Source organism: Aegilops tauschii, chromosome 2 (assembly GCF_002575655.3).
Source record: "Aegilops tauschii subsp. strangulata cultivar AL8/78 chromosome 2, Aet v6.0, whole genome shotgun sequence".
NCBI classification, from domain to species: domain Eukaryota; kingdom Viridiplantae; phylum Streptophyta; class Magnoliopsida; order Poales; family Poaceae; genus Aegilops; species Aegilops tauschii.
The window spans coordinates 5,636,314-5,694,375 of record NC_053036.3 but is presented as its reverse complement, the minus strand read 5'-3'; the positions used below and the strand labels follow the sequence as shown (position 1 = coordinate 5,694,375).

The 58,062-nt window shown below is 41.8% G+C and overlaps 2 protein-coding genes across 2 annotated transcripts; both read left to right on the top strand.

Moving 5' to 3' along the window:
* Positions 1–11,366: 11,366 nt before the first annotated feature.
* LOC109760191 (tau-cadinol synthase) lies at positions 11,367–17,167 on the top strand. Its single transcript, XM_020319026.3, has 7 exons — positions 11,367–11,471; positions 12,630–12,888; positions 12,965–13,337; positions 13,454–13,672; positions 13,779–13,914; positions 14,178–14,429; positions 16,632–17,167. The coding sequence occupies exons 1-7, from the start codon at positions 11,403–11,405 to the stop codon at positions 16,923–16,925; spliced, it is 1,602 nt and encodes a 533-aa protein (XP_020174615.3). The 5' UTR covers positions 11,367–11,402; the 3' UTR covers positions 16,926–17,167.
* Positions 17,168–29,386: 12,219 nt separating this feature from the next.
* LOC109760189 (tau-cadinol synthase) lies at positions 29,387–32,560 on the top strand. The gene is made up of 6 exons (XM_045232450.1): positions 29,387–29,491; positions 30,662–30,920; positions 30,997–31,369; positions 31,486–31,704; positions 31,811–31,946; positions 32,210–32,560. Exons 1-6 carry the CDS (start codon positions 29,423–29,425, stop codon positions 32,543–32,545), a joined length of 1,392 nt encoding a protein of 463 aa, XP_045088385.1. The 5' UTR covers positions 29,387–29,422; the 3' UTR covers positions 32,546–32,560.
* Positions 32,561–58,062: the final 25,502 nt, after the last annotated feature.

Sequence of the window (58,062 nt, the reverse complement as noted above, 5' to 3'; positions counted from 1 at the left end):
ACACGAAGATTCGACTGATGAGACCACTCCAAGAAGTACAAGATATCGGACAACTAAGACCACTTCGGAATGAAGAGGATTTTACCGAGCATTATAATAATGGAAACTACAACGATTGAAGACTTCGAAGACTAGGAGAATTTGAAGGCTCTGAAGAATTTCCAGATTGGTATGACCTAGGAAGGCTACCCTTATGGAATTTGTCATACTACTGAAAGCTGTCAATACCCGAGATCAAGGTGTATCGGAGAAAGATTGGAACATGGAGCATTAGAACTCAAAGTTTTGTCAAGAAAACCTAAGGCAGGAGATATCAACTATGGAATGATAGCTCATAGAAATGACAAGAGCAGAAACACGGCTATCCATGATGTTATCGCCCTCTTATGCTATTGTCACCGTGCTGAGTTAAGCATGTATTTCTTCGGAAGGATTGGATGGTAGAAGGCTGATGTAGCACCTATCAGCAAAAGATGAAGTTTAAACGTAGCTGGTGTATTACCGGGATCTGGAGAATTACATCAGGAGTTTTAAGATGGACCTTCAGGAAGCCGTATTTTGACAAGGAAGCATTTCGTGAAGCACTTAGGACCTAGAAGCTGAAGTAGCCAAGCTGGAGGAGCAAAACCTCGAGGTACCGGAGATTCGTCACGAACTGAAGGACAGTAGGGCCATGGTTCATGCCAAGGATGTTGAAATCCAGAAGTTTGGAACGCAACTCCAAAGGACGTCACGAGAGACTTCGCGTCAACAGAGATGATCTGGCAAAAGAACTTGAGAAGGACAAGCACGATCGGAAGAAGCCCTCGGAGACACGAAGAAGACTTGAAGAGTTTGACGACTTTGAAGATTTATTGACCTGTAGAAGACCAAACCCCTGTTATAACTACGTTAGATGCGACGATTGTGAGCTGTCATTTTGTTTGATGTTTTTCCGACAGCCACAAAATAAAATCTGTCTTTTCGAAACTATTGTTTGTATTGTGTGTATCCCTCTCTCTCTCTCTTATCTCACCCCAAAACCCGTGGACCCAATAGAGGATGAATGGAGATGAACTCACCTTTCTGTGACCGAGAACTCAGTTGGAGACGGACCGATGGATTCAGAACATGGAAGATCATATGGAGAATAACCCTATAGTCGGAAAGGATATGACCCAGCACGCTCTTCGGTGCTTTGAAAGAGGTGCTGCTACTTGGTGGAGGATGTACCAAACCATCAATGTATGGCAGGGAGTAACCACTTTGAAAGAATTTTAAGTCGAGTTTGCCAAAGCCTCGGTTTATGTCCCAGAAATTGAAGCCTTATGGAAGTGATCTGAAGAAACCTGGTGCATGCAAGCTCTGTGGAGAAATAGGACACACCCATAAAGAACACAAGGTTGAATGCCCTCATTGTGAAGAAAGTCACCCAGCTGAAGAATGCCCAACTAGGCAGATTACTTGTTTCTTGTGCGAAGGAACTACCCACTACCCTGCTCAGTGTCACCTTTACCCCATGTTACAAAGAACCATCCAGCAGAAGAAAGAAGCAACGAAAGGAGCCCTTATGGAAATTTTAGAAGAACCTGTGATGAAGGAAGAGGTGGAGTACACACCCGAAGTAGAACCAATTAAACCCTGCACCAAGTCGTGCTATTCATGTGGAGAAGAAGGACACATCTCCCAGGATTGTCTGAATGGGGATCTAGTAGAATTCCTGATAGAGGAAGTAGAGTATGACCCACAGGAAATAGAAGCCCTGATTGGAACGGAAAAGTCCAGGAAGAGAAGTAGATTGGATACCAGGAAGGACCTGAGTCATATCACCTATTTCAGGTGCAAGGAGTCAGGGCACTACTTCAGCAGTTGCCCAAAAAGGAAGCCGAGGACCCGAGGAGGCTATGTAGTCATAAGGAAACCTCGAGACTTGTCAGAAGTAATATGTTTTCGTTGCAATGAAGCAGGGCATATTGCTAGAGAAGGAGGCTTGTGCTAAATAGTTGAGTTGACAGCAGAAGAAATATAGTAGTAGTAGTGGGAACAACTCTTTTATATTGAGGTGTTGATTTAAGGCATGTAATGGAAAAGCAAGAGATTGAAATCATTGGAGAATCAATAAAGTTAGCATCGTTGGTACTGATTTGAATTTTATGAAGAAATATTTTTGACCATTTTCGAGGATATGAGAAATATGGTCTATGGAAGAATTGTGCATTTTAAGCGTGGTAGTACCCTGTGAGGACATTTGACCCCTCGAAAAGATGATGATATTCCACGAAGTGGACTTCGGATAAAATAAGTGCGAGTTTTGTCTCGATATGTGGGATATCCTAAGAGCATGAACAGATGAAGTATTATTGGATGTAAAGCAGATATAATGTTGGTAATATGGACCAATTGTAACTCCATGATGATTCTGAGTAAATCACATCTTAGTTTAGTACCAGTAGATGGAAGAGAGATAGTACAATTGGATGGATGTAAGAATGTTGTGAAGCTGGATGTGGAGTAATGATCAGTTGCCCCTATGATGAGTTCAAGGTTTACAAGTGATGAGATGGGCCATAGCCCACAGCCCCAGGACCTACCAAGAAGCAAGCACACTTTTGCTGAAGGAAAAACCCTGGAAGAGATTACGACCTTACCCACTGACGACCTTATAGGAGTAAACGCAAAACCCGAGAGTTGTGAAGGAACGAGAGATGTTTTGTCTGGCTTGCAGAATCAATGGATTTATCCGAACTTAGTTCGTCGACAAGAGAAATTCTACAATGCTTGTCAGGATGACCGAGTGTTAGAATGCGAGATTCGCTAATCCATATACAAGGTAATGATTTGGGTGCGGGGTGGATTGATCACCATACCGACTTACTCTTATTATTTGCCTTGCTATATGGGATGGTAAATCTGAGTAAATTACCCCTAGTAGAGAGACGACGATCAAAACCTTGTTTGAACCTTACAATGCTAGGACAATTTTTCCCTTGTACAAGGCAGCTGTTGCCAATCGTAGGATATACGATGAGGTTCATCCTAGACCCATTTCCTGCAGGAGAAACCATAAATGGTTGACCACCATGAGATTCGATAGTTGCTTAGTATTGGCGCCAGACCCGTCGGCTAAGAAGACCCAAAAACAGCAGAACCTTACCAAGATGAAAGGACAGAAGAATTGCGGTAAAGGTTATGCCACTACCGGAAGAGCCACAGAAGGAATTATACTGAAGATCTGAGAAGACCGGCCCTGTCAAGAATAAGGATGGAGTATGTGAGTATTGATGGGACCGTAACCATGCTTCTAAGGGTGGTAGCACCCGAGACCCCCTGTGACGATCGACGGATTTTGATAAGACCCCGAACTTAACCTATTTCTTCACAGCATGCAGGCAGTTGTTCACATGAGATAACAGCCTCCAGGCGGAACTCGATGCATGCAGAGAAGGTCTGACGTTGGCCTTGCATCGTACCAACAAGCCCATCATGGTGGATATGGATAGCATTGAAGCGGTCTAGATGCTGTCGTCTCAGTCAGAGGATCGATCACAATTCTGGGCGCTAGTGGAGGAGATGCGCAGGATGGTAGCAGATGAACCAAGGGAAATTTCTTTTTCTCATATTAGTCGTTCACAAAATAAAATCAGACACTTACTAGCCACGTATGGGCGTACTACCCCGTGCACGGCTGTTTGGTTGTGATTAGGTTTAGACTGTATTGTAAACCTTTTGAAGGCCGAGAAGCCTCCTTGGGTTAATGAAATCTCCGGTAAGAGACACATGGAGCAGTTGTTGCACTGTAACAGAGGTACTTATTTGACTACAAAATTGAGCTGGATGGCAGACACGTATTAAATTGAGCTGCATGGCAGACACGTATTCAATTGAGCGAGATGGCAGACACATCAGCAATTGCGTGATCTATTTCGTACAAGTAGGACGATGGTCCTGGACTATCTTATAGATCTGGGTCGCTGAATAAGACTCATGCATTAGACAGTGCTATAAATAATCCCGTGGCACTTTGCAGTGTTGCACATGAATCTACATAGCAGTGTAAACACGTGATTCTCTGAGTTTCTGACAAATATTTACTATTGGCAAATCATAGTGCCAGGTTTGGTCGTCTTAACTTTCCTGAAATTATACGTCGCAAACTGAAAAGTGTTGTTGATATTTTACGCTCTTTGTACCATAAAATTGTTTTTAGGCCAAGAACCCCACAATAATTGCTCTTCGTCCCCTCAATTGCTCCCCTACATAGGCCAGAGAACTTAGGGGTAGAAATATGAAGGTTTTTTTTAACTGGATTAATGAGTCAACAAAAAGAAACTTTCACACTGTAGGGGTGGGACGGTGTTGTTAGTAGTGATAAAAACATATTTCGTGTACCACTGCACGACCAAGATTGGTATGCTTGCCGTCTGTACATTATGTATACTCCGTCAGTTTCAAAATAATTGACAGTCTAGGATTGTTTGAACTCAAACTTTATTCAGTTTGACGACGTTTATATACAAATATGTCAAGATCTATGAAACCAAAGTTACTTCATTATATTCATTAGGAATTGAATTTTCCGTAATGATATCATTGATCTGTGTTGGTTTTTCTATACACTTGGTCAAACTATAAAAAAATCACCTAGGAAAATATTAGAACTTCATTTATTTTGAAAGGGAGGAAGTTTTACACACAACATGGTACTTCATAAGCATTTGAGGCTTAGGCACATTCTCGAGAGGGGTTAGCTTTAATGCAGTGGTACACGAAATGTGTTTTTATCACTACTAACAACACCCACCCACCCCTATAGTGTGATAGACCTAGTTTCAAAAAAAACATTAACAGTGTGAAAGACCAAGTCAACAAAATAACAAAGAACCGATGTATTTTGGACTAAGTTTTTATGAAAATCTCCTAATTTTTTTATTTGCACATGACAACGACTACCGGGCAACGTTATGATACATAGCACCGTTTACGATTAAGCAAATTTTGACAGCAAATTTCACCTTTTGGCTCCACATATGTAGGTAGCTGGTGGCATAAATGGCAGCCGCACAATGACACAGCACGTGATGTGGCCATATACGAAGAGCGGATTCATCTCCCTTATGCCGAAATGAACTGATCGAGAGCGTACTACAGAACAGTAGCCAACCAAATCACTTTGGAATGGAGTCCATCCCAACCTATCGATTACCGATTTATAGTCTTCCACCCTCATAAGCTATTTAGTTCGTGTGTAAATGTTGTATTAAGCATTGGCATAAGGGTCTTGTGATACCCTTGTAGAAATACTGTCTATATGTACGACATCAAGTTTGTCAAGGCACGTGCCAGTGTGATCCCTCGCCATAGTGGTGGTATCATAGGTTATAACATGCAACCCAATTGAATGCCAGTCAGGCATATGACATGTCATAGTATCTACTACCCCTATAAAAGCACGAAAGTGCAGATCCAACTCATCATCTCAGCCGTCAAACCATGTAATCAGACGATCTAAACGCTTCGTTAACGAATCACTTCGTTAACGATGTTGAGCGCCCCAACACGTTTAGCGATAACCTTCCACCTAATCAACCCCTAATTCTGCTAACTGCTCCATGCATGAACCCCTCTCGCGCACCTGAAACCATGGAAGTTCCGAAAGACCGAAACCATGGTGCCACACATCCTACGCCTTTTACTCGAGCCATCGCGGCTTCCGGCTCCGCCATGGACACGCGCCACCGCCATCGCCTCCAGGTATGCGGGAGCCACCAACGACGCCTCAAGCCTCTACACATGAGCCGCCAGCCCTGCACGCTCACGCGCCTCCGCCGCCCCACGCACAGCACCTGCCCCGACCTAACACTCCACGCGCAACCTCGGCTGCCAAAGGGCGCTGACTATCGACAACACGCCGCCGGAGACGCTTGCGCACGCAGGAGCTGCCGTCGCTGGCACGCGGACGCACGCGGGAGAGGCCATCGGTTCAGGTCCTTCCAACGATCTGTTCTGCATCTCTGAGAAAATCCACCTTTGTGCTTGGTTCTTGGGCGTTCGCGCCCTCTACAGCCCGTCATAAATTAAGCTCCAGTTAACATGCACTGTGCACAACTCCGTATTCCTTGTAAGATGCTTTCACCTATTCGCTAATGTACATGCAGTCTGACATCCATTGCTAATTTTGCTTTAGGAAAATTCAGTGGCACACGAAGCAATCTTAAATTGTATGTGGTATTGTTCTTAAGCACACCCCAAAATGATGTGTACTGTACTGAATTTTTTATGATTGTTCTTCGGGAAAAATGCATATTTTTTCTGAAGCTACTAAATTTGGCCTGTACTAATTTTTTGCTGTTTTATTCTCAACATACAGTTCTCCTTCAAACTATTTTTTTTTCATCTACTGAATGTGCTTCTGAAAGAGTATCTCAACAGAGTAACTGTGAGGAGGAGAGAGCAGCCATAGAGAAGTTAAGAACACCACACATGCTTCAGATTAACTCCTATTCCTGAACCAATATGTTTTTTTACTATTCACCAACATGCTTTTGATTATTGAATTAGCTAAAACAAGTATATATTTATTTTCATTTAGGACTTTTACATACCTCCTAGCCAAGACGGCCTACCATCACTGGGTTCGGGAAGTCATTGTGCAAGACACGTTAAAATTGATTTTGATGCAAGTGTATGGCCATTTTTTTGTTATTTGCTAGAGGATATTTTCTACCCCAACTTCAACGTCATTAATAACATGTCAATTTAAACAGCTGAGAATTTTTCATCTGTAGTTCATGTATCATTCTGGAGGCATTTTATAAAATATGTTTCCATGTGAAACTTTTATCTTACTGGAGGCATTTTAGAATGCAAGTTTCCATGCCATCCATTAGAAGCTGCTTGCTTACAGAAGAAGAACAATAGCATCGCTAGCATATGGACACCACTTTTTGTAAAAAAAAAATAAGACACTCTGAGCAACTGTGTGTAAATATATGCCATATACCAGTATGATTTTGGCATGCAAATAATTTTTCCATATGTATTGCCCATTTCGCACACGATCCGATCGACTGGACGTGTTCGCCGTACAAATATGCAGAAGGATAATATCACTTTTGGGGACTTGATTTTCTGAATCAATATGTTATCTTGACCAAATATACTACTTGTACAATGGTGCAATATGTATAGACTTGTCACCACTTTTACTGGATTGATATATCATACTGTACGTACAATGTTTCAATACATATGTACTAACTGAATTTTTTTCTTCACCTACAAAACTATATGGAATCTTCCTCTATATTTTCATGTTGATATATGATATACGTGTCCATACTGCTGGGCTGTTCGAGCTAACACTGGAAGTCCTTACAGTGCATCAGGGCCATCGAATAAAGTTTTTAGGATTGTCCCTACAAATATTATATCCAGACAAGATGCTTGCAGGACCGCCAAGCTGAGCCTTCTAGGTAATTGCATTGAGTTGTCCCACGAGTAGCAGCATAATCAACCGGACGGTGCCCACAAACATCCCAGATTTGCATTCAATTGAGATAAGGTTTATTCATGCATGTTTTTCTATTTTATTTCTCTTCACAGGTTTGCTTGGTTGATTTTCACCTTCATGTAGTTCATTTCATGAAATGAATCAGAAGAAGGGAAGGAAAGAGAGAGGAAGCATAATCTTGGGAGTAAGGGAGATGCTGATAGATACTTCCCAACTTCCATTCATTTCAGCTTGCATTTGGATATGAAGCGGTGGCGTAGTTGCGATGATAGTCATGTTTCTGTCATCAATGAGAAAATGTGAAGAGTTAGAGCTGGATGGAGAATCAAACAATGGAGTCGAGTCATGCATGGAATATTAAGCCAGTCTTATAGGCATATGCCTGTTTTCAGTTTTTCGATGTATAGTGCAAATTTTGTAAGTCAGTTGAAATACTAATACAGTAAGAGTTCGTTATTGATATTTGCTGTTGCGTGAATATATTCCCATCAAAAGATCTGTTGGAATATATTTGAATGGTGTCATCTTTGAATAATATCTCTATAAGTCTGTAGTAGCAGAATTTCTTATTTTCTTAAAATCTGGAAATTAAAGAATTATATTTGTAAAACTGTATGTGCAAGGAGTAATTCAATGATTTTGCCTAGCTGAGATAAAATTGTGCACAAAGATTATAAGTTGCCTGAGCTTGAAATATGTTTTTGCACTATTTGCGTTGATATGTTTTTGCACTATTTGCGTTGAATTGTGTTTCCTTCAACAATTTCAAATAAAAGATATATGTTATTTTTATCAGATTTATACCGACGGAAAATTGAAGAAGGATCAATCTTATTTACATACGTGCATTTGCACGTGCACAATTACTAGTTAGTTCAATAAAGAGAAGATGCTAGAACTATCATATCATGATACCTAGAAATGTTTACTACAATCTGTCATCGGAAACAAGAAGTAAGTCCATCTAGAAAAACTAATCTATAATATAATATGCATTTTATGGAATTTGTATCGTACACGTCATACTAGTATATGTTACTCTCCACTTGGAGCAGTCAAAGTCGGGAGTATTGTGGTCACGCGACCAAGACGTGCATTAATTATCCATATCAAGAACAAAGATGTTCGTTACTTTTGCCCACACACACACACAAAAACAGGCAAACCAACCAGTGGTCGCATGGTGAGGATGTAGTGGTATCCTCAGCTCAGTAGGGTTCAAGTCCTAGACTAACTCTGGTGCTCTTATTTTTTTGTATTTATTTTAAGCCTTCCGACAATGTGCGTTCACTGAGAGTTGACTTTCTCGTCAACTACGAAGGGGTTTGTCGCGACTCCGTCAATCTCAAGATGATGTGTCAGGCCAGTCTCTCAGAGGTGCTCATAGAGACGGGGTGTATGTGTTTGCGTTCATAGTGATGAGTGCATGTGCGTATGTATGAGCGTGTGTGTCTGTGTTGTGTTCAACAAAAATCATACGTGGAGAAGATAACCAGTCCTCAACAATAATTAACCCTTAATTGATATGATTTAATTCTAGATCTTTCACCAGGGGCAAACCCTAGTACCCAGACCCCACCCCCCCTTCCTTGAACCTCCCTCCCCTCGCCACAGCCTCGGCGTGTTGGCGGGCAAAGCCCGATAAGTTTAGGCGGCGCCGGCGTCTCTTCCTTTGCCTGCTCGGCGCTGGATGTCACATGCCATTAGGGTCAGGCGGAGGCTGATAGCGAGGCGCGGGCTGCAGGCGGTGGCCAAAAGTGGTTGTTGTGGGTGGGAGTGCGTGCCCTGCTCTTGGCGGAGGCGGACCAAGGCGCGGCTCAGATCTACCGCGACGGGGGTTCGATCGGCCTTGAGCTCTATGGTGGTGGGGCTCCGGCTTGTTGCAGGGGGTTGCTGGTTGCGGTGGTCGCCCACTACTGCGGCGCTCTCTGGTGGTGGCAAGCCTGCCGGCCTCCGGCCATATCGGCCCTTGGTTGGTGTCCAGTGACGACAAGAGCCGTGAGCTATGGTTGAAGTGGATTGTTGACCTCGGATGTGCCCTCTGATGGTGGTTGACGATGGGGTGGTGTTTCCTAGGTGCACACCCATGGGGGTTGTGGCGCGTGTGTGACTCCGGCTGACTGTCTTCCCTAGATGCGAGCTTGTCGAGGCGGGTTCGGTGACTGTTCGGTGGAGCTCAACTGAGGTTGGAAGTGGTGGTGTTGTATGCGTGGGAGTGCAAGGCTGACCTATTGCGGCCGGAGTTGTCGGCTGCCTTGGGCGTCCCCATCTAGATTTGAACGGTCAGATGTTATTGTGGAATATTCGCTCCTCCCGGTGGCGTTGCCTGACAGTTGCCCAACGGCGCTACCTGACCCTTGCCATCTGCGGCAAGGTCGAGTTGGGTTCGTGGGTTGGTTTGGGTTGCGACCACACATTTTGGTGTCAGTTTAGGGGGGTCGACGGGGTTCGTGGTCCATGGAGGTGGATGATATCCTGCGGTGCACATGTATGGGGTGCTGACTTGGTCCGGGCTTGCGCTTGCCTTCGCATTATGTTCCACTTGCTTGCTTCCTATTCATGGCATCTGTCTGAGTTTGCTCTCCTGGCGCTGTTGTTTCATCGGATGGATCGGGGCTGAAGATCATGGATTTGGTGGTGTTCAAGCGTGCTTCGTGGCAGCGACCACTAGTCACTGGGTTGTATGCCGGCTCACTTAGGTAGGCTGGGGATGCGGGTGTGGGTGATTTCATGGTCGAGGTGCCGACCGGGGCCCGGTGCCTGATGTCGGGCTAGAGGTGAAAGGAGGTGCCTTTCGCCTCTACTATCGTGGTTGGCGGGTTGTGATATGGATACTTAGTGATGTGGGTGTTTGTGATGCCGGGACGGTGGTCCTAGATGGCCGGCTCCACGGTTAGCTTTCCGGTAGTCTCTGTGGTGGCCTCACCTCTTGATCGTGTGGGCAACAAGGGGTGTAGTGGCGGAAGGCTCAGGTATGTTCTTGAAGTGCTCAGATCTGTTGTGGATGAGCTGACCCTGGTTGATGCGGTGACCGGGACAACTCCTATTGGCGAGTTTATCAGTGAAAGCTTTGTGTTTCTGGCGCTGGCGATGTCGGCGCCCGTTGGTGTCGCTTGCCTCCTGAAAACGTCGTCATGGATCTTCCCTTGTGCGCGGTCTCTAGGTGAAAACACTAATCTATTTGTTTGGACACGGCAGCAGCGATGCTTCACGTCATTACCCTCTTGGGGGCGTTGTCGTGGACCCTAGGTGTCTTTGGCCGGGCCTCGGCTAGGTGTTAGGCTTGTTCTAGATTCATGGTTATCTTATGACCGTGTACTTTGTTGTGTTGTTACTTCATATATAAAATGGGGCAAAAGCCTGGTTCGAGAGAGGGCAACCACTGCTTGAAACCGTGGATTAATTGATCTGAGAGAAAAACAAAAAAAGACTTTGCTTATTTCCGTTAATTAAGCATATCACGACTGAATACATACAGAAAATATCTGGAGTACTAGTTTATGACCGACTTTCTCAAACTAAAAAATAACACCGACAGGTTGTAAGGGGCAATAAAGGCAAAATTATACATCTGGAGTACTCCCTCCATGAATAGTGTCAAAAATGATCTTACATTTTTTAATGGAGTGAGTAGTAGTTATCCAGTATGTAAGACATTTTTTGACATCATAAAAGTGTTACAAAACGTCTTATATTTTAGGATGGAAGGAGTATCTATTACCGACTTAGTTATCGTATACTAGTTATTACTGGAAGACTAAATATTGTAGGACCCTCATATATGCTAGCTGGTATGTCAATTACTCACGTGATATTTAATGTGTTTGTCTGTGCGTGTATATATAAGTGCGAGCTTAGTAGTAAAGGCATCAAGATAGGAGTCATAGGACACATAAACATTCCTTCGTTCCTCATGGCGTCCGTCTTTGAGCCCTCAGTGTGGAGTGACTTCTTCCGCCGATACAAGCCGCAGCCACCAAATGTATGCATGCCTGCTTCAGCTTGAGTATATGTAAATTTATGTTCTGCTCACTCGTATACACAAACTTCCTCCATCCAGATATATAGGGTCTAATATGTTGTTTGAGTTTGCCTTTAATCATTGCTAAAATTATTACTATATGAGACGTATCATATAAAAACGATATCATTAGAATATTTTTTTCACATATGAATTTTTGGTATGCTTCGTCTAACATGGATGTTATGCATGTTATATATTATTGTTCTAACCCATGATAAAAGTTTAACATCGAAAAGTGTATTCTTAAGGCTTCTTCGGTTACACAAAGTAAGAATTGTATTCTAAAAAATAGTACTTACCCTTGTGCTAGTTTACTCTTCCTGTAGCTGAAGTAGTAGCATGTGGCATGTAGCATGCACAAGGGTAAGTACTGCATCTCGAAAAACAGCACTTACCCTTGTCAAAAGACAAAAATGCACATATATCATTGCAGTCAGGAGAATTCCTGTAAAACATATCTCTGCAGCTAGTTCATAAGTCAGACCACTTGTATGTAATTAGTGCTCATTATGTTGTAGTTCTTCCACAGTTCCACTCTCTTAACCTTGAAGCGCAAATCTCAATGTGATCAGATCGTACGGTACCTTGATGGGTGGCAACTATCCTGGTGGGACTAAACTATTTTCGTGCTTCATATGATACCTAGACTACCGAAGGTCTTAGGCTACTTCCATTTTGTTGTGGGTCCGCTAGGACATTAATGATCATGCATGCATCTCATGGGGCACTTGTCATAAACTATAGGAGTATTATGTTCTAACTTTCAAATTTGCATGTACTCCTTCCATTCCATAATATGGTGCACACTGGTTTTCACGAAAAATCAAAATTCACAGAAATTTGACCAAATTAATAGAGAACATTAACTATATATATATATATATATATATATATATATATATATATATATATATATATATATATATATAGACACACACACACCATATGAAAATATATTTCATTCCAGATGCTGATGTATTTTTCTATAAATTTGATCAAAGTTTAAAAAGTTTGCCTTTACAAAAATGTACATACTATATTTAGGGACCAAGGGAGTATGACTAGTGTATAAGTTAGTGACTAGTTTGGTTGATAGTAACAGATACATGTATGCAGATCTCACAGGAATGGATGAAGACCAGAAGAGATAAACTGAAGAAAGATGTTCTCTTATTGTTTAAGACTTGCACCAACAATTTAGATAGAATGACACTGGTGGATGTAGTCCAACGCCTAGGAATAGAACACCTGTTTGAAGAACAGACGGCTACTGCACTAACTGACATCCATCGAAGTGAATTCAACAGCTCTAATCTCCATGATGTATCTCTTCGGTTCCGCCTTCTTCGGGAACATGGACTTTGGGTATCTCCAGGTATTCATATTCATATATAAACATAGATCACCTTTGCATGTGTTCAATTACGTAAATGAACTAACTTTTCATGCAGATGTGTTCAAAACTTTCAAAGGAGAAGATGGCACGTTTAACCATGATATAACAAAAGATCCAAAGGGACTCTTATGTTTCTACAATGCAGCATACGTGTTAACCCATGGCGAGCCATTACTCGAAGAGGCCATCTCTTTCACGAAATATCATCTGGAATCTTTGGCACCAAGCCTCGTCTCCCCTTTAGCTGAGCAGGTCAAGCGTGCCTTGCATGTACCCTTGCCAAGGACCTACAGGAGGTTGGAGGCACTGCAATACATGCCAGAATACGAAAAAGAAGTAGGGTACAATCCAACTCTTCTAGAGCTTGCAAAGCTGGAATTTAACCTCCTCCAGAGTGTCCACTTGAAGGAGCTCAAAGCTATCTCAGAGTATGTGAGCTCTGACACACACTCAAGCATCTTCTTTGACATATCACACTACTAAGCACAGACACGCACATACTACATTATTTATCAATATTTAAAATTATTTATGGATTTTTCAGGTGGTATAATGATCTGTCAGCATACGTGGAGCTAAGTTTTGCTCGGGATCGTGTGGTGGAGTGCTACCTTTGGGGCTACTCTGTCTTCTATGAGGAAGAGTACTCTCTAGAACGAATGATCTTTGCAAAGTGCACATTTGTGCACACATTATTGGATGACATCAACGACGTTCGTGCCACCTTGGTGGAGTATCGGAAGCTAGACACAGCCATACAGAGGTTCTTTCTCACTGATAGCTTTGTGTATCCGGAGAACAAAGGTTAATTCCTGCGACGGCAGTAGAATTTGTTAATTCTTGTTTCAACTAACCAATTTTTCATGCAGATGGAATGAGAGTGCTATTTCCCTTGTGCCCGACTACTTGAAGAAGTTCTATAATAAACTTCTGATGTGCTTTAGGGAGTTCGAGGATGAGTTGACACTTAATGGTAGATACCCGATTGATCACATCAAGAAGACGGTACAAAATTATCTATATTAATTACATCTTTGTATTAGTGGCATATGTTACCTTTTTATAGAATTTATGATTCCTTAGACTATTTTTCTACCAATCTATTCAAATGCACACAAATTGACAGCTAAATATGTCTAAAAACTATGTCACTACTTTATAATTTTATATTAGAAATCAGGTGGTACGATGTACTGTTTTCTTTTGAATATTGAAATTAAAAACATTTCTTTGTTAATCAGTACTGTTACTCATGTCTATGCACGCAGTTCCAACAACAGTCAAAATTTTATCTCCAAGAAGCTGAGTGGTTACACCAGAACCACAAGCCAAGCTTTAAAGATAAACTGCATCTGGCTGCCATGTCCACGGGCGTCACCGCGCTATGTGTGTATACGATGGTTTGCATGGGTGATGGAGCACCCAAGGGAGCACTCGAGTGGGCACTTGGATACCCCGATGTCATCATGGCGTGCGCCAAGATTGGGCGCTTAATGAATGACCTTGCTGGCTCATCTAAAGTACGTACACACTTATGGGCATATATTTTATCTGTAACTATAATCTCTGGCATACTACTACTAGCATACTCAAGTATTTATTAGATCATGACCATAATCACTTCGCTTGAGAACATGTCATAAGTTGAAGGTCACAAAGTTTGATCAAGTTTATCGAAACAATATCTGCGCCTATAACACCAAATAACTGAATTTTATTTTGTGATGGTCCTGATGCTATATAGATTTAAAATGTTGATGTGATTATTATTTTCAATGAATGCTGTCAACGTTTACAAAATTAGAATTACTAGCCCCGAACCCGTGCATTCGCACGGACTAGCTATATAAGAGTATCTATCACTCTGCACTGGAAACACGATTAATTCTGAAAAATATAGCACGCTCACCAAATGGCAATAGACCTTTTATAGAGAAAACTTGCAATACTATGCCCAAAATAAAATATCTAGCGATGAATATAATAGCAACTCGACTATCTTAAAAAATATTCTGACCCAAGCTAACCATACCAAAAATTTGGAGTTTTCCCTCAGAAAATGGAATAAACTGCCAGCTTAGGCAATGGCATGGGAAGAAACATCAGGAATACCATATCTATTGAATTCATACTGGAGTCGTGTGATGGGAGAAATAAAGTGACAATCTGACATACATCACTTGACCTCTGGTTTCGGAATCTTAATGGGAAAAGTACGTAAGGAACTTTGAAGATTTATATATACACACTTTAGTTAATCCATAAATTTCAAGAAAATGCACAAGGTGGTCCTTCAACATAAAACTCTAGAAAAAAATTGTATGGAAATCAGAAAGATATAGCATTGAAAGATGCAATCTCCATATCCAAAATAAATGAATAAAAATATCTCAATGGTTCCCAACATTATGAAGGAATGGGACACAAATCCGAAAACCTTGGGAAGCTTTCCAAGGTTAGAAAAGAATACAATTTTAGTGGTACGAATCTCAGTTGACCATAGTTAATCTTCACTCAATTTTTTATTAGTAATATCAAGGGGTCATAGAGAGTAGGTACATAGCACTTGTGAAAAATAATTCTTTGCTATGACAGAAGACATTGATTCCCAATTTTATTAGAATTATAACACAATGAAAACGAAAATGAAAGTCAAAATATCAGCAAGACCGCAGTTACTTATATCGCGGAGAAGAATAGGCACAACTTTGTGTTGCAGAAAAAAGGGGAAGATCAAGAACAATGCTTCTTTTGTACCCGACGAAGGAGAAAATAGCTATAGGGAAACGATAAATGAAGGAAGAGCAGTTTCTTTTGTAGGCAATATGAACAATCTGGACCATACAACTTAGAATAATGGAAGACGGGTAGATATTATTGTTTAATTCAATCAGCTTAACATTTTGTGTTTAGTAAGCTCTAATTAGTATATCAATACATAGACTAGGTATGGGCATGAGTTTTAGTGAGGTTACGGCATCAGAAATATTTTTTAAATAAGGGTGATTATGTTTACACGTAACCGTCCAATAATACTGAGGATGATCAGAGCTCAAACTAAGTGCTGGGCGCTTCTCCTTATTGTCACAATGCACTTCAGGATTAAGCTTTCATTAAAGTGAACCATATATCAATGTTAGGATAATTGCAAATTAGAATAACTTTATGAAAAAACATATTAGTAAATTAATGGAATAATCGGTCCAAAACATAGATAAAAGCATCTGCATTAGTACGTAAATTAATGGATTTTTGCATTGATTTTCCTGAAGAAATGATGTAATGTTGTGGCAATTGGAAGAAAAAAAATACGAGACACCTAAAGACCAATGGGGAAGTGAACGCATAGACAAGCAAATTGCAGAGGCAGTTTTACTGTTATCAACAACAATACGACCACTGAAAATTGGCATAGCAAAATTTAAAGATTTGAGATAAAGGTTATACATATATTTGTGATATGCATACAATATAAGCTTATTTCATTAGTTTGCCCACATGTGTTTTTAAGACCTCATAGTGGAGAGTACATTTTCGCTGAAGTAGATCTAGCAGCATACATATACTCTATATATTCTATCAAAGACAATGAATACATATATCTATTGTCTGACATAGATTTAGCCGACAAAAGTTAGACCCAGCATCAACTTTTTTTATTTGGTTTATGAAGAGCGCATCAACTTCATAAAATAATTAAATATTTATTTGCATGCATGCAGCACCGGAACAATAGGGGGGACGTGGCCAACTGTGTGGATTGCTACGTCAGTGAGCATAAGGTTACAGACAAGGTCGCCTTTGCTGCAATCGACTCGATGATAGAAGATGAATGGAAGACCACCAACCAAGCTCGGTTTGAGCATCGCCGTGAGCTCTTCCCGGTGGTGCAACGGGTTGTCAACTTCACTCTCAGCCTGCCGGTGTACTATGGTGATAGGAAAGATGCCTTCACATTTAGCACGCATCTTAACGGCATTATCAAGAACCTCTTCGTCAAGCCCATACCGATCTAGCTACATGCATGCATACGCTAGTTGGTTTTTTCCTTTCAAGCATTTCCGCCTAGTGCTTAATTAGATCGTTCGTATGTATTTCAGCATGAATGCTTGGAACCTTGTTAATGATTTATTATATGTGTGATTTGGTGATCCGTTACTCTCGTCCGGATCAGGCTGCACACTTAGATGTATATTTTTTTTCTCGAAATAATGGAGGATCCAGAAGAAGAGAATGAATCTGCGATTTTTTTCGAACAGTCTCTGTTAGTGACATTTGGCATAAAATATAGAGTGTTGGTATGTTTTTCTTACCGGATCAGGCGAATGGTAAGTCATGTGTGTGTGTGCTTTCCTGCCAAGATCCAAAATTCAAAATCAAAATATCTCCTAAACTGAGCTTCCAAATTTAAAATTATTTTCACAGTACAACCCTCGTGTCAATATCTTCGAAGCTAGATCCGATGTTGATAGGTTTCCAGGGACTTCGTTTGAACATCATTTGTATTATGAATGATAACATGGTTGTGCTTCCTAGAGTAACGAATTTATACTTCAGCCTTAACATACTTTGTATTTGAATTACCTGAACGCTCCCGCAGCCCCACCCCCGCTCCCGTGCGTGACCGCCACCCTGCAATGGCGCATCCCCGCCTCCCCCCTCCGCCCCCTCCCCCCCCCCCCCCCTCGCCACCACTTGTAACATCCCAAAATTCTAAATTTTGGAATGTTATATTAAATAAATAGATTGATTGTTGTGTGATTGATTGACTGAAAGTGAGTGAAATTTGAAATTTTTGAAAGTTAAATGAGAGGGAATAAAATGACTTTCCCAAACTTTCATTTTGCATTTATAATCTCCTTGAATTAAAATTATTTTCATCACAACACCCTGGAGTGAAGATAGTATGACTTCTTCCATTTAAATAAATGATAAAGGGTTTTGAAAAGATTTGAAGTTCATTTGAAAATATTTCAAATTCAGAAACTTTAAGCAACTCGATGATTTTCATCAGAGAAGATAAAATGACTTCTTCAAAACATATGAAATATGAGTTGGAAGTTTAAAAGGATCAAATTTAAAGTCCTTTTGAAATTATTTTCAATTTGGAGTTATTTGGGATTTATTCAAATTATTTTTCTCCAAAAATAAAATATACGGAAATCAGGGTAAAATGATTCCCTACAATATAAAATTGGAGAGAAATAAATTTGAAATTATTTTGGTATTTTTAAATTGATTTTTATTGGATTTAATTAGAGCAGTAGCACTGTTTGGTTTATTTGAATTTTTGTAAATTTTATTAGACGCCAGAAAAATGTTCAGTTTATAGGAAATCTTTTACTAAAAATTTTGATATATTTTATGCCCATATAATATATATTTTTTATTCTTTTTGTTTTGTTTTTTTTTCTGTCTGTCTGCGTTTAAAAAAAACTTTCTCCCGCCGAACTGGGCCGGCCCAGCTAGCCAGCCAGGCCAAGCCCAGCCCAGCGCCGCATTTTCAAAAGATCTTTTATCTCTCCTCTTTTTTGAGCTTTTTCCAATATTCCTTTTAGTTAGACTATACCCCTTTCCCCTTTTTGACCACACGAAGATTCGACTGATGAGACCACTCCAAGAAGTACAAGATATCGGACAACTAAGACCACTTCGGAATGAAGAGGATTTTACCGAGCATTATAATAATGGAAACTACAACGATTGAAGACTTCGAAGACTAGGAGAATTTGAAGGCTCTGAAGAATTTCCAGATTGGTATGACCTAGGAAGGCTACCCTTATGGAATTTGTCATACTACTGAAAGCTGTCAATACCCGAGATCAAGGTGTATCGGAGAAAGATTGGAACATGGAGCATTAGAACTCAAAGTTTTGTCAAGAAAACCTAAGGCAGGAGATATCAACTATGGAATGATAGCTCATGGAAATGACAAGAGCAGAAACACGGCTATCCATGATGTTATCGCCCTCTTATGCTATTGTCACCGTGCTGAGTTAAGCATGCATTTCTTCGGAAGGATTGGATGGTAGAAGGATGATGTAGCACCTATCAGCAAAAGATGAAGTTTAAACGTAGCTGGTGTATTACCGGGATCTGGAGAATTACATCAGGAGTTTTAAGATGGACCTTCAGGAAGCCGTATTTTGACAAGGAAGCATTTCGTGAAGCACTTAGGACCTAGAAGCTGAAGTAGCCAAGCTAGAGGAGCAAAACCTCGAGGTACCGGAGATTCGTCACGAACTGAAGGACAGTAGGGCCATGGTTCATGCCGAGGATGTTGAAATCCAGAAGTTTGGAACGCAACTCCAAAGGACGTCACGAGAGACTTCGCGTCAACAGAGATGATCTGGCAAAAGAACTTGAGAAGGACAAGCACGATCAGAAGAAGCCCTCGGAGACACGAAGAAGACTTGAAGAGTTTGACGACTTTGAAGATTTATTGACCTGTAGAAGACCAAACCCCTGTTATAACTACGTTAGATGCGACGATTGTGAGCTGTCATTTTGTTTGATGTTTTTCCGACAGCCACAAAATAAAATCTGTCTTTTCGAAACTATTGTTTGTATTGTGTGTATCCCTCTCTCTCTCTTATCTCACCCCAAAACCCGTGGACCCAATAGAGGATGAATGGAGATGAACTCACCTTTCCGTGACCGAGAACTCAGTTGGAGACGGACCGATGGATTCAGAACATGGAAGATCATATGGAGAATAACCCTATAGTCGGAAAGGATATGACCCAGCACGCTCTTCAGTGCTTTGAAAGAGGTGCTGCTACTTGGTGGAGGATGTACCAAACCATCAATGTATGGCAGGGAGTAACCACTTTGAAAGAATTTTAAGTCGACTTTGCCAAAGTCTCGGTTTATGTCCCAGAAATTGAAGCCTTATGGAAGTGATATGAAGAAACCTGGTGCATGCAAGCTCTGTGGAGAAATAGGACACACCCATAAAGAACACAAGGTTGAATGCCCTCATTGTGAAGAAAGTCACCCAGCTGAAGAATGCCCAACTAGGCAGATTACTTGTTTCTTGTGCGAGGGAACTACCCACTACCCTGCTCAGTGTCACCTTTACCCCATGTTACAAAGAACCATCCAGCAGAAGAAAGAAGCAACGAAAGGAGCCCTTATGGAAATTTTAGAAGAACCTGTGATGAAGGAAGAGGTGGAGTACACACCCGAAGTAGAACCAATTAAACCCTGCACCAAGTCGTGCTATTCATGTGGAGAAGAAGGACACATCTCCCAGGATTGTCTGAATGGGGATCTAGTAGAATTCCCGATAGAGGAAGTAGAGTATGACCCACAGGAAATAGAAGCCCTGATTGGAACGGAAAAGTCCAGGAAGAGAAGTAGATTGGATACCAGGAAGGACCTGAGTCATATCACCTATTTCAGGTGCAAGGAGTCAGGGCACTACTTCAGCAGTTGCCCAAAAAGGAAGCCGAGGACCCGAGGAGGCTATGTAGTCATAAGGAAACCTCGAGACTTGTCAGAAGTAATATGTTTTCGTTGCAATGAAGCAGGGCATATTGCTAGAGAAGGAGGCTTGTGCTAAATAGTTGAGTTGACAGCAGAAGAAATATAGTAGTAGTAGTGGGAACAATTCTTTTATATTGAGGTGTTGATTTAAGGCATGTAATGGAAAAGCAAGAGATTGAAATCATTGGAGAATCAATAAAGTTAGCATCGTTGGTACTGATTTGAATTTTATGAAGAAATATTTTTGACCATTTTCGAGGATATGAGAAATATGGTCTATGGAAGAATTGTGCATTTTAAGCGTGGTAGTACCCTGTGAGGACATTTGACCCCTCGAAAAGATGATGATATTCCACGAAGTGGACTTCGGATAAAATAAGTGCGAGTTTTGTCTCGATATGTGGGATATCCTAAGAGCATGAAGAGATGAAGTATTATTGGATGTAAAGAAGATATAATGTTGGTAATATGGACCAATTGTAACTCCATGATGATTCTGAGTAAATCACATCTTAGTTTAGTACCAGTAGATGGAAGAGAGATAGTACAATTGGATGGATGTAAGAATGTTGTGAAGCTGGATGTGGAGTAATGATCAGTTGCCCCTATGATGAGTTCAAGGTTTACAAGTGATGAGATGGGCCATAACCCACAGCCCCAGGACCTACCAAGAAGCAAGCACACTCTTGCTGAAGGAAAAACCCTGGAAGAGATTACGACCTTACCCACTGACGACCTTATAGGAGTAAACGCAAAACCCGAGAGTTGTGAAGGAACGAGAGATGTTTTGTCTGGCTTGCAGAATCAATGGATTTATCCGAACTTAGTTCGTCGACAAGAGAAATTCTACAATGCTTGTCAGGATGACCGAGTGTTAGAATGCGAGATTCGCTAAACCATATACAAGGTAATGATTTGGGTGCGGGGTGGATTGATCACCATACCGACTTACTCTTATTATTTGCCTTGCTATATGGGATGGTAAATCTGAGTAAATTACCCCTAGTAGAGAGACGACGATCAAAACCTTGTTTGAACCTTACAATGGTAGGACAATTTTTCCCTTGTACAAGGCAGCTGTTGCCAATCGTAGGATATACGATGAGGTTCATCCTAGACCCATTTCCTGCAGGAGAAACCATAAATGGTTGACCACCATGAGATTCGATAGTTGCTTAGTATTGGCGCCAGACCCGTCGGCTAAGAAGACCCAAAAACAGCAGAACCTTACCAAGATGAAAGGACAGAAGAATTGCGGTAAAGGTTATGCCAGTACCGGAAGAGCCACAGAAGGAATTATACTGAAGATCTGAGAAGACCGGCCCTGTCAAGAATAAGGATGGAGTATGTGAGTATTGATGGGACCGTAACCATGCTTCTAAGGGTGGTAGCACCCCAGACCCCCTGTGACGATCGATGGATTTTGATAAGACCCCGAACTTAACCTATTTCTTCACAGCATGCAGGCAGCTGTTCACATGAGATAACAGCCTCCAGGCGGAACTCGATGCATGTAGAGAAGGTCTGACGTTGGCCTTGCATCGTACCAACAAGCCCATCATGGTGGATATGGATAGCATTGAAGCGGTCTAGATGCTGTCGTCTCAGTCAGAGGATCGATCACAATTCTGGGCGCTAGTGGAGGAGATGCGCAGGATGGTAGCAGATGAACCAAGGGAAATTTCTTTTTCTCATATTAGTCGTTCACAAAATAAAATCAGACACTTACTAGCCACGTATGGGCGTACTACCCCGTGCACGGCTGTTTGGTTGTGATTAGGTTTAGACTGTATTGTAAACCTTTTGAAGGCCGAGAAGCCTCCTTGGGTTAATGAAATCTCCGGTAAGAGACACATGGAGCAGTTGTTGCACTGTAACAGAGGTACTTATTTGACTACAAAATTGAGCTGGATGGCAGACACGTATTAAATTGAGCTGCATGGCAGACACGTATTCAATTGAGCGAGATGGCAGACACATCAGCAATTGCGTGATCTATTTCGTACAAGTAGGACGATGGTCCTGGACTATCTTATAGATCTGGGTCGCTGAATAAGACTCATGCATTAGACAGTGCTATAAATAATCCCGTGGCACTTTGCAGTGTTGCACATGAATCTACATAGCAGTGTAAACACGTGATTCTCTGAGTTTCTGACAAATATTTACTATTGGCAAATCATAGTGCCAGGTTTGGTCGTCTTAACTTTCCTGAAATTATACGTCGCGAACTGAAAAGTGTTGTTGATATTTTACGCTCTTTGTACCATAAAATTGTTTTTAGGCCAAGAACCCCACAATAATTGCTCTTCGTCCCCTCAATTGCTCCCCTACATAGGCCAGAGAACTTAGGGGTAGAAATATGAAGGTTTTTTTTAACTGGATTAATGAGTCAACAAAAAGAAACTTTCACACTGTAGGGGTGGGACGGTGTTGTTAGTAGTGATAAAAACATATTTCGTGTACCACTGCACGACCAAGATTGGTATGCTTGCCGTCTGTACATTATGTATACTCCGTCAGTTTCAAAATAATTGACAGTCTAGGATTGTTTGAACTCAAACTTTATTCAGTTTGACGACGTTTATATACAAATATGTCAAGATCTATGAAACCAAAGTTACTTCATTATATTCATTAGGAATTGAATTTTCCGTAATGATATCATTGATCTGTGTTGGTTTTTCTATACACTTGGTCAAACTATAAAAAAATCACCTAGGAAAATATTAGAACTTCATTTATTTTGAAAGGGAGGAAGTTTTACACACAACATGGTACTTCATAAGCATTTGAGGCTTAGGCACATTCTTGAGAGGGGTTAGCTTTAATGCAGTGGTACACGAAATGTGTTTTTATCACTACTAACAACACCCACCCACCCCTACAGTGTGATAGACCTAGTTTCAAAAAAAACATTAACAGTGTGAAAGACCAAGTCAACAAAATAACAAAGAACCGATGTATTTTGGACTAAGTTTTTATGAAAATCTCCTAATTTTTTTATTTGCACATGACAACGACTACCGGGCAACGTTATGATACATAGCACCGTTTACGATTAAGCAAATTTTGACAGCAAATTTCACCTTTTGGCTCCACATATGTAGGTAGCTGGTGGCATAAATGGCAGCCGCACAATGACACAGCACGTGATGTGGCCATATACGAAGAGCGGATTCATCTCCCTTATGCCGAAATGAACTGATCGAGAGCGTACTACAGAACAGTAGCCAACCAAATCACTTTGGAATGGAGTCCATCCCAACCTATCGATTACCGATTTATAGTCTTCCACCCTCATAAGCTATTTAGTTCGTGTGTAAATGTTGTATTAAGCATTGGCATAAGGGTCTTGTGATACCCTTGTAGAAATACTGTCTATATGTACGACATCAAGTTTGTCAAGGCACGTGCCAGTGTGATCCCTCGCCATAGTGGTGGTATCATAGGTTATAACATGCAACCCAATTGAATGCCAGTCAGGCATATGACATGTCATAGTATCTACTACCCCTATAAAAGCACGAAAGTGCAGATCCAACTCATCATCTCAGCCGTCAAACCATGTAATCAGACGATCTAAATGCTTCATTAACGAATCACTTCGTTAACGATGTTGAGCGCCCCAACACGTTTAGCGATAACCTTCCACCTAATCAACCCCTAATTCTGCTAACTGCTCCATGCATGAACCCCTCTCGCGCACCTGAAACCATGGAAGTTCCGAAAGACCGAAACCATGGTGCCACACATCCTACGCCTTTTACTCGAGCCATCGCGGCTTCCGGCTCCGCCATGGACACGCGCCACCGCCATCGCCTCCAGGTATGCGGGAGCCACCAACGACGCCTCAAGCCTCTACACACGAGCCGCCAGCCCTGCACGCTCACGCGCCTCCGCCGCCCCACGCACAGCACCTGCCCCGACCTAACACTCCACGCGCAACCTCGGCTACCAAAGGGCGCTGACTATCGACGACACGCCGCCGGAGACGCTTGCGCACGCAGGAGCTGCCGTCGCTGGCACGCGGAATTTTAAGCCAGTCTTATAGGCATATGCCTGTTTTCAGTTTTTCGATGTATAGTGCAAATTTTGTAAGTCAGTTGAAATACTAATACAGTAAGAGTTCGTTATTGATATTTGCTGTTGCGTGAATATATTCCCATAAAAAGATCTGTTGGAATATATTTGAATGGTGTCATCTTTGAATAATATCTCTATAAGTCTGTAGTAGCAGAATTTCTTATTTTCTTAAAATAATGGTAGAAAAAAGGCCTTTAGTCCCGGCTGTGCAACCGGGACTAAATATGCGCGACTAAAGACCCCCCCTTTAGTCGCGCCTCTTACGAACCGCGACTAAAGGCTTTATTCCCGGTTCTCGTGGCTAACCGGGACTAAAGGCCCGTCCTTTAGTCCCGGTTCTCGTGGCTAACCAGGACTAAAGGCCTCCTCCGCAGGTTTAAACCTGGTTTTTTTGCGAATTTTTTTATTTTTTTATTTTCAAATTTCTGAATTATTTTAACCTCTAATCTCTAATCACCACCCCTCATCACTGCTCAATTTATCCTCTAATCTCTAATCACCCCTCATCATTCCAAATCATCTAACTTCCCGGACGGTCACCCATCCTCTCACTACTCCAGCCTGAGCACGCTTAACTTCCGGGGTCTATTCTCCCTCGTTTCCAAGTCTGCACTTGTTGTTTTCCTGACAATAGTAGGATGTCAATTCTATTAACCCTCAGGAATTTAGCTTGAGCATGAAGTGACACATTTCACTGTTTGAGTTTGAAACTATTGTTTTAAAAAACAATAATTATTTAGTAACACTAATATTTCTGAAATAATTAGTTTGACCATTGTTTGACCACTGTTTGACCACAGTTTGACCAGATTTGACCAAAATTTAAAAAAAAACTGAAATAATTATTTAGTAACACTAATATTCTAGAATAATTAGTTTGACCATTGTTTGACCACAGTTTGACCACAATTTGAATTTTTTTGAATTTTTTTGCCTCTCCAGATCTTAAAAGCCCCGTATCTTTTTTTCTGTTAGGTTTTTGAGGATTTTGAAAATGTTTAACGGGGTTCCCCCAGGTTAAATTCGGATGTAACTTTTCGAGTAGATGATTTTTCATGTAAAAAACTTTTTCATCCGAGTTTGTATGCAAAAGTTATGCCCATTTTAAGAAATTCCAGAGAGATTTTGCAAATAACGTCGAAATTCATATTTGTTAATTTTCCCAACAACTAGACCACATATCACATGAGAAACTTATTTTATTTTATTTTTTTGACATTTCCATCATTTTCTTTTGGTTTTTCTAAAACTGAAAAGGCGGTCCAGGGGGGAGTTTGATGGGCCCTTTAGTACCGGTTGGTCTGGCCAACCGCGACTAAAGGACTAACCTTTAGTCCCGGTTGGTCTGGCCAACCGCGACTAAAGGACAAACCTTTAGTCCCGGTTGGTCTGGCCAACCGCGACTAAAGGCCTTCGGGCCAGCCTGAGGACCTTTAGTCTCGGTTGGCCAGGCCAACCGGGACTAAAGCCCCTCCCGTCCGCCAGCTGTCGACCGAGCGCGCTGGGCCCAGATAGTTGGTCGCGGGTCTCCTCCCGAACCGCGACTAAAGACCCCTTTGGTCGCGGTTCGATTATTTTGGGGACTAATGTGGGCGTATGGAAGCCTCTTTTTCTACTAGTGAAATCTGGAAATTAAAGAATTATATGTGTAAAACTGTATGTGCAAGGAGTAATTCAATGATTTTGCCTAGCTGAGATAAAATTGTGCACAAAGATTATAAGTTGCCTGAGCTTGAAATATGTTTTTGCACTATTTGCGTTGATATGTTTTTGCACTATTTGCGTTGAATTGTGTTTCCTTCAACAATTTCAAATAAAAGATATATGTTATTTTTATCAGATTTAAACCGACGGAAAATTGAAGAAGGATCAATCTTATTTACATACGTGCATTTGCACGTGCACAATTACTAGTTAGTTCAATAAAGAGAAGATGCTAGAACTATCATATCATGATACCTAGAAATGTTTACTACAATCTGTCATCGGAAACAAGAAGTAAGTCCATCTAGAAAAACTAATCTATAATATAATATGCATTTTATGGAATTTGTATCGTACACGTCATACTAGTATATGTTACTCTCCACTTGGAGCAGTCAAAATCGGGAGTATTGTGGTCACGCGACCAAGACGTGCATTAATTATCCATATCAAGAACAAAGATGTTCGTTACTTTTGCTCACACACACACACAAAAACAGGCAAACCAACCAGTGGTCGCATGGTGAGGATGTAGTGGTATCCTCAGCTCAGTAGGGTTCAAGTCCTAGACTAACTCTGGTGCTCTTATTTTTTTGTATTTATTTTAAGCCTTCCGGCAATGTGCGTTCACTGAGAGTTGACTTTCTCGTCAACTACGAAGGGGTTTGTCGCGACTCCGTCAATCTCAAGATGATGTGTCAGCCCAGTCTCTCAGAGGTGCTCATAGAGACAGGGTGTATGTGTTTGCGTTCATAGTGATGAGTGCATGTGCGTATGTATGAGCGTGTGTGTCTGTGGTGTGTTCAACAAAAATCATACGTGGAAAAGATAACCAGTCCTCAACAATAATAAACCCTTAATTGATATGATTTAATTCTAGATCTTTCACCAGGGGCAAACCCTAGTACCCAGACCCCACCCCCCTTCCTTGAACCTCCCTCCCCTCACCACAGCCTCGGCGTGTTGGCGGGCAAAGCCCGATAAGTTTAGGCGGCGCCGGCGTCTCTTCCTTTGCCTGCTCGGCGCTGGATGTCACATGCCATTAGGGTCAGGCGGAGGCTAATAGCGAGGCGCGGGCTGCAGGCGGTGGCCAAAAGTGGTTGTTGTGCGTGGGAGTGCGTGCCCTGCTCTTGGCGGAGACGGAGCAAGGCGCGACTCAGATCTACCGCGACGGGGGTTCGATCGGCCTTGAGCTCTATGGTGGTGGGGCTCCGGCTTGTTGCAGGGGGTTGCTGGTTGCGGTGGTCGCCCACTACTGCGGCGCTCTCTGGTGGTGGCAAGCCTGCCGGCCTCCGGCCATATCGGCCCTTGGTTGGTGTCCAGTGACGACAAGAGCCGTGAGCTATGGTTGAAGTGGATTGTTGACCTCGGATGTGCCCTCTGATGGTGGTTGACGACGGGGTGGTGTTTCCTAGGTGCGCACCCATGGGGGTTGTGGCGCGTGTGTGACTCCGGCTGACTGTCTTCCCTAGATGCGAGCTTGTCGAGGCGGGTTCGGTGACTGTTCGGTGGAGCTCAACTAAGGTTGGAAGTGGTGGTGTTGTATGCGTGGGAGTGCAAGGCTGACCTATTGCGGCCGGAGTTGTCGGCTGCCTTGGGCGTCCCCATCTAGATTTGAACGGTCAGATGTTATTGGGCAATATTCGCTCCTCCCGGTGGCGTTGCCTGACAGTTGCCCAACGGCGCTACCTGACCCTTGCCATCTCCGGCAAGGTCGAGTTGGGTTCGTGGGTTGGTTTGGGTTGCGACCACACATTTTGGTGTCAGTTTAGGGGGGTCGACGGGGTTCGTGGTCCATGGAGGTGGATGATATCCTGCGGTGCACATGTATGGGGTGCTGACTTGGTCCGGGCTTGCGCTTTCCTTCGCATTATGTTCCACTTGCTTGCTTCCTATTCATGGCATCTGTCTGAGTTTGCTCTCCTGGCGCTGTTGTGTCATCGGATGGATCAGGGCTGAAGATCATGGATTTGGTGGTGTTCAAACGTGCTTGGTGGCAGCGACCACTAGTCACTGGGTTGTATGCCGGCTCACTTAGGTAGGCTGGGGATGCGGGTGTGGGTGATTTCATGGTCGAGGTGCCGACCGGGGCCCGGTGCCTGATGTCGGGCTAGAGGTGAAAGGAGGTGCCTTTCGCCTCTACTGTCGTGGTTGGGGGTTGTGATATGGATACTTAGTGATGTGGGTGTTTGTGATGCCGGGACGGTGGTCCTACATGGCCGGCTCCACGGTTAGCTTTCCGGTAGTCTCTGTGGTGGCCTCACCTCTTGATCGTGTGGGCAACAAGGGGTGCAGTGGCGGAAGGCTCAGGTATGTTCTTGAAGTGCTCAGATCTGTTGTGGATGAGCTGACCCTGGTTGATGCGGTGACCGGGACAACTCCTATAGGCGAGTTTATGAGCGAAAGCTTTGTGTTTCTGGCGCTGGCGATGTCGGCGCCCGTTGGTGTCGCTTGCCTCCTGAAAACGTCATCATGGATCTTCCCTTGTGCGAGGTCTCTAGGTGAAAACACTAATCTGTTTGTTTGGACACGGCAGCAGCGATGCTTCACGTCATTACCCTCTTGGGGGCGTTGTCTTTGGCCGGGCCTCGGCTAGGTGTTAGGCTTGTTCTAGATTCGTGGTTATATTATGACCATGTACTTTGTTGTGTTGTTACTTCATATATAAAATGGGGCAAAAGCCTGGTTCGAGAGAGGGCAACCACTGCTTGAAACCATGGATTAATTGATCTGAGAGAAAAACAAAAAAAGACTTTGCTTATTTCCGTTAATTAAGCATATCACGACTGAATAGATACAGAAAATATCTGGAGTACTAGTTTATGACCGACTTTCTCAAACTAAAAAATAACACCGACATGTTGTAAGGGGCAATAAAGGCAAAATTATACATCTGGAGTACTCCCTCCATGAATAGTGTCAAAAATGATCTTACATTTTTTAATGGAGTGAGTAGTAGTTATCCAGTATGTAAGACATTTTTTGACATCATAAAAGTGTTACAAAACGTCTTATATTTTAGGATGGAAGGAGTATCTATTACCGACTTACTTATCGTATACTAGTTATTACTGGAAGACTAAATATTGTAGGACCCTCATATATGCTAGCTGGTATGTCAATTACTCACGTGATATTTAATGTGTTTGTCTGTGCATGTATATATAAGTGCGAGCTTAGTAGTAAAGGCATCAAGATAGGAGTCATAGGACACATAAACATTCCTTCGTTCCTCATGGCGTCCGTCTTTGAGCCCTCAGTGTGGAGTGACTTCTTCCGCCGATACAAGCCGCAGCCACCAAATGTATGCATGCCTGCTTCAGCTTGAGTATATGTAAATTTATGTTCTGCTCACTCGTATACACAAACTTCCTCCATCCAGATATATAGGGTCTAATATGTTGTTTGAGTTTGCCTTTAATCATTGCTAAAATTATTACTATATGAGACGTATCATATAAAAACGATATCATTAGAATATTTTTTTCACATATGAATTTTTGGTATGCTTCGTCTAACATGGATGTTATGCATGTTATATATTATTGTTCTAACCCATGATAAAAGTTTAACATCGAAAAGTGTATTCTTAAGGCTTCTTCGGTTACACAAAGTAAGAATTGTATTCTAAAAAATAGTACTTACCCTTGTGCTAGTTTACTCTTCCTGTAGCTGAAGTAGTAGCATGTAGCATGTAGCATGCACAAGGGTAAGTACTGCATCTCGAAAAACAGCACTTACCCTTGTCAAAAGACAAAAATGCACATATATCATTGCAGTCAGGAGAATTCCTGTAAAACATATCTCTGCAGCTAGTTCATAAGTCAGACCACTTGTATGTAATTAGTGCTCATTATGTTGTAGTTCTTCCACAGTTCCACTCTCTTAACCTTGAAGCGCAAATCTCAATGTGATCAGATCGTACGGTACCTTGATGGGTGGCAACTATCCTGGTGGGACTAAACTATTTTCGTGCTTCATATGATACCTAGACTACCGAAGGTCTTAGGCTACTTCCATTTTGTTGTGGGTCCGCTAGGACATTAATGATCATGCATGCATCTCATGGGGCACTTGTCATAAACTATAGGAGTATTATGTTCTAACTTTCAAATTTGCATGTACTCCTTCCATTCCATAATATGGTGCACACTGGTTTTCACGAAAAATCAAAATTCACAGAAATTTGACCAAATTAATAGAGAACATTAACTATATATATATATATATATATATATATATATATATATATATATATATATATATATATATATATATATATATAGACACACACACACACCATATGAAAATATATTTCATTCCAGATGCTGATGTATTTTTCTATAAATTTGATCAAAGTTTAAAAAGTTTGCCTTTACAAAAATGTACATACTATATTTAGGGACCAAGGGAGTATGACTAGTGTATAAGTTAGTGACTAGTTTGGTTGATAGTAACAGATACATGTATGCAGATCTCACAGGAATGGATGAAGACCAGAAGAGATAAACTGAAGAAAGATGTTCTCTTATTGTTTAAGACTTGCACCAACAATTTAGATAGAATGACACTGGTGGATGTAGTCCAACGCCTAGGAATAGAACACCTGTTTGAAGAACAGACGGCTACTGCACTAACTGACATCCATCGAAGTGAATTCAACAGCTCTAATCTCCATGATGTATCTCTTCGGTTCCGCCTTCTTCGGGAACATGGACTTTGGGTATCTCCAGGTATTCATATTCATATATAAACATAGATCACCTTTGCATGTGTTCAATTACGTAAATGAACTAACTTTTCATGCAGATGTGTTCAAAACTTTCAAAGGAGAAGATGGCACGTTTAACCATGATATAACAAAAGATCCAAAGGGACTCTTATGTTTCTACAATGCAGCATACGTGTTAACCCATGGCGAGCCATTACTCGAAGAGGCCATCTCTTTCACGAAATATCATCTGGAATCTTTGGCACCAAGCCTCGTCTCCCCTTTAGCTGAGCAGGTCAAGCGTGCCTTGCATGTACCCTTGCCAAGGACCTACAGGAGGTTGGAGGCACTGCAATACATGCCAGAATACGAAAAAGAAGTAGGGTACAATCCAACTCTTCTAGAGCTTGCAAAGCTGGAATTTAACCTCCTCCAGAGTGTCCACTTGAAGGAGCTCAAAGCTATCTCAGAGTATGTGAGCTCTGACACACACTCAAGCATCTTCTTTGACATATCACACTACTAAGCACAGACACGCACATACTACATTATTTATCAATATTTAAAATTATTTATGGATTTTTCAGGTGGTATAATGATCTGTCAGCATACGTGGAGCTAAGTTTTGCTCGGGATCGTGTGGTGGAGTGCTACCTTTGGGGCTACTCTGTCTTCTATGAGGAAGAGTACTCTCTAGAACGAATGATCTTTGCAAAGTGCACATTTGTGCACACATTATTGGATGACATCAACGACGTTCGTGCCACCTTGGTGGAGTATCGGAAGCTAGACACAGCCATACAGAGGTTCTTTCTCACTGATAGCTTTGTGTATCCGGAGAACAAAGGTTAATTCCTGCGACGGCAGTAGAATTTGTTAATTCTTGTTTCAACTAACCAATTTTTCATGCAGATGGAATGAGAGTGCTATTTCCCTTGTGCCCAACTACTTGAAGAAGTTCTATAATAAACTTCTGATGTGCTTTAGGGAGTTCGAGGATGAGTTGACACTTAATGGTAGATACCCGATTGATCACATCAAGAAGACGGTACAAAATTATCTATATTAATTACATCTTTGTATTAGTGGCATATGTTACCTTTTTATAGAATTTATGATTCCTTAGACTATTTTTCTACCAATCTATTCAAATGCACACAAATTGACAGCTAAATATGTCTAAAAACCATGTCACTACTTTATAATTTTATATTAGAAATCAGGTGGTACGATGTACTGTTTTCTTTTGAATATTGAAATTAAAAACATTTCTTTGTTAATCAGTACTGTTACTCATGTCTATGCATGCAGTTCCAACAACAGTCAAAATTTTATCTCCATGAAGCTGAGTGGTTACACCAGAACCACAAGCCAAGCTTTAAAGATAAACTGCATCTGGCTGCCATGTCCACGGGCGTCACCGCGCTATGTGTGTATACGATGGTTTGCATGGGTGATGGAGCACCCAAGGGAGCACTCGAGTGGGCACTTGGATACCCCGATGTCATCATGGCGTGCGCCAAGATTGGGCGCTTAATGAATGACCTTGCTGGCTCATCTAAAGTACGTACACACTTATGGGCATATATTTTATCTGTAACTATAATCTCTGGCATACTACTACTAGCATACTCAAGTATTTATTAGATCATGACCATAATCACTTCGCTTGAGAACATGTCATAAGTTGAAGGTCGCAAAGTTTGATCAAGTTTATCGAAACAATATCTACGCCCAACACCAAATAACTGAATTTTATTTTGTGATGGTCCTGATGCTATATAGATTTAAAATGTTGATGTGATTATTATTTTCAATGAATGCTGTCAACGTTTACAAAATTAGAATTACTAGCCCCGAACCCGTGCATTCGCACGGACTAGCTATATAAGAGTATCTATCACTCTGCACTGGAAACACGAGTAATTCTGAAAAATATAGCACGCTCACCAAATGGCAATAGACCTTTTATAGAGAAAACTTGTAATACTATGCCCAAAATAAAATATCTAGCGATGAATATAATAGAAACTCGACTATCTTAAAAAATATTCTGACCCAAGCTAACCATACCAAAAATTTGGAGTTTTCCCTCAGAAAATGGAATAAACTGCCAGCTTAGGCAATGGCATGGGAAGAAACAAATACCATATCTATTGAATTCATACTGGAGTCGTGTGATGGGAGAAATAAAGTGACAATCTGACATACATCACTTGACCTCTGGTTTCGGAATCTTAATGGGAAAAGTACGCAAGGAACTTTGAAGATTTATATATACACACTTTAGTTAATCCATAAATTTCAAGAAAATGCACAAGGTGGTCCTTCAACATAAAACTCTAGAAAAAAATTGTATGGAAATCAGAAAGATATAGCATTGAAAGATACACTCTCCATATCCAAAATAAATGAATAAAAATATCTCAATGGTTCCCAACATTATGAAGGAATGGGACACAAATACGAAAACCTTGGGAAGCTTACCAAGGTTAGAAAAGAATACAATTTTAGTGGTACGAATCTCAGTTGACCATAGTTAATCTTCACTCAATTTTTTATTAGTAATATCAAGGGGTCATAGAGAGTAGGTACATAGCACTTGTGAAAAATAATTCTTTGCTATGACAGAAGACATTGATTCCCAATTTTATTAGATAACACAATGAAAACGAAAATGAAAGTCAAAATATCAGCAAGACTGCAGTTACTTATATCGCGGAGAAGAATAGGCACAACTTTGTGTTGCAGAAAAAAAGGGGAAGATCAAGAACAATGCTTCTTTTGTACCCGACGAAGGAGAAAATAGCTATAGGGAAACGATAAATGAAGGAAGAGCAGTTTCTTTTGTAGGCAATATGAACAATCTGGACCATACAACTTAGAATAATGGAAGACGGGTAGATATTATTGTTTCATTCAATCAGATTAACATTTTGTGTTTAGTAAGCTCTAATTAGTATATCAATAGATAGACTAGGTATGGGCATGAGTTTTAGTGAGGTTACGGCATCAGAAATATTTTTTAAATAAGGGTGATTATTTTTACACATAACCGTCCAATAATACTGAGGATGATCAGAGCTCAAACTAAGTACTGGGGGCTTCTCCTTATTGTCACAATGCACTGCAGGATTAAGCTTTCATTAAAGTGAACCATATATCAAAGTTAGGATAATTGCAAATTAGAATAACTTTATCAAAAAACATATTAGTAAATTAATGGAATAATCGGTCCAAAACATAGATAAAAGCATCTGCATTAGTACGTAAATTAATGGATTTTTGCATTGATTTTCCTGAAGAAATGATGTAATGTTGTGGCAATTGGAAGAAAAAAATATGAGACACCTAAAGACCAATGGGGAAGTGAACCCATAGACAAGCAAATTGCAGAGGCAGTTTTACTGTTATCAACAACAATACGACCACTGAAAATTGGCATAGCTAGTTGGTTTTTCCTTTCAAGCATTTCCGCCTAGTGCTTAATTAGATCGTTCGTATGTATTTCAGCATGAATGCTTGGAACCTTGTTAATGATTTATTATATGTGTGATTTGGTGATCCGTTACTCTCGTCCGGATCAGGCTGCAAACTCAGATGTATATTTTTTTTCTCGAAATAATGGAGGATCCAGAAGAAGAGAATGAATCTACGATTTTTTTTGAACAGTCTCTGTTAGTGACATTTGGCATAAAATATAGAGTGTTGGTATGTTTTTCTTACCGGATCAGGCGAATGGTAAGTCATGTGTGTGTGCTTTCCTGCCAAGATCCAAAATTCAAAATCAAAATATCTCCTAAACTGAGCTTCCAAATTTAAAATTATTTTCACAGTACAACCCTCGTGTCAATATCTTCGAAGCTAGATCCGATGTTGATAGGTTTCCAGGGACTTCGTTTGAACATCATTTGTATTATGAATGATAACATGGTTGTGCTTCCTAGAGTAACGAATTTATACTTCAGCCTTAACATACTTTGTATTTGAATTACCTGAACGCTCCCGCAGCCCCACCCCCACTCCCGTGCGTGACCGCCACCCCCCCTCCGCCCCCTCCCCCCCCGCCCCCCCCCCCTCGCCACCACTTGTAACATCCCAAAATTCTAAATTTTGGAATGTTATATTACTTAAATAGATTGATTGTTTGTTTGATTGTTGTGTGATTGATTGACTGAAAGTGAGTGAAATTTGAAATTTTTGAAAGTTAAATGAGAGGGAATAAAATGACTTTCCCAAACTTTCATTTTGCATTTGTAATCTCCTTGAATTAAAATTATTTTCATCACAACACCCTGGAGTGATGATAATATGACTTCTTCCATTTAAATAAATGATAAAGGGTTTTGAAAAGATTTGAAGTTCATTTGAAAATATTTCAAATTCAGAAACTTTAAGCAACTCAATGATTTTCATGAGAGAAGATAAAATGACTTCTTCAAAACATATGAAATATGAGTTGGAAGTTTAAAAGGATCAAATTTAAAGTCCTTTTGAAATTATTTTCAATTTGGAGTTATTTGGGTTTTATTCAAATTATTTTTCTCCAAAAATAAAATATATGGAAATTACGATAAAATGATTCCCTATAATAAAAATTGGAGAAAAATAAATTTGAAATTATTTTGGTATTTTTAAATTGATTTTCATTGGATTTTATTAGAGCAGTAGCACTGCTTGATTTATTTGAATTTTTGTAGATTTTATTAAATGCCAGAAAAATGTTCAGTTTGTAGGAAATCTTTTACTGAAAATTTTGATATATTATATGCCCATATAATATTTTCTTTTATTCTTTTTGTTTTGTTTTTTCTTTTGTCTGCGTTTAAAAAAAACTTTCTCCCGCCGAACTGGGCCGGCCCAGCTAGCCAACCAGGCCAAGCCCAGACCAGCGCCGCCTTCCCCGACACCGAGCCGGTTTCCAGCCACACCACGGCGCGCCGCCGCGCCGACCTCGGCGTCCTTGCCGAGGCCGGAATTCCCTGCCTCCTCGCACAAGGCGCCGCACCCGGGGGGCCTTTAAAAGGAGCCAGACCCCCCTCTCTCTCTCCTCGCGCCGCCCCCTCTCTTCCCCGCGTCGCGCCGCCACCGCTGCAGTCCGCCGCCGCCGCCCGTACTGCACGCCACCGCCGCCCGCGCTTTGCCTGCTGCCGCGCGAAGCCGCCGCCGCCGAGCGCCATCGCCGGAGCCCCGCGCCGCCCACCGGAGCTCGCCGATCCGCCGCCGCCACCGAAAACTGCCGCCGCTGGTTTACGTCAGAAAACCCCGAACCGGTAATAAAACCGCCCCGGTCCGGTTTAGTTCTTTTTGGGTTTTGAAGCCGGTTTTCTTCTAGTTAGGTTAATCAGTAAACGTTCACTAGTTTATCTTCTTTAGCAAACAGTTTTCGTTCGTTAGTGACCGGTAACGAACGTTCACTATTTAGTCTTTTTCTTTTTCTGTTAGTTTTAGACAGGGACCCATCAATGAATATGTTTTTTATAGATTAGTCCCTGTTCTACAAACCCTCGTTACTTCTTCCTCGTTTATCCAAATCCAACGAAACCAACGCCCACTTCTTCGTTACGATCCCCTCTATCCAGTAAAACAACTTAAACATGTTTTTGAAAGTTTAAAATCTGATTTCAAACAGATTTGAATTCAAACTTCGTTTGAGTGTAACTTGAGTTTTATAACTCCGATTTAATTGATTCATTTTGCAAATCGAAGCTCTTGACCTAAACTTTCTAATAAGGCCAAATTCACTTAATTTTGGTACTGTTAGAAATTGTTTTACGTTGCAAGAGTTATTTGCCTGTTTTCGAAGTTTTCCGAAGTCTTTTCTTCGATTCTTTTGCATGAGTGCTTATGTATGCAATTGCTTGCTCGCGATAGATTGACCGGAGTGTGACGAGTAGAACTATCAGGAGTTTTGAGTGCGAGTCATCTTCATCAACAGTACAGGCAAGTTCACACTTTGATCATATCCCTTTTCATTACCCAGTTTTTATGCATTAGTTTCACCCTCAAACATTGCATGAGTAGGATCTGATTAATATGTGGGTTTTGGGAAGTAGTTGATGAGGTAGGAACCTATTGTCCTGCATTCAAGCCTTGGGAGTTACTACTACGTTATGCTTACACTGCTATGCTATGCTCGTGGACGTGGATTGGTTTGAGAGAATTCATGAAAGATGAGAGAGATTATTGTTAACTAAGGTTTAACTTAAGGTGGCTAATTTAATACACATCTGGGTGGATTGGTAGGGGCACCCTGGGGATATACCAGTGGACTTGCCCGGACACCTGGGGATATACCAGTGTTGTCCTAGGAGATCCCGGGGAACCCGTGTGATCATCCTATGGTTCACCACCCATGCTCAAAGGGACCATAAGATTATTCATGCTAGAAACTTCCGTGTGCAGCCACAAGCTATTATGGGCTCTAGCATAGTTGAGTATGTTGCATGACCTCTTCCAGTGGTAGGCTAGCAGATGTAGGGAATGTTGGTTGGTACTGTCAACCCGGGGTTAGAGTTAATGCTTCTGAAAGACTGTGTCTCCGTCATCCGTTTCTCAAACACCATGTAGTGCGAGAAATCCAATGGAGGAGATCGAGTCTTGTGGGGAAAAGTGCGCAAACGTCTGCAGAGTGTACAAACTAATCATGAATAGCCGTGTCCCCGGTTATGGACATCTTGAGTATCTGGTTCTTGGATTATCATGTTGATCTCAACACTCTATTTAATTAATTTTATTGGGTTAATGATTATTATTTTGGGATTGAGTTGGGGATATACCTTCTCAATATTTTCAAAACAACTTTGTAGTTAAATAAAATATTCCTTTGCTGTAGGGAAAAATTGGCTTTATGCAAACATAAACTTAGAGCTTTCCACCAGCCAAATATGCATGTAGTGATAGCTATTATTCATCGTTATCCTATGGTGTGAATTTGCCAGTACATTAAATGTACTGACCCTTTGTGGCTGCAACATCTCATGTTGTAGGAATCTTATGACGAGTAAGTGCTACGTTAGGGTTACGTTTTCTACACTCAACTTTGTCGTTGGTGTTGATGGGAATCCACAACCTTGTTGTTACTTCCGCTTTTTGGATTGAGGTAATAGTATTTATGCTATTTTATAGATGTGATTTACCTCTGTTATAAATCCTCGAGTACTGTGTGTGTCAGCATACCGATCCAGGGATGACACTTAAGCATAGAGACTTGACCGTCTGAGGTCAGGTCGCTACACCACTCCTCTCTGCCGCCACTAGGGCAAAGCCCGAGCAGCTCGGCGGCGGCAGCCTTCTTCTCGCGCATCAGCTATTCAAGATTGATGCGGCGGTTCCAATCCTGATCTCCTCAGTGGTGATTGGGACAGCTGGAGTGTGGCGGCGGGTCTGCAGCCGCAGCAGCAGGTGACGGTGGCCGGGCTGCCGGTCAACCTCCGATTCGGCTTTGGATCACGGTAGCGCTCCTGTTATTGATTTGCATCATGCGGACGCCCACGGGGGACGACCCTGGACTTGGCGGTGGTGGTCATCTCCTCCGCCGGCGGTGGTCGGCCTGAGGCTGGGTGGTCGGATATCAAGATCCGCCATCTAGTCCCTGTTGCGAGTCGGGGTGACAGAGTTGCCGGTGAAAGCCGAGCCGACGGCAGGCGCGGCATTCTGCGCCGTTATCTTTATAAAGGCATCGTCATGTAACTACTGCCGACCCACCCATGCTGCTCCGGGGGAAACCCTAGGATCCGGTCATCCGTATCGGACGATGACGACACTATGGTGTTGTTTCCTCTTGGGACCATCGTTTGTGGAGCAGCTCTGGAAGACAGAGGCGGGGCATGGAGCGGCTTCGTCTTGCACAGAACTTTCAGTGGAGATATCAAGTCATGCCTGGCCGACAGGTGCTACGTTGTGTCATGCATGTTTGGCAGGTGCTACGCACGACAGATCTTCCAGAGACTTCAAGCTGTATTGGGTGGTGGTAGTTGGTGGCATGGTGATGCGGTGTACCGGCGGCGACCGCAACATGCTCAACAGTTTGTACGCAGGGAGGTGGTGCCGTTGGGCTCCGTGGTGGCTTCGACGGATGGCCGAACTGGCAATGATGATGCGGATCTCTTTTCGGAAGATGTGTCAGTTGTTTGATGATGATGGCAGATTCTAAAACATGTGAATGTGGTGTAAACTTTATGTTTGCTGCACCGCCTGTAGGTTCCGATATGTTATGTGGATGGATCGCTGATGACACCGGTTTTAGATATGGGGAGTGAGAGCACTCCATATTACCGAGTTTGTAAGTGTGATTGGTGTCTTCGGGTGGGTTGATGTATGTTCCTGTTAGACCTTTGTTAAATAATTAATAAAGATTGTTGTATGCTTCGATTGATATAGAGGCCGACGGTTTTAACCTCCTTTTCCAAAGAAAGCCATAACATACTTGTACTGCCCCCTGGGTGATGTACTCCCATGTAGTGCAACTTGTGTTTTCTGCATATGGTAAGCAACTTCGGAATTGGAATTGACATAAGATGATGAATTAAGTTGTTAGATCAAATATTCGTGCTTCTAGTACCATAAAACATGTACTCATTTGTGCAACACTTACATTATGAGCAGTGTGACATGTAAGGGACTAGAGTTAAGGCGTGTTTAGCCTAGCTGAACCGAGCATAGTTAAAGGAAAACATGCAAAAAGTCGACATCCGCACATTGTTTGGTTGCCCGCATTTAGGTGTCTCGCATTAGGGTAGCAATTTTGGCATAGCATTTGGTTAACTTCATTGGCTCGGCTCACGCAACTAGACGGTGTTTGGTTCCATGCAATAGCTGTCGTCTGGTAACCTCTTCGGCTTGTTTGTGAGGTTACCAACACATAGCAGCATGAAGAAAAAATCATACACACGAAACATAAGATAGTTGTAACCATAGCTAGCCACAGTTTAAATAAAGTGCCACACTTAAACATATCAGTTCGAACGCAAAGCAGTACGATAAGAAACTAAAATACCTGGAGCATAGGAAGGTCAGTCCTAGATGTTCATGGCGAAGGCGTCGTCATGCTTCCAGCACTTGCTCACCACTTCAATACCATCATCATTGAAGACCATGACCTTGAGCGTTTCCGGAGTGAGTAGCTTAAACATCACCATGTTCCCGGTCCTGATCTGATGGACGACGGCGAAGGGTGCCAAACCATGATCGAGGGCCACCCTGCCGTCCATCAGCTGGACAGTCGCCCTCCATGAGCAGCAAGTGTTGGTCCTGAGCTTAACTCTTGCGGCACCGCCCGGAAGTGCTTGGTGAAGTCCAGGGGAATCAGGATGCACTCAAGCTGAGGGGCAAGGATCAACTTGCAGAAGTGGGTTGCACCTCCCTCCTCCTGGTATTGGTCGTAGTTATGGCACTTGCCGCTACGGGGCTCCTCCGGCACCACATCAACATCCATGGGCACCTCCTGATGCGTGGTCGGTCCAACCTCCATGGGCGGCAACACCTCCTTGCCCTTAACCATAGGCAGCACCACCTCCTTGCCCTTGTTATCTGTTTTGATCTTCATTACAAAGAGTACGCATTATGAAGAGCACAAAGTTCCAAGGTTGATCGCCATTAAAACCTATCGTCCATAACCCCTTTATTTACCCATCCTCACGGGCACTACTTACCCACCATCTCACTCAGTCATCTTTCTGTCTCTCACTCTCCCTCCTATCTACCGCCATGAACTCCAGCAGCAACTCCAACCACTTCCCTTGGGGCATACGATGGAGGGCTTTCTTCCTCGGGTGCTCGCTCGGTGACCGCAACAAGTTCGAGAACACCATGGAAGTCTGCTCCAACTTCACCCGCATGGCAGACGTCCAGAAAGAGTCGGACGCAAAGCTGAAGAAGGCGACGTCGGAGGAGTTGAAGACATTGATTCCTGACCCAGCGAAGGGTGCTATATCAGTCGACATCCTTCACTGGGCCATGAATCAGGCTGAATGCTACTTCTTGAGCTTGCGTTGGTTTTTCCCTTGAAGAGGAAAGGGTGATACAGGAAAGTAGAGATAAGTATTTCCCTCAGTTAAGAACCAAGGTATCAATCCAGTAGGAGGAATACACAAGTCTCCAATGATAGCACCTACACAAACAAACAAATATTGGCACCCAACGCGATAAAGGGGTTTTCAATCCCTTCACGGTTACTTCCAAGGATGATAACTAATAGTGATAGATATAAAAGATAAGTAAAAGTGCAAAATAAGGTAAAAGTAAATAAATTCCAGCAATTTCTGAAAATAATATGATAAAAGATAGTCTCGGGGGCCATAGTTTTCACTAGAGGCTTCTCTCTTGAAAGAAAGCATACAATGGGTAAACAAATTACTATTGGGCAATTGATAGAAAAGCGAATAATTATGAAGATATCCAAGGCAATTATCATGTATATAGGCATCAGGTCCGAGACAAGTAGACCGACTCCTGCATGCATCTACTACTATTACTCCACGCATTGACTGCTATCCAGCATGCATTTAGTGTATTAAGTTAACAAGAACGGAGTAATGCCTTAAGCAAGATGACATGATGTATAGGGATAGATCCAATAAATATGAAAACACCCCATCTTTTTATCCTTAATGGCAACAATACAAATATGTGTCATGTCCCTTTCTGTCACTGGGATTGAGCACTATAAGATTGAACCCATTACAAAGCACCTCTCCCGTTGCAAGAAAAATCAATCTAGTTGGCCATACCAAATCAATAGACCGGAGAAAAATACAAAGCTACATAAATCGTGCATAAAAGAGTCATTTTGCATTCATTATTCATTCGTAGCAATATCAGACAGAATATCTCTCTTTTAATGAAATATCTCGGTTTAAACAAGGTCGAAATGAGTGTAAAAATATCACTCATCAACTCCCCCAAGATCCAGCTTGATTGTCCTTGAGCAACATAGGGAGAAATCCGAATCATAAGGAACTCAATAGTTTAAACCAAAATAACGAAAAGGGTTTTGTTCACTTACGAATGGTATGCCTAGATAGTCTTCCGCTTCTTTACCTGAAAACTCATCATAGATATAGCCGTGGCATGGTTATAGAGCAAGTGTTAGTGAAGCAAAGATAATCAACACAAAGTTTCTGATCTACTAGATAAAATAACGTTGCAACACTTCATTTCATTTAATCTAGATGACACTTGTTTGCTCAGAATGAACAAAAAAGGTTCTAAAGATAGAGCCATAAAAACATAAGTTAGGGAGTCGAAAGCATGTAGTAAAACATGTTGCTCAAGTGATCTTGAATGCAACCCCAATTTTACTCCTCTAGGCTCTTAAACACTTTGTTTCAATCACTGTTTGCTGGAACTTTGATTTACACGTGAAGGAGATTATGCTAAATAAGTGGTCATGCATAGGTTATTGCTGTGGCTTAATGTTTGGGAACTATGGACCTTTAGCAATAGTGTCTCTTTAGAGATCTTTTGATCACTCCCCTCTATTTACCACATAAACACCCATTCGAGAGAAATCCGAATAATATTCGTTTGTTGTAGTGGTGCCACTACATATGGTAGCAAACTCATAGCCGAAATCCGAGCTATCACTCTTGGTGGATCGTTCATTGGCTAGGGAGTCCTCAGCATAACATCAAGAAGGGTGACAAAGCCACATTTACACATGTAAACACATGTATAGTAGAAAAGTCCATGGCACCTGCCGGAGGCTGTAACACCATATTGAGATATACAACACAGATTTTTGGCATAATCTCGCCCACTTTTCAACTAAGTTCCTCTAGACAACTTAATCCACAAGTGCTATCAAGTCTATTAAAGTTAACATCATGGGGTTGAGGATGTTAAATAACACTTCTCTACAATTTCTCAACTCCCAATTCTTGAAAGACTTTCTCTAGTGCAAAGTTATACATGGTTAATTTCATTTCATAATCAAAATTGTCCGGCGACATGTCTTAGTTGTCTAAACTAAAGAAACAAAGTCTACAAAATTATTTCAGCTACTAGAGCAAAACATTTGTACCAACTATCAAGACTCACTCCCATCCAGACATGTCAACCATACTACTACTACATCTACTCTAAGTATCCAAGTGCAAAAGACGTGGATCGTAGGACATACCTTCACGGTTGCGAATTTACACACTGCTCTTCCTTACTCTTTCATTCCTCGCTGTCCTGGCACAGACCAACATGAGTGTTTTGAAGCTCCTTGAGCTTGATGTAGAAGTGGTGATAAACATTGTTAACATTTGTGTTCTTACTAGCGCTGCTATGGTAGTAGTTCTTTTCTAGGTTAGAAAATATTCTTGATGACCCACTACCTATTAATGCTAGCTTCCCTGACGAACAACTAGCTGCAATAAATACTTCTCATCACACTCCTTTGTATGTTGACTATGATAATTACATTGTTGTAAATTTATACCACCTAATTTCACATACCAACAAAAGAACAAATTCTTCTATGATTTAAGACATTACTTTTCGGATGACCCACATCTTTATAAAGAGGGAGTAGATGGTATTATTAGACATTTTGTACCTGAGCATGAACAGGAACAAATCCTACAGAAATGTCACTCCGAAGCCTGTGGAGGACATCATGCGGGAGATAGAACTGCTCACAAGGTATTGCATTCTGGTTTTTATTGGCCTACTTGTTTCAAGGATACCCGTAAGTTTGTCTTATCTTGTGATGAATGTCAAAGAATTGGTAATAAAGGGTCAGGAAATGCCTATGAATTATTCACTTGTTGTTGAACCATTTGATGTTTGGGGTTTTGATTATATGGGGCCTTTTCCTTCCTGTAATGGGTATTCACATACTTTGGTTGCTATTGATAATGTCACTAAGTGGGTAGAAGCTATTCCAACTAGTAGTGTTGACCATAACACCTCCATTAAAATGCTTAAAGAAGTTATTTTCCCAAGGTTTGGAGTTCCTAGATATTTAATGACTGATGGTGGTTCACACTTTATTCATGGTGCTTTCCGTAAAATGCTTGCTAAATATGATGTTAACCATAGAATTGCATCACCCTATTATCCTCAATCTAGTGGTCAAGTTGAGCAATAGAGAAACAAAATTAGTATTACAAAAAAACTATCAATAGGTCCCGAAAGAATTGATCTAAGAAACTGGATGATGCACTTTGGGCCTATATAACAACTTATAAAAATCCTATGGGTATGTCTCCTTACAAAATGCTTTATGGAAAAGCTTGTCATTTGCCACTTGAGTTAGAACATAAAGCATATTGGGTAATTAAAAAACTCAATTATGACTTCAAACTTGCCTGTGAAAAGAGGTTATTTGATATTAGCTCACTAGATGAATGGAGAACCCAAGCTTATGAAAATGCCAAACTATTCAATGAAAAAGTTAAAAGATGGCATGAAGAAAGAATCCAAAAGTGGGAATTCAAAGTTGGTGAACAAGTTTTATTGTACAACTCTTGTTTTAGATTTTTTGCATGACAACTTCTCTCCAAATGGGAAGGACCATATATTATCGAAGAGGTTTATCGCTCTGGAGCTATCAAAATTAATAATGACGAAGTTACTAACCCGAAGGTGGTCAACGGAGAAAGAATTAAGAACTATATCTCAGGTATGCCTATTAATGTTGAAACTAATATTATTCAAATCATGACACCGAAGGAACACATAAAAGAAACCTTCCAGAACACTCCAGAACCCTAAAAAGGAAGAGGTACCTCATACGATAAGTAAATGGACTCCGAAAAATCCGCAAAAATATTTTCTGTCAGTTTTGGAATATTAGAAAAATTAGGAAAATAAGAAACAACCAGGAAGGTAACCGAGGTGGCCACCATACGCCAGGGCGCGCCTGCCCCTCCTGGCGCACCCTGGTGGGTGGTGGGCCCATCGGGCACCTTCCCGACTCTTTTTCCCTTATGTATACTTGTTTCCCAAGATAAAAAAATCTTTATGTATACTCCCAAACGATTTTACCACTGAATCGCAGAAAAATCCTCTGTTCTTGTTTCGTGTTGTTTTCCTGACAGATCTGAAAATATGTTGTCTCAAGATTTGAAGCGAGAGAGCTATGTCGCTGATTATATCGCATATCCCAAGGTCTATGGGCAGGATGATCCCTATGGCTGGACCACAGATGAGCAAGAAGACGCTGACATGAAGGGAGCAAGGGCTGACAGCTCCGATGAGGATGAAGTTGAAGATCCGCTACCTCAACCTGGAGATATGCATGTGGAATTCAAGAAGTCAAGCCTTCCTAACAAGGGAAACAAACCTAAGGTTCAATTTATCTCGTCCCATTTTCTGCAGGAGAGTAAGGCGGCATTATGCAAGAGGATATTGAAGCTTGAGCTGGAGAATGATGATCTAAGGGAGGAAAATTTTAGCCTCAGACACAAGTTGGAAAAGAAGAATGCTACATCACCACCACCTTCATCATCTTCCCGACCAAAAGAGACTTGAGTACATGGGTATGGCACTCCCCTTGGCTTGTGCCAAGCTTGGCGGAGATGCCCCGGTATCGTATCACCATCACTTTTATTACCGTTACCTATTTCAGTTCGATCCTTAGCTATTTCATTATTTAGTTGAATAAAAAGTTTAGTATGATCTATTTTCAAGTGCTAGTTTCATGATCTACCTATCTATGTAATCGTGTGAGAGCTATATAATAAAGTTTAGTTTAAGTTTTTGTTTCTTTACTTTCATGTTGCAATCAAAATAAAGGAAATAACTAAAAAATATCATATGCTAATCTTATGGTAAGTAATGACATCACATAAGGAAAAGTATAAGTGGTAAAATTTATTGAAAATTGACAAACATAACATTGGTCAATGATGAGACACATGAAAGAATTAATAAGGGAAGAGAAGATTCACATGCAAATATACTATCTTGTACATCTTTTATGATTGTGAGCCCCCATTAAATATTATATGCCATAATGGTTGACGTTGGACAAGGAAGACAATATAATGAATTATGTTTGTTCATATTCACATAGAAGTTATATTGTCATAGATCCTTCAACATGTGGTGCTTGCTCAATATCTTTGCTAGCCAAAATTCCGCACTAAGTAGAGATACTACTTGTGCATCCAAAAACCTTAAACCCAAACTCATGTTTTGAGAATCCACCATACCTACCCATGGATTGAGTAAGATCCTCCATGTAAGTTGTCATCGGTGCGAAAAGTCAATAAAACTTGCTTCTAAATGTGTTTGACCATTTAGTGTAAGAGAAATTAAGCGTTGTAGGAACTTGTGATGGCAAAGTAATAAAAGCGACGGACTGTGTAATAAAGGTTGTTATCATAAGGGGCAATATAACGTGACGTTCTTTTGCATGAAGAGATTGTGCATACACAACCAAAAAGTGCATGACAACCTCTGCTTCCCTCTGCGAAGGTCCTATTTTTTACTTTTATGTATTTACTTTTTACGCAAGAGTCGAAGTATTCTTCTGTATTACTTTTTATTTTCTCTTTTTGCAAGCACTATGTGGTGAGGAAAGATCTAGGCCCTATGTGTCCAGTTGAAATTTTTTGCTCATATGTATGATGTGATTGTAGCAATCATAGAAGATTAAATCATGGTTGAGTATGTGGACCTGCCAAAAGGTTGGGATACAAGACCCTTCCTGAAAATATGATGAATTGTAGTTGCAAAGTTTACTGAGAACATAGTTTGTTGGTTTTCAATAAAGTTAATGCTTTTTTACTTCGATGTTGTGATGAATTGTTACTTGATCATGAGAAGTTATATGATAAAGTTTGTTGTTGTTATAATAATAAGCATGATGCTACTATGTCCGTATTTTGTTTTTGTTGACACCTATCTCTCTAAACATGTGGACATGACTTTTGATATCGGCTTTCGCTTGAGGACAAGCGAGGTCTAAGCTTGGGGGAGTTGATATGTCGATTTTGCATCATGTTTTTCTACTGTTATTTATAATGTTTTTATGCATAATAACACTTTATGGAGTAATTCTAATGCCTTTTCTCTCATAATATGCAAGGTTTACACAAAGAGGGAGAATGCCGGTCGCTGGAATTCTAGACCTAAAAATGCTACGTCAGAGATACCCATTCTACACATCTCCAAATGAGCTGAAAATTTATAGAGAATTATTTTGGAATATATAAGAAATATTAGAGCAAATAACCACCAGAGGGGGGCTGTCTGGTGCCCACGAGACACTAGGGCGAGCTAGGGCCCCCTAGCACGACCTGGTGGTTGGTGGGCAGCCCAGCCCACCTCCGGTGCCCATCTTCTGGTATATATGATCTTTTGACCTAGAAAAAATAAAGGGGACACTGGTACACGTCGGTGCTATACAAATGGTTTTTAACCCCTTTCCGCGACGGTGTTTGGAACCGTCACATAGTGAGTCACTGCGATAGGGGGTCCTTCCCACACGACCCAGAAACTATCGGGGATATGCCCTCCTGGCACATACGCTCGGCAAAATGAGGTCGTGTGCGACCGGCGAGCGACCAAATACGGTTATACGTACAGTAGTGCTAAAAAAATACAATTATACAGGCGAAATCATTTCTGGTCGTAAGTACATCCCACACAGTCAGTCCCCGCTAAACGTTTCCATTCGTATATACATCCCACACAGTCACTCTAAGGAAAACGTTTGCGCAAGGTGGCGTAACGCAAACAGTTTTCAAGAGAATGTCGTGTGTGATTGTTCATTGATGCAACACGGTTTATTCCTAGAAACTATGTGCGTTGCCTGAGGTCATCGCCCACGGTGTTTTCTCAGTAACTGTTTGTAATAGGAAAACCCAGTTAGCAGGCTAATTGGCCAATTAGCAAGCTAATTGCCCTATTATTAATAATCCTTTTAGTAATCTAATTGACATTCATATTAAGCACATAATATATTTCATTTCCATATTAAGGAAGCATGATTTCATAATTGAAATACATCCGAGTACAACATGATATAGCTTCAGCACTCAGCTACCCCATTACACAACTGCACCAGCACCAAGTTTCACATGCAACATCAAGAACCTTTCGAAGTTAGCGTCATAGACAGTACATAGATAGATGCATCTCATCTGGAAAACTGTTGAAGCGGAAGGCGAATATTGAGCCTTCATTCATGTTGAATGTCTCTGCAACTATAGGCCAGTGCATGTGGATGATTAACCGTCCATCCTTCGACCTCTTCAGGAACACTTCAATATTGAACCGTGGGTGTTGTATGAAAACTTTCCTCGCCTCCTGACACACAGAGGTGGTTTGAGAGGTAATCACCAGTGAACCCTGAAAACAAGGATGTGCATAAATATCTTCTCTATATTGGAAATGGGGCGAAGGAATAAAAATAGGCAAGGTATAATAGTTAGTACCATCTTGTAAACCTTAGTGCTTCCCATTGTTTCCCTGCAACACATATAAGGTAGTTAGTCATCAGGTTAAGTAAGGGTTCGCATGCTATCAGTAAAATATGTTGATGATAAATAAGCACATTGCAGATTCATCAGATTAATTCAAGCCACATGGAAAACCCATTTATCCAAACCAAGCATGATTAGGAACTAGGAAATATAGCACTTGTATATGTTTCTCATGTATTAAGTGCAGCCAAATTCGATTTATTCCTCACATGGTACACAATAACAGAATGCAGCCACAACAATTGAACATCGCATTGCGGAATTGAACCAAGCAGTTAACTAAACACCACAACAAATGAACCAAACGTTAACTGAGCACCACATTGCACAATATAACAAACTCCTAATAGAAGATCAGACAGTTAACCAAACCAAGCATGCTTAACAACTTGGAAATGTAGCAATTGTATTTGTTTCTAATGTATTTAGTAGAGCCAAATTCGATTTAGTTCTCACATGGTATACAAGAACATAATGCAGCAACAACTCTTTAGTCACCGGCTTAAGAGCAGCTTCTGCGTCTTCAGCTCTTTTCAATAGTGCCGCCTTCTCAATATCCCAGCTAGTTCTTTCAGCATTGAAGTCCATTCTCAATTTTTCAGATACTTCCAAGGTGGCTTTCAGTTCTGACCTGGCCTTTGAAATCTCTGCTTGTGGAGATTTGATATTCTGCTACAAGTCGACTACTTGTGACTCCTTCATGCTTAATTCAGCCTAAAAAGCAATAATCAGGCAATACTTAGCAGTATGATGATCACTCTATTGAAGTCCCAAGCACACTACAAGTACTCTACTTGGCACTTGGGGGCTAATGTAGGTCATTTTTAAACACAGAAGTACTTAATGACCCGGCTCAGTTTTTCAATTTAAGCCGGCCCATGGGGGCTACACATTCGGATTTTTTGCAACATGATTTTCAGTCCCGACTTAACTATTCAGTTTAAACCGGCCCTTGGGGGCTACTCATTTGGATCTAATGAAGATAAACTAATTTTGAGGAGCTACAAGATGAAGGTTATTATTTAAAGTCTACAGTATTTTCACTTCTTTCATATCCTCTAGACTTGGCGGCTGACATGGATTCATAAGAGAAGGGTTTGGTTGTTTACCTCAAAGCGTTCCTTCATCAGGTCTACCAGATCGTCCTCCATGTCACGGCTGGTATGATGGCGAATCAAGTAGCCCACATGGATATCACTTGCGCTAAAACCGGCATAGCTCTCCAGGTCCAATTTCCATTTGCCTTTTTTGGCGGTTAAAACTTCTTCCTTGGCGCTATGTTTCCCCGAGATAGTAGGATTCCCTGGTTCTTTGAAGCATGTAGCAGTGATGATGACGTCCTCGGCAGTTTGTTGAGAAGGAGTCTCCTCAGCAGGCTTGATAGGACATGGCGGCTTAGCACTGGATGGGTCAACAACCATTGGATCAACTAAGGTGTCATGAGTTTCTGGTGGCGGGTCATCGGCAGCGGCTTCGGGGTTCTGCTTTGAAGCTTCGGATATGGACGAATGTCTCTCCGGCTCGGTGACCTTTGGATCTTTGGTCGGCTTGCCTATTTTCAACTTCTTGCTTGCTTTGGCTATACCACTGAAAGGAAGACATAAGTATATGAGTATATCATCTTAAGGTGTTAATCAAACAAATAAAATGTTCTTACGCAGGGGCAATCTTGAAGGCTGGCAGTTGAGCTCCAGTAGAATTGCCAGAGGATGAATGAGAAGTTCCCTAATAATTTGAGTCAGAAGGATTAAGGGGTTGACGAATAAGACCCGCCTTTGGAAAGGAGAGGATTGAACTCTGAGGCACCTCTTTTCGGCTTTTGCGAGGGACCGGCGTGTTGGGTAAGCCGGCATGAAGGTCTCCCCCTCCACTGTTCCGGGTTGTACGTCGGGCTTCATGTTGTTGTTTCTTGAAAATAAAGTTTGGATCCAAGTAAGCTAAAGGGTGAGAAAACCTTACTTTCCAAGTCACTTGCCAAACTTTCTGTCTTGGCAAGGGCTCTTAGTCGGAGGAAATGATAGTTACCTCTTCAGCATCTACATGGCTGGTCTCCGCGTCATCCTGAGAGGGGTCAACGTCAATAAGATGTACAAAAAAGGAGCCAAGAGAATCAAGTTCTACCTCCGACTCATCATCTAGGACAAATTGTTCTGTTGCGTATGGTTTCTTCTTATTTTTCTTTGGAGCCTTGGTCTTTGCCCTGGCCTTTTTGGCTAGTTTATCTTGCAGCTTCTTGCTCCAGAAAGAAGAGTCAGCCTGAAGAAAACAAGTGATGATAAGGAGTGTGCGATGTTACGTCAATAATGAATAAAGTAAATTGGCTTGAAACACTTACATCTGGAGCCGGGTTAAGAGTGCAGAAGCGATTCAACCCAGTCTTGCTACAGCTTTCTAAGCTTTCCCTGAGCAGCGTCTTGGTCATCTCATTGATCTCTTTGTCTTCCCGACGCGCTTGACAATGACGATGTGGATCTTTGACATCGCAAGTATATTCGCACATCAAGCCGGGCCGGCGGCTCAAAGGTATGATCCTCCAAGGGACCCAGCATCGGACTAAATCGACTCCGGTTAATCCATTCGCCAGCAAAGCTCTTACCTTCGAAAAGGTAGGCATATACTTAGCATGTTCAGCAGTGCAGATCCGGTCTGGAAGTGGGTGCTTAGGGCTAAGCCGGCAGTCGCGGAAACCTGGCAAAGGATTTTTGTCAGGTGGAGATGTGTCTTGGCAATAAAACCAGGTCTGATTCCATTCTTTAGGGTGACTGGGAAGTGCGGCTGCGGGGAGGATAGCATCTCTTCGCCTTTGAATTAAAATGCCACCAAGTTCTAAGCAGGGTCCGTCTGTGAACTCGGTTTGGCGGTTCAAATAATAGTACTCTCTGAAAAGGTCAACGTTGGGTTCTTCTTGAAGGTATACTTCACAAAAGACTTGGAAATTGCAGATGTTGGAAACGGAGTTTGGTCCAATATCTTGGGGATGAAGTTGAAAAAAGTGCAGTACATCACGGAAGAACTTTGAACCGGGTGGTGAGAAACCACAATTAATATGGTCAGCGAAAACTATGACTTCGCCTTCTTGTGGATGAGGTCTAACTTCTGTCCCTGGAGCTCGCAAGTGGATAACATGTTTGGCTGATAAGATGCCCACTTGAACATATTCAGTAAGAGTTTGCTCTGTAATAGTAGAAGCGACCCAATCACAGGAGGTGACGGTCTTAGTCATTGTTAAAAGGCCTGATAGTGAAATGTTGGCGGGTTAATGTTCGCAATGATGAACAGATCAATGGTTAAGGAGAAAGCTTATTATGCAGAAAGCATAAATTGCAACGGACGACATGGATAAATAGTTTGATTAAGCCGGCAAGGTGTCGGCAGGTTATACATGCCTGATTAATTTCACAAATTTGCAAGTAAACCGGCAGGCACTCGGCAGGTTACACAATTTCATTTGAGCCGCCTATTCAGCAGTGGTCAAGTAGGTATCTACAGATCTGGAAGTGGATGAAATTTCACTAAGTGTTGTACAAATAAGTTTCACAGGTTCTGCTTATAATTTTGGATCTACGGCAGTTCGAAAAACAGGCGAAGATTGGTAAACCTAAAACACTGAGGATGAACTACTGTATTGGGGGATGAATCTCAATAGAAGGTAATAGACCTATGGTTTATAGCAGATACTAAAGTAATTGAAGCATGACTTCTACATCGCATCTGGGCTCGACTAAGCAACATGGCAGATGAACTACGGGCAAGAACGATGAACTTCAATAAACACCGAAGAACTAGGCGAACCCTAATGCAGATTGGAAACAAAAAGGGATAGATACTTGGTGATGCTGCTGGACAGCAGAAGAGCGCCGCATTTTTTCTGGTCGGAATCAGGTTGATGCAGCGGCCAAGGCGACGTTGTCGACGAGGGTGGCGGAGCTCCGATGGCGTCGGGCGTCGCGAGTAGGAAGAAGAAGAGGCCGAGGTAGGGGTAAAAGTGAAAAAGGGGGCCCCCTGTCCCTATTTATAAGGAGGTGATGAGGATGGCATGCGCGGAAATTGAGGAGGTGAAATGATTATGTTCACCATGCGGACGCCTCGATTCTCGGTAAGCCCACTAAGATAAAGATTCATTGAGATATCCTGGGTCTTGTGCGGAATTAATGCATGTGAGGTCATGGAAGGTTACAATGATTCTGTTTATATGACGTCATGGCAGGTTATAGCAGCCTGAGTAAAATTTGGAACTGATGTAAAGTCTGATTAAGTTAACCAGTGAAGATTGATATGAACAAGTTCAAATCAACCTCGGGCCTAATGTTGGGGATATAGCTCTGAGGTATGACCCACCCAGGAGGGGCCTGGTTATACCGTTGGTCGTTTAATATGAAGAAGGTCCAAGGAGGCCCAAGGAGAGGTATGAAGACGGCGGCTTATGGAGGCAGGCCTGGTGAAAGCCCAAGACCTGGGCCTATGAACCTTCATAGGAAGACTTCCCTTGTCAGTCAAGATTAGTTAGAAACCGAGCCGGCCACGTTGTGTGAGCCGATCAGATCTCTGTAAGCCTCCGGGTCTTGACCTATGTATATAAATGTGAGACCCGGCGGCGGGTTAAGGGGAGGAAAAACAATCAACCGAGAACTAGGTCAAGCATATTTGCTCCCTTGCAATCGAGACTCGAGCAATACAAGTAAAAGCAGGACGTAGGCTTTTAGCTCATTATGAGGGGCTGAACCTGGGTAAACTCCTTGTGTCCTTTGTCCCATTCAACCCCTTCAAGCTAACCTAGTTGTGATGGCTCCACACCTAAGTCCTTTCACTAGGGCATCTGCCGTGTTAAATCCACGACAGAGGTAGAAATCAAGAAAGAGCATCAAGTGTTGATGGTTAACAAGACCACTAGTTTCAAGAAAAAGGGCAAGGGAAAGAACGGGAACTTCAAGAAGAATGGCAAGCAAGTTGCCGCTTGCGGGAAGAAGACCAAAGATGGACCCCAAGCCTGAGCCTGGGTGCTTCTACTGCAAAGGGACTGGTCACTAGAAGCGGAACTGCCCCAAATACTTGGCGGATAAGAAGGATGGCAAAGTGAACAAAGGTATATTTGATATACATGTTATTGATGTGTACCTTACTAATGCTCGTATCAGCGCCTAGGTATTTGATACTAGTTCAGTTGCTCATATTTGTAACTCAAAACAGGAGCTGCGGAATAAAGGAAGATTGGCTAAGGACGAGGTGACGATGCACGTCACAAATGGTTGAAAGGTCGATATGATCACCGTCGGCACACTACCTCTACATCTACCTTAGGGAATAGTTTTAGACCTCAATAATTGTTATTTGGTGCCCGCGTTGAGCATGAACATTATATCTGGATCTTGTTTATTGCGAGACAATTATTCATTTAAGTTAGAGAATAATGGTTGTTCTATTTATACGAATAATATCTTTTATGGTCATGCACCCTTGAGGAGTGGTCTATTCTTGTTGAATCTCAATAGTAGTGATACACAAATTCATAATATTGATGCCAAAAGATGCAAAGTTGATAATGATAGTGTAACATATTTGTGGCACTGCCGTTTAGGTCATATTGGTGTAAAGTGCATGAAGAAGCTCCATGCAGATGGGCTTTTGGAATCACTTGATTATGAATCATTTGATACTTGTGAACCATGCCGCATGGGCAAGATGACTAAAACTCCGTTCTCCGGAACAATGGAGCGAGCTAATGACTTATTAAAAATAGTACATACCGATGTATGCGGTCCGATGAGTGTTGAAGCACGCGGAGGGTGTCGTTATTTTCTCACCTTCACAGATGATTTGAGTAGGTATGGGTATATCTACTTGATGAAAGACAAGTCTGAAACATTTGAAAAGTTCAAAGAATTTCAGAGTGAAGTAGAGAATCATCGTAACAAGGAAATAAAGTTTCTATGATCTGATCGCGGAGGTGAATATTTGAGTTGCGAGTTTGGCCTTCATTTAAAATAATGTGGAATTGTTTCACAACTCACGCCACCTGGAACACCACAACGTAATGGTGTGCCCGAACGTCGTAACCGTACTTTATTAGATATGGTGCGATCTATGATGCCTCTTACCGATTTACGACTATAGTTTTGGGGTTATGCATTAGAGATAGCCGCATTCACGTTAAATAGGGCACTGTCTAAATCCGGTGAGATGACACCGTATGAACTATGGTTTGGCAAGAAACCTAAGCTGTCGTTTCTTAAAGTTTGGGGTTGCGACACTTATGTCAAAACGCTTCAGCCTGATAAGCTCGAACCCAAATCAGAGAAGTGCGTCTTCATAGGATACCCTAAGGAAACAATTGGGTACACCTTCTACTACAGATCCGAAGGCAAGATCTTTGTTGCCAAGAATGGAACCTTTCTAGAGAAGGAGCTTCTCTCGAAGGAAGTGAATGGGAGGAAAGTAGAACTTGATGAGATAATTGTACCTTCTCTCGAATTGTAAAATAGCTCATCACAGAAAACCTTTCCCGTGATGCCTACACCAACTAGACAGGAAGCTAATGATGATGATCATGAAACTTCAGAACAAGTTACTAATGAACCTCGTAGGTCAACCAGAGCAGGATATGCACCAGAGTGGTACAGTAATCCTGTTCTGGAAGTCATGTTACTAGACCAAGGCGAACCTACGAACTATGAAGAAGCTATGATGAGCCCAGATTCCGATAAATGGCTTGAGGCCATGAAATCTGAGATAGGATCAATGTATGAGAACAAAGTATGGACTTTGATGGACTTGCCCGATGATCGGCAAGCCATAGAAAATAAATGGATCTTCAAGAAGAAGATAAACGTTGATGGTAATGTTACTGTCTACAAAGCTCGACTTGTCGTGAAAGGTTTTCGACAAGTTCAAGGAGTTGACTACGATGAGACTTTCTCACCCGTAGCGATGCTTTAATCCATCCGAATCATGTTAGCTATTGCCGCATTTTATGATTTTGAAATCTGGCAAATGGACGTCAAAACTGCACTCCTTAATGGATTTCTTAAAGAAGAGTTGTATATCATGCAACCAGAAGGTTTTGTCGATCCTAAAGGTCCTAACAAAGTGTGCAAGCTCCAGCGATCCATCTATGGACTGGTGCAAGCATCTCGGAGTTGGAATTATATGCTTTGATGAGGTGATCAAAGCATATGGTTTTATACAGACTTACGGTGAAGCCTGTATTTACAAGAAAGTGAGTGGGAGCTCTGTAGCGTTTCTAATATTATATGTGGATGACATATTGTTGATCAGAAATGATATAGAATTTCTTGATAGCATAAAAGGATACTTGAATAAGAATTTTTCAATGAAAGACCTCGGTGAAGCTGCTTATATATTAGGCATCAAGATCTATAGGGATAGATCAAGACGCTTCATAGGACTTTCACAAAGCACATACCTTGATAAAGTTTTGAAGAAGTTCAAAATGGATCAGTCAAAGAAAGGGTTCTTGCCTGTGTTACAAGGAGTGAAGTTGAGTCAGACTCAAAGCCCGACCACTTTAGAAGATAGAGAGAAAATGAAAGTCATTCCCTATGCCTCAACCATAGGTTCTATCATGTATGCTATCTTGTGTACCAGACCTGATGCGTGCCTTACCATAGGTTCTATCATGTATGCTATCTTGTGTACCAGACCTGATGCGTGCCTTGCCATAAGTTTGGCAGGGAGGTACCAAAATAATCGAGAAGTGGATCACTGGACATCGGTCAAGAACATCCTGAAGTACCTGTAAAGGACAAAGGATATGTTTCTCGTTTATGGAGGTGACGAAGAGCTCGTCGTAAATGGTTACATCGATGCTAGCTTCGACACTGATCCGGATGACTCTAAGTCACAAACCGGATACGTTTTTATATAGAATGGTGGAGATGTCAGTTGGTGCAGTTCCAAGCAGAGCGTCATGGCAGGATCTACGTGTGAAGCGAAGTACATATCTGCTTCGGAAGCAGCACATGAAGGAGTCTGGATGAAGGAGTAGTTCATATCCGATCTAGATATAATACCTAGTGAAGGAAATATGCCCTAGAGGCAATAATAAAGTTATTATTTATTTCCTTATTTCATGATAAATGTTTATTATTCATGCTAGAATTGTATTAACCGGAAACTTGATACATGTGTGAATACATAGACAAACATAGTGTCACTAGTATGCCTCTACTTGACTAGCTCGTTAATCAAAGATGGTTGAGTTTCCTAGCCATAGACATGAGTTGTCATTTGATTAACGGGATCACATCATTAGGAGAATGATATGATTGACTTGACCCATTCCATTAGCTTAGCACTTGATCGTTTAGTATGTTGCTATTGCTTTCTTCATGACTTATAAATGTTCCTATGACTATGAGATTATGCAACTCCCGTTTACCGGAGGAACACTTTGTGTGCTACCAAACATCACAACGTAACTGGGTGATTATAAAGGTACTCTACAGGTGTCTCCGAAGGTACTTGTTGGGTTGGCGTATTTCGAGATTAGGATTTCTCACTCCGATTGTCGGAGAGGTATCTCTGGGCCCACTCGGTAATGCACATCACTTAAGCCTTGCAAGCATTGCAACTAATGAGTTAGTTGCAGATGATGTATTACAGAACGAGTAAAGAGACTTGCCGATAACGAGATTGACCTAGGTATTGAGATACCGACGATCGAATCTCGGGCAAATAACATACCGATGACAAAGGGAACAACGTATGTTGTTATGCGGTCCGACCGATAAAGATCTTTGTAGAATATGTGGGAGCCAATATGAGCATCCAGGTTCTGCTATTGGTTATTGACCGGAGACATGTCTCGATCATGTCTACATAGTTCTCGAACCCGTAGGGTCCGCACGCTTAAAGTTCGATGACGGTTATATTATGAGTTTATGTGTTTTGATGTACCGAAGGTAGTTTGGAGTAACGGATGAGATCTGGGACATGACGAGGAGTCTCAAAATGGTCGAGACATAAAGATCGATATATTGGACGACTATATTTGGACATCGGAAAGGTTCCGAGTGATTCGGGTATTTTTCAGAGTACCGGGGAGTTACGGGAATACGGGAAAGAAGTATTGGGCCTTAATGGGCCTTAGTGGGAAGGAGAGGCAGCAGCCAGGAGGTGGCGCGCCGCTCCCAAGCCCAGTCCGAATTGGACAAGGGGTTTGGGGCGCGGCCCCCCTCTCCCTTCCTTCTCTTCTTCCCCAATTTCCCCCCTTCTCCTAGTTGGACTAGGAAAGGAGGAAACCTACTCCAATTAGGAGTAGGAATCCTACTCCCTTGGCGCGCCCCTCCTAGGGCCGGCCTCCTCCTCCCTTGCTCCTTTATATACGGGGGCAGGGGGGCACCCCATAGACACAACAATTGATCGTTTGCTCTTTTAGCCGTGTGCGGTGCCCCCCTCCACCATAGTCCACCTCGATAATACTGTAGCGGTGCTTAGGTGAAGCCTTGCGTCGGTAGAACATCATCATCGTCACCACGCCGTCGTGCTGACGAAACTCTCCCTCAACACTCGGCTGGATCGGAGTTCGAGGGACGTCATCAGGCTGAACGTGTGCTGAACTCGGAGGTGTCGTGCGTTCAGTACTTGATCGGTCGGATCGTGAAGACGTACGACTACATCAACCGCGTTGTGCTAACGCTTCCGCTTTCGGTCTACGAGGGTACATGGACAACACTCTCCCCTCTCGTTGCTATGCATCACCATGATCTTGCGTGTGCGTAGGAA

Bases quoted from the DNA above. Each gene is read 5' to 3' on its own strand.
- LOC109760191 (XM_020319026.3), top strand. From the start codon at position 11,403: ATGGCGTCCGTCTTTGAGCCCTCAGTGTGGAGTGACTTCTTCCGCCGA. The intron at 13,338-13,453 runs GTATGTGAGCTC...TGGATTTTTCAG, and splicing joins GAGCTCAAAGCTATCTCAGA to GTGGTATAATGATCTGTCAG. The intron at 14,430-16,631 runs GTACGTACACAC...GCATGCATGCAG, and splicing joins ACCTTGCTGGCTCATCTAAA to CACCGGAACAATAGGGGGGA.
- LOC109760189 (XM_045232450.1), top strand. From the start codon at position 29,423: ATGGCGTCCGTCTTTGAGCCCTCAGTGTGGAGTGACTTCTTCCGCCGA. The intron at 30,921-30,996 runs GTATTCATATTC...CTTTTCATGCAG, and splicing joins TGGACTTTGGGTATCTCCAG to ATGTGTTCAAAACTTTCAAA. The intron at 31,947-32,209 runs GTACAAAATTAT...CTATGCATGCAG, and splicing joins TTGATCACATCAAGAAGACG to TTCCAACAACAGTCAAAATT.